Genomic DNA, 72,089 nt, shown 5'->3' on the forward strand with positions numbered 1-72,089 from the left:
TCTATCTATCTACATCTATATGTATGTATATATACCTATAAACAGATACACACACACACATACAAAAAGTTGTTGCATTTTGGAAAATGACCAAAGCAAAAACAAAACAAAACAAAATCTCTTGTCTCCAAAGTCATGTAGCTAGGTGCTTATGTTTTTCTCTAAAATTTCTATGTTTAGAGCTTTTATCTTTAAATCTATGATCCATATTTAATCAAATGTTCTACATCTCATATAAGATAGGAGTCCAATTTCTCTCCATTTATTTTTTCCATGTGGACATACAATTTCTGTAGCAAACTTTGTTGAAAAAATTTGTTCCCTTATTTAACTAAAGTGATGCCCTATTTAAAGTCAAATGTCTGTATAAATATGAATGTGTGTTTGAGCTATTTAGTTACAGTGAATTTTTTTGTCAATATGTATGCCAGTACCATACTGTTTTATAGCTTTGTAGTAATTTTTGAGTCAGATAATATAAACTTTCCAAACTTATTTTTCAGGATAACTTTGGTTAATCCACATCTTTTAATTCCATATAAATTTTAGAACTTTCTCATCAATTTCTATAAAAAAGGTAGTCTAGTGTTTTGATTTAGATTGCATTGAATTTATAGGCCTATTTGGATAAAATAGACATCTTAACAATATTGACTATTCCATATATAAGTTCAATTACTTAGATTATATTTAATTAGGTCAGCAATCTTTTATATGCTTTAATGATGCGGCACTGCATATCTACTATTAAATTTATCGAACGGCATTTTATGTTTATGAGTGTTATTTTAAATGGTATTTCTCCTTCAGTTCCTTTTACATTTATTTACTGCTGGTATTTATTAACCTTGTATCATGAAACCTTGCCAGATGTATTCACTAGCTCTAATAATTGTTTTTAGGGTCCTCAGAATTATCTGTGTGAATAATCATGTCAGTTGCAAATCAGTTTTACCTCTTCCTCTTCAGCTTTCATTCTTTCCTTATTGCGCGAGAGTATATTCAGTATATTGCAGGATAGAAGTGGTGGAAATGGGGATCCTTTCCTTTTCCCTGATCTCTCTAGGAAAGGTTAGGAAAAGTTTCAATAGTTCAATATTAAGTATTACTTTTTTCTTTAAGTGTTTATTTATTTGAGGGAGACAGAGAGAGCACAAGCAGGGGAGGGGCAGAGAGAGAGAGAGAGAGAGAGAGAGAGAATCCCAAGCACACTTTCCACCACCAGCACGGAGCCCAACGTGGGCTTAAACCCATGACCTGTGAGATCATGACCTGAGCCAAAATCAAGAGTTGGACGCTCAACCAACTGAGCTACAGTATTAAATATTACTATTAAGTATTACTTTTAACTGTGGGCTTTTTATAAATGCTTTTTTATCAGATTGTGGAAGTCTCTTTATATTCTGACTTGATAATAATTTTTTATCTGTTGAATTTTGCCATATGATTTTATAGCATGTATGAAGGAAACACAGGTTTTTATCCTTTATTCTTTTTATGGTAAAATATACGGATTGATTTTCAAATGTTAAATAAACCTTGAATTGTTGGAATAAAAGGTTTTTGTTCATAGTATATTAAATATATACTACTTACATATATATTAATTATATATATTAGTTATTTAATATTTTTAAATATTGCTGGATTTGATGTGCTAATATTCTTTTCAGCACTTTTACGTTTATATTTATGAGAGATATTCTGTATGTTTTAATGTATTTTTATTATCTCTGTGCTTTTTGTTCATTTTGTTATATCTTGTTAATTTTAGTGTTAGAGGGATGCTGGTCTCATTAAACATGTTTGGAACTCTTCCTTCCTCTTTTGCCTTCTTGGAAGAGTTTGTATGGTGTTTGTTGGTGAGTTTTTAAATGTTTGGTAGAAGTCATCAATGAAGCCACCTGGGCCTATCATTTACTTAGCTGAAAGAATTTTTGTAACGTATTACATTTCCCTAATGTGTCCAATGATGTTTTCATTTTCTTTCTTTTTTTTAATGTTTATTTATTTTTGAGAGAGTGTGTGATTAGGGAAGGGGCGGAGAGAGGGAGACACAGAATCCGAAGCAGGCTCCAAGCTCTGAGCTGTCAGCACAGAGCCCGACACGGGTCTCAAGCTCATGAACCATGAAATCATGACCTGAGCCGAGTTGGACACTCAACCGACTGAGCCACCCAGGTGCCTCTGTTTTCATTTTCTCTTTAATTTTGTATCAGTTTGGGTACAGTGTGGTTTTTGAGGAATTTTTTTCTTATTTTATTTAATTTGTCAAATTTATTAGCTAACGGTCATAAAGTTTCATATTGTCCTTTTATTGTCTGCAGTATCTATCCCAGTTCTTAAGCTTTTATTTGTAAGGTTAGTAATTTCTAATTTGGCTAGGTGGGAGTGCATCATTTTTATTACTCTTCCATGAAAGCATTTTTGGTTGTTAATTTTTCTCTATTATTCATCTTTATTAATATCTCTATTATTCATCTGTTCACTGATTCCTTTTTTAAGTCTATTTATTTATTCTGAGATAGAGAGAGACAGAGAGAGAGAGAGTGCTGGCAGGGGAGGGGCAGAGAGGGAATCCCAAGCAGGCTCTGCAATGGCAGCACAGAGCCAGAGGCAGGGCTCGAACTCACAAGCCTGAGCCCAAACCAAGAGTTGGATGCTACACTGACTGAGACACCCAGGGGCACCCTATTCACTGATTCTTATTATTTTTTATGATTATTTATTTTTCAGAGACAGAGAGAGAAAGAGAACACAGCAGGGAAGGGACAGAGAGAGAGGAAGATACAGAATCTGAAGCAGGCTCCAGGCTCCAAGCTGTCAGCACAGAGCCTGACATGATGCTTGAACCCAGGAATCATGAGATCATGACCTGAGCCGAAGTCAGAGGCTTAACCCACTGAGCCACCCAGGTGCCCCCACTGATTCTTATACGTATCTTTATTTTTTTCTTTTTTCTATGTTTTCAGTTTTTGCTTTGCACATGTGCGTCTAAAGCCATACATATATCCCAAAGCACTGCTTTTCCTGTATCTTGCAAATTATGAAATTGTATTTTCAATATCATTTAATTAAAAATATTGTCTAGTTTATTTTGTGGTTTTCTCATTATTATAGATTTCTTGGAAGTATTTTGTTTTATTTCCAAATATTTGATGTTTTCCTGGATATCATAAAATTATTGATTTCTGATTTCACTTCATGATGGTCAGAATATCTGTATGATTCTGTATGATTTTAATCTTTCAAATTTATGGATATCTGTTTTATTGCCTGTCTGTGGGCTTTCTTAGTGGATACACTATGTGCTGCTGGAAAAAATATTCTGTACTTCTAGGACATATTGTCCTGAAGTATTAGTTTGGGCAAGGTGGTTAGTCATTTTGTTTAGATCATTTCTGTCTTAATGATCATTTTTCTTTCAACTACTGAGAATACGGTGCTAAAACTCCCACCACAATTGTAAAGTGAACCAAATTAAATTCTTTTAATTGTATACTTTTTAAAAATGTGTTTTGAAGTTATTTTTTAAGACACATACACTTTATGGTTTTATGTTTTGATGAAAAATCTCTTTTTATCATTACAAACTGTTCCTTAATTGATATCACAATATACTTGGCCTTGGATCTATTTTATCTCATATTAATGTAGGCAACACTTACACAGAAAAGCCTTATTATCCTGCTTGAATGCTGTACACTTCCATCAATTTTCTTTCAACCTCCGCGTGCATTTATATTTAAAGTCAATTTATTTAGAAACCATATCGATTGGTCTTTATGTGTATATATATATATATATACATATATATATACATATACATATACATATATATACATACATATATATATATATACATATACATATATATATATGTAAAATTCATTCTGTCAGGCTCTGCCTTCTAGTTGTGTTTCCATTAACACTGAATGTGATTATCAATAAAGTTGGATTTTATTCTGCCATTTAATTATTGGTTTCATTTGCGTCTCTTTTTATTTCAACTGTTTACTTTATTACTAATAAAATAAATTGTTTATGATTATTTCTTACTAACTTATTTCGTTTCTTCTAACTCCCTTCTCTAAATTCCTGAGTTGAATAATCAAGATCATTTGTTTTCAATTTTTAATTATTCTTGATAGATACTTAACTTAGGATTTAAATAATGGAGTATCCTTGAAGACATTTGCTATCTTGGTAATTACATTTGGAATTGCAGTATATCTAGGCCCTTTATAGCACTCAATTGTATCTAGTATGAGATCTCATGATGAATTTAAAGGACTTTGTCAGAATTATACACAAAACCAATGAGTTTGGAAAAATAAGATGACAAATTCAGTATATTGTCCTCTGGGCATGAAGAGAAGCAGCAATAATTAATTGTAGGCACAATATTTTAAGCATCACTTTTTATGCTATTTTACAGAATATGTCCATTAAAGCCACTGGCTTGCCCTACTTACTAATTGTCTGCCCTCCATGATTTATTTTTTTCCTCTCTCCTTTTTTTTCTTCTTCTCAGCTCTTACATCATTTAAATACTCAGTGATTAGTGCCATCATCAACTCTTTTTCTTCCAACATGTTGATTTAATTTAGCATGTGCAGTTCACAGCTGCATGGTTATTGATAAAATTTTGAAAAACAAGGACAGGTTTATTTTAGTACTATACAACTGATAGACACTTTACAGTTTTATGTGTTTCCATTGCAAATAAACTGCCAACAATCTTATTTTTCAGTTGCATTCATATTTCTTCTACCCACAGCTTGTTTAACATTCTAAAACTAACCTAAACGGTACCTTCCCCTAAAAGTTTTACTTCTGAAGTTAAAAAATAGCATAGAAAACTCTGCTGGATTATGCACATTATTTAGTGACAACTTGTTTTTATCAGATACATGACAGAATAATCTGTTCCCTTTTTATGTGTTATTTGCTTGTATATTAATATTCTATAAGGTATTGCTATCAACACCTTCCCAATTCATGAGTTCTAAAAATTACATAGATCTGATTTCATCACTTCAGTAATTTCAAGTTATGCTTTATGACTGTATAAAAAACAATGGCTAACTTCCTAGAATAAGCAGGTTGGTGAATGAAAATAAAGACTAATTATTCTGATTTCTTGACATCAGAAAGTGCATCATTATTAAAATAAAATGGTTATTCTGCATTGACTTCTTTTCAACGTTTTTTTTTTTTTTTAATTTATTTTTGGGACAGAGAGAGACAGAGCATGAATGGGGGAGGGGCAGAGAGAGAGGGAGACACAGAATCGGAAACAGGCTCCAGGCTCCGAGCCATCCGCCCAGAGCCTGACGCGGGGCTCGAACTCACGGACCGCGAGATCGTGACCTGGCTGAAGTCGGACGCTTAACCGACTGCGCCACCCAGGCGCCCCTGCATTGACTTCTTTTCAAAATACATTTTGTCATATTCAAAGCTTGGAGGCAGTTAAAGAACGAATTAGAGAAAAAGATCAAGTAAATTGGGAATTCAGAATTTCTCAGCTTTCACTCATATCCACATTTAAATCTCTCTGAATGTTTTTCTTTTACTTCAACAAATTCGAGAAAGTGTGTCAACCAAGTAATTCATGCATAACATTTTCTGTTGCCTTCACTTATTAATAGAAAACTGCATTTAGATATCACTTAAGTTTTGCTGTGACCAATAATAGAAAATCAATGCAAAAGCATACATAAAACAGAAGAACACCAAAATCAAGATCTTATGTAGATTTCTAAAGTGCATTTATTCTGGGGCGCCTGGGTGGCTCAGTTGGCTGAGCTTCCGACTCTTGGTTTCCGCTAAGGTCATGATCTCACCGTTGGTGACATTGAGCGGGGCAACAGATCAGCACAGAGCCTGCTTGGGATTCTTTCTCCTTCTCTCTCTGCCTCTCCCCCACTAACTTGCATGTATGCGCACACACTGTCTCTCTGTCTCTCTCTCGCTCTGTCTCTCTCTCTTGTTCTCTCAAAGTAATAAATAAACTTTAAAAATAAAGTATATTTATTTTCCATTTTCTTAAGGTTATTAAAACCAGTTAAGGGGCGCCTGGGTGGCTCAGTCGGTTAAGCGGCCGACTTCGGCTCAGGTCATGATCTCGCCGTCGGTGAGTTCGAGCCCCGCGTGGGCTCTGTGCTGACAGCTCAGAGCCTGAAGCCTGTTTCAGATTCTGTGTCTCCCTCTCTCTGACCCTCCCCCGTTCATGCTCTGTCTCTCTCTGTCTCAAAAATAAATAAACGTTAAAAAAAAATTTAAAAAAAACAATTAAGGAAAAACTATAGATAGAAATATCACAAAGCAAAAAAGAAATAACGGAAACCAGCACTACGTTTTCTATATTCTGAGCATATTACCTAAATAATAATAATAAATATTAATTTAATCTTTACCTATTCCTCACAAAAACCAATGCATAGGTACATGCCTATTTTACAAATGATGGTAAAATTAATTTCATAGAGGTTAAGTGTTGTTCAAGTCACATTACTGCAGGTGATAGAATCAGGATTCAAAACAAGTCTTTCTGTCTCCAGTCCATGATGTGTCCACTGTACAGTAAGGGAAAGGGAAGAAGAGGTAGTGGATGGAAAGAAAGACAGATAAAGGGTACAAGTAAAGCACAAACTGAAGTGCCAGCCAATTTTACGTACAATGATTCATTATTTTCAATTTAGTTTTGTGTTGGCACTTCCATTGATTTTCAACAAATTCAAAAACTGAAATTCAAGAATTAATCGTTGTGTCCTGGGTCCAACCGTTGGGACAGGGTAGAGCTAAGGGTCAAAAGCAGATATTTCTGCTCCTGTATCTTGACGTCTTTTTTTCCCCTAAATTCAAGGCTCACATACCAATTAAAACTCTATAATGCCTCATGTGGTTCAACATAAATATGTCTTAAACCATCTCCACATCTGAAAACTCTCACCGTCCTCACTGTGTTTTCCCTAGTTTGGCGAATCATATCATTATTTACCCGGTGACACAAAATGTGAGCTGCACATGAATTTCATGCCTATAAGTTATATATATGTTTTTTATTTGAGTATAGTTGACACACAATGTTACATTAGTTTCAGGTGTGCAACTTAGTGATGCAACAAGTTTATAAATTATGCTCACCACAAAAGTACCCTATTTTCATAATGTCACCCTAAGAAGATAATATAAAATGTGAATCCAAGCGCCTCTTGAATCCTATAAAATTTGTCTTACCTTTCTACAAACAGAGAAAAATATGTCAAGGCACATAATCACTATACACAAAAGTAATAACACTAATAATATGCTAACACTTATAAATTGTTTGTTGTGTGCCAGATACTGTACTTTAAGAGTTTTATTTCAATAATTTTCATATTACAGTAAAACCTTGGTTTGCAAGCATAATTTGTCCTGGAAACATGCTTCTAATCCAAAGCACTTGTATATCAAAGCAAATTTCCCCATAAGAAGTAATGGAAATGCGGATGATTCCTTTCACGACCCAAAAATATTCTTATAAAAATGACTTCAATGCTGTAATATAATACAAAATAATAAAGGAAATACAAAATATAAAGAAAAGTAAGCAAATTAACCTGCACTTACCTTGGAAAACCTTCATGGCTGGTGTGATGGAGACAAGAGTGAGGAAGATTATTGTGTAGAATGACTTTCACTTTCAGTAACAGAATCACTGCTATCTATTGGCTCAATGGAATCTTTTTCCTTTTGTGCAACTTTAACAAGGAACCTATCCAATGACACCTGCTTTTGCCTCTTTTGGAGGATTTTATGTATCTGTGACATTGCATTGACAATAACCCACAATCCCACAGTGAGAGAAGAACTAATTGTGATCACGTGACATTCAGTGTCACATACTACTTGTATTGCAAGACATCGCTCATTTATCAAGTAAAAAGTTGTTAAAAACGTTTGCTCATCTTGCAGAACACTCACAGAACAAGTTACTCACGATCCAAAGTTCTACTGTATTACTATTTTGCAGATAAGGAAACTGAGATAAGATTGAGTTTAAGTAGTTTGCTCAAAGACAAACTTCCTAGGAGGTGAGTGGTCAAGATCAAAATCCAGACCATTAGCCTCAAAAGCCTATGGTTTAGCCTCTATGCCATACTGATTTAGTGATTCGAAACAGGTTAGGTTGACAAAATGGCCCATTCTAGTTCCAGGAGTATAAGAATGTGGAGTCTATTTCTTTTGAACTTAATATACTGAGTAGAGGACCAGGGAAAAAGTCAATATAACTACAGAGTGAGCGCTTGTGTGGCTTTAGGGAAGCTGCTAAATGTTTCCTAGTTAGCAGTGTCATCATATGTAATATGAGAGATTTGGTCCGATAACCTTTATGGTACCTCTGTGTACGAAAATTCTGTATTAAATAAATATATTAAGTCTATTATTTTCTTAAATCAGTCAATGCAGGCATACATCAGAGATATTATGAGTTCCATGCCTGCCAGACCACCACCATAAAGCAAAATCACAGTAAGCCCCTCAAACGAATGCTTTGGTTTCCCAGGGCATGTGAAACCTATGATTATACTATTAGGTGTGCAATAGCATTAAGTCCAAAAAAAACAATGTAAATGCCTTAGTTAAAAAATACTTTATTGCTAAAAAGTGCCAACCGTCGTCTGAGCTCAGCGACTTGTAACTTCCGCTGGTGGAGGGGCTTGGCTCCATGGTGATGGCTGCCGACTGATCATGGCAGTGCTTGCTGAAGGATGAGAGACTCATTTTCTTTTTTTCTTTTTTTTTTTAATTTTTTTTAACGTTTTATTTATTTTTGAGTCAGAGACAGAGCATGAATGGGGCAGGGGCAGAGAGAGAGGGAGACACAGAATCGGAAGCAGGCTCCAGGCTCTGAGCCATCAGCCCAGAGCCCGACGCGGGGCTCGAACTCACGGACCACGAGATCGTGACCTGAGCTGAAGTCGGACGCTTAACCGACTGAGCCACCCAGGCGCCCCGAGACTCATTTTCTTAAAATGAGACAACAATGAAGTTTGCTGCATCGATTGACTCTTTTCTCATGAGTGATTTCTCTACAGCGTGAGATGCTATTTGATGGCATTTTACGCACAGTAGAACCTCTTTCAAAATTGGAGTCAATCCTCTTGAAACCTGCCACGGCTTTATCAACTAAGTTTGTGCGATAGTCTAAAGCCTTTGTTGTTGTTTCAACAATCATCACAGCGTCCTCACCAGGAGTGGATTCCATCTCAAGAAACCACTTTCGTTCCAAGTCCATAAGAAACAGCTCCTCATCCGTTCACGTTCTATTATGAGATCGCAGCAAAGCCATCCACCTTCACACACCACTTCTAGCTCTAATTCTCTCGCTTTTTCCACCACATCTGCAGTGACTGCCTCCACTGAAGTCTGGAAGCCCTCAAAGTCATCCACGAGGGTGGGAATCGACTTTTGCCAAATTCCTGTGACTTCTTCCCATGAATCATCATTGTCCTTAATGGCATCTGGGATGGTGACTCCTCTCCAGAAGGTTTCCAAATTACTTTGCTTTGATCCATCAGAGGAATCACTCTCTCTGACACCTATAGCTTTACAAAATCTATTTCTTAAACAAGAAGATTTGAAAGTCAAAATTATTCCTTGACCTACGGGTTGCAGAATGGATATTGTGCTAACAGGCATGAAAATAACATTAATCTCATTGTACATCAATGAGTGCTTGGACCAGGTGTGTTCTCAATGCACAGTGAAAAAGAATCTTTTTTTCTGAGCAGAAGGTCTCTTCAATGGGCTTAAAATATTCAGTAAACCATGTTGTAAACAGATGTGCTGCCATCCAGGCTTTGTTGTTTCATTTATAGAGCACAGGCAGAATAGATTGAGCATAGTTTTTAAGAGTCTTGGGATTTTCTGAATGGTCAATGAACATTGGCTTCAACTTAAAGTCACCAGCTGCATTCGCCCCTAACAAAACAGTCAGCCCATCCTTTGAAGTTTGAAGCCAGTCATTGACTTAGCTTATGCTGTGAAAGTCCTAGATGATATCTTCTTCCAGTAGAAGGCTGTTTCATCTGCACTGAAACATAGCCACCTTCACTAATTGCCTCAGTGAGATCTCCTGGGTAATTTGTTACAGCTTGTACATCAGCACTTGCTGCTTCACCTTGTACTTGTACGTTGTGGAGATGGCCTCTTTCCTTAAGCCTCATGAGCCAACCTCTGCCAGCTTCAAACTTTTCTTCTGAAGCTTCCTCATCTCTCTCAGCCTTCACAGAAATAAAGACGGTTAGAATCTTGCCCTGGATTAGGCTTTGGCTTAAGGGAATGTTATGACTGGTTTGATCTTCTGTCCAGACCACTCAAACTTCTCCATATCAGTAGTAAGTGTTTTTCACTTTTTTCATCATTCATGTGTTCACTGGGGTAGCACTTTTAATTTCCTCCAAGAGATTTTCTTTTGTGTTAACAAGCTTGGCTGTTTGGCACAAGAGACCTAGCTTTGGGCCTCAGTTCTCAACATGCCTTCCTCACTAAGCTTCATCATTTCCAGTTTTTGATTTATAGTGAGGGATGTGTGACTCTTCTCTTCACTTGATACTTCGAGGCTGTTCTAAGGTGATAACCTTATTCTGGCCTATTTCCTTATTGTGTCTCAGGTTATAGGGAGGCCCAAGGAAAGAGAGACGAAGAAACAGCCAGTCAATGAAGCAGTCAGAACACACACATTTACCAGTAAATTTGGCACAAGGCTCCTCTCTTAGTCCGTTCAGTGTGCCATAGCAAATACCACAGATTGGGTAGGTAGCTTATAAACAGCAGAACTTTACTTCTCACAGTTCTGGAGGCTGGAAAGTCCAAGATCAGGGTAACAGCATGGTCTTACAAGAACAGCTTTGCCAGTTATTGTCTAGTCTGTATATTCTTTTTGGGAAAGATTGTTCTGCAAGATGGAAACAGTTGTTTAAGTGTGAAAGCACTCAATGGTCTCCTACCCACCGTTTCCTCCTTTCAGTGACAGCTGGCACTGAGACAAAGTCATAAAAAATATAAACATGTTTTTATACAAAGTCATGTACAAATTTTGGTCTAAATAATATGAACTTTTAACAACAACACCTCTTCACCTGGTGTAACTTATTAATTGACCTCACGGACATCATCTCAGACATAAGAAAGATAGGTTCTATTTTCCCCAGTCTTTTTTACAAAACGGAAACAAATACGTTGGAAGACCACTATGTACTGGGCATAGTTGCTGTTGAAGAAATAACAAATCAAGTATCAGAGTAGTGATAGTTTTGAGAGTGAAAGTGCTCAGTTCATGCTGTGCTATCAGTGTGGATAGGGAAGGATGCAGAGTCCACAGGGGAACACATCATTTCCACATTGCTGATTGTGTTCCTGGGTGTGAGGGAGGTCACTCTTTGTTGCAATTAATGAGGTCACACCCTGAGCTTCCAGAACCTGGAGCACCATCGGTTTGATATCTGGGCAGAGGCTCAGGTAAACCTAACAACATGGGGAGAAGGAAGAATTTTGCTCCTGTCTGTACACTTGAAAGGGTGCTCAAAACACTCAGGCTGCAAATGAGTGATCAAATCTGTGAACATTTATTTGGAGATAGAGGAGATTCATTCAAAGTTTCAAAACAAAGGTGCGTGCGTGGCTCACTCAGATAAGCATCCAACTCTTGATTTTGGCTCAGTCGTGATCTCAGGATCCTGGGATCAAGCCCTGTGACGGGCTCTGCGCTGAGCACGGAGCCTGTTTAAGATTCTCTCTCTCACTCTCTGCCCCTCTTCCCTGCTTGTGTGCACTCTCTAAGAAAAAAGAGTTTCAAAACAATATATTTTATATTAATATTTTTATGGATTAACTATATATATAAATATACATGTATTACTAGTGGTAATAATTATGAACTATCATATCCATTTATTAATACTGTCTTACACGCTTACCTACGTAAGTTATGAGATAGAAGAGCAGGTTAGCTTTATATATCTGTAAATTTCACTTATAGTTTTAGAAAGATGTTTTATTGTTTTGTGATATTATTCCGGTCCACTCTGTTCCAAGATTGGTTTGGGTTTTTCTCCCACTGTATTTGTTCATGACACATTTGTATATTGCGTTTTTGAAACAGAAATTTGATGACATAATATCATACTTAATTGTTATGGCCATTTGGTTGATACACATTATCATTCATATCATCTTTACCTGGGATTTAAATTTAACAGTTTCAAACTGAAGGTAAGAATCCAATAACTTTTGTTTTTTTTTTTTAATAAGGAGCATTCTGTACCCTATAGATTACATTTAAATGACACTTTCACAAGTTCACCACCTGACAGTTTCCTACTTCAACACATTTTAAAAATAAAGTGATATCTTCTATAGTAAGCTTTATTTGGAATGTACAGATCCGCAGAATGTTTAAAGGATTTTCTTTTAGTTTTTTTTACCTTAATTTTAACTTCTACATGCATATATATTATGTCTCCTTAATAATATGGAATTAGAATAATGTAATCATTCCCAGATATTTAATAGGTTCCATGTGTGAGATACTAAGTAATGTGATTTTCACATATTTAAGCAATAGAAAAAAAATAAAAAGAATTGAACAGTCTTTTAAATTCAGGATATTTATAGCACAAAGACCTTGCTTGCCTTTTAGGATGATGATTTAGATATTTTTTCTTCTGAATACCTGTTACTAAAACATTTTACCAAATTTGTTCTGGTGAGAAAAATCAAGAAGGAATATGATTATTTTAAGGAGTTTGGGAAGAAACAATTCCTATGCCATTTGGTTTAAACTAAGACCTTGAGTAACAATGAGAAATTTTGCACTAAAAAGCATCTAAAAGACCAGTGAGAAGGTTTTCATCAATGTTCATACGTGCCAAATTGGAATTATGCTAGGGATATTTCAACTACTATTTCCTTTGATCTGCAAACGAGCCCTGAAAGGTAAATAGATTCGCCCATTTTACAGCATGAATCTGAGGCTTAGAGACACTGCACATCTTAAGGTCAAGTGGTTGTCCAAGTACAGTCGGAACTCCAGCCCAAGTTCTAACAAACCCAGAACATTTTCTACCATGTCATAACCACCTGCTCTTAGGAATTGCTAACATATCCCTGGGTATTAGGACTATTAAGTTAGAGTTGCATAAAGTATTATACTTTCCAAAATTAAAGGAGAGGATAGAGCTTTCTTTTATTAGAGTATAAATGCAAATGCTTTTCCAAATCATATACCACCAACAGGAAGCCTGCAGGAATTAATAATTGTGCCAGCTATCAATCTTTTCATGCATAAAATTTAAAATTTGTTACTCTGCCTACAGATGAAATGTCATTTTATAAAAAGCTAATTATATGCACCCACAAGTCTGCCTGTCAACACCAAGGAGCCAATGGCAATCTGCAAGACTTAAAGGTGAGTATAATATTAAAATCACTTGAACATAGACATAAAATTACATAGTTTATTCAAACCATGTTGAATATCAATAGAATTTAATTTTAGAATGAGTCATAGGCTTTCGGAGTCACACAATGAAGGATAATTTGAATGACACTAGAGCTCATCCTGACTTACCTAACTGCAAGATCAAGGACTCTGAGGGCCAGAGAGAAAGTGAATTGCTCCTGCCTGGGTAGACGTGGGCTGACAGGCAACCTTTTTTGGTACTTTCATCTCAGGGATTAGCCAGTATTTACTTCACCTTTAATCCCCACTCGGTGCCTGAAGTTGTATAAGGATTATTCACTTATGTATTTAAATCGATTGTAAGTCATTCCAGGAAATAGCCAAGAGAGTTTACAAACACAATTTTAAAATATGGAATAAACTTAAAAGTAGGCGTAAAAGAAGAGATAAAAACAAGGATTGATTTACAAACAGATCCAGGAATGAGATAGCAAAACGCATGCAATGAAGACCTACGCATGCTGTTTTATTTATTTATTTTTTTTTTAATGTTTATTTATTTTTGGGACAGAGAGAGACAGAGCATGAACGGGGGAGGGTCAGAGAGAGAGGGAGACACATAATCCGAAACAGGCTCCAGGCTCTGAGCTGTCAGCACAGAGCCCGACACGGGGCTCGAACCCACAGACCGTGAGATCATGACCTGAGCCGAAGTCGGACGCTTAACCGACTGAGCCACCCAGGTGCCCCTACACATGCTGTTTTAAATTGACTTCAAATTTGGCTGTAAACTTCATGGTACAAATGCAAGAATTAAAAACTGATCACGGGGCGCCTGGGTGGCGCATTCGGTTAAGCGTCCGACTTCAGCCAGGTCACGATCTCGCGGTCCGTGAGTTCGAGCCCCGCGTCAGGCTCTGGGCTGATGGCTCAGAGCCTGGAGCCTGTTTCCGATTCTGCCCCTCCCCCGTTCATGCTCTGTCTCTCTCTGTCCCCAAAATAAATAAACGTTGAAAAAAAAATTAAAAAAAAAAACTGATCTGGTAGGTAGTTTACCGTATCCCTGAGGCAAGATGCATGCTTACTCCCGATGACAGTGATGTGCAGGAGCTGAATCACACCAGCCCAACCACGTCATGGGACTCTGTTACAAGCATCTTTTCCAAACTCTGAGGCCAGTGACGTCACACTGGTATCTTGAAATCAGCTACCGTGAAAGAATCGGCACATGCTGCAAATGAGGGGTTCTTGTTCCCTAGAGAGATAGGTGTCAAACATTCACCAGCACACCACTACTTAAAGGTCTTTCCAGGACACACACAGACGCACACCTTATAGTGTCCTTTACATTAGCGTAAGTCAAAGACAATTCAGTAAACAAAAATCCCATGGGGCGCCAGTGTGTTGTAGTCCGGATACTCTCATCATGGTTGTAAGAACTGAAGCGTAGATGGTAGATTCTGTGGAAAAAAAGTGATGAAACGCATGTGCTTCTTTAAATGTTTTCCTCTAAGCTGAGTATCAGTCAACACTGGGCAGTAATCAGTTCACACAATACTCTACCTGTGTGTGTGTGTGTGTGTGTGTGTGTGTGTGTGTATCAAGTTGGATTGGATAACACATGGATTATGTATGGAAGGCGACTTTTATTTTTCTTCATTTTAATTTTTTAAAATATTTATTCATTTTTGAGAGAGAGACAGAGTGGGAGTGGGGGAGGGGCAGAGAAAGAGGGGGACATAGAATCCGAAGCAGGCTCCAGGCTCTGAGCTGTCAGCCCAGAGCCCCATGCGGGGCTCAAACTCATGAACCGTGAGATCATGACCTGAACCGAAGTTGGACGCTTAATGGACTGAGCCACCCAGACACCCCTGTAATGCAACTTTTAAAGTATATGCCACCATGTTTTCCATCTCCAAAATAAATAATCCAATTAAAAAATGGGCAGAAGATATGAAAGCACATTTTTCCAAGGCCAACAAAAACATGAAAAGATTCTCATTGTCACTCATCATCAGGGAAATACAAATCAAAACTACAATGAGATATCACCTCACATCTGTCAGAATGACTAAAATCAACAACACAAGAAACAACAGGTTTTGGTGAGGATGTAGAGAAAGAGCGACGCTTAGGGGACCTGGGTGGCTCAGTGGGTTAAGTGTCAGACTTCAGCTTAGGTCATGATCTCATGGTTCGTGGGTTCGAGCCCTATGTCAGGCTCTGTGCTGATAGCTCAGAGCCTGGAGCCTGCTTTGGATTCTCTCTGTCTCTCTCTTCCCCTCCCCCACTTGCAATCTGTTTCTCTCAAAAATAAATAAACATAAAAAAAAAAGAGCAACCTTCTTGCACTGTTGATGGGAATGCAAACTGGTACAGCTGTGGAAAACAGGATGGAGTGTCCTCAAAAAGTTAAAAATAGAGCTTCGCTGTGACCCAGGAATTTCTCTACTAGGTAGTTATCCAAAGGATACAAAAATACATATTTGAAGGGGTACATGCACCTTGATGTACATAGCAACATTAGCTATACTAGCCAAATACAGAAAAAGTCCAAGTTCATCAACTAATGAATGTATAAGGAAGATGTGGTAATTTATATATATATATATATACATATATATATATAAATTATATATATATAAATTATATATATATATAAATTATATATATATATATAAATTATATATATATATACACATATATACATATGTGTGTGTGGTGGAATATTAATCAGCCATAAAAAAGAATGAAATCTTGATATTTGCAACATGAATGTAGCTAGAGAGTATTATGCTAAATAATAAGTCAGAGGAAGACAAACATTATGTGGTTTCACTCATATGTGGAATTTAAGAAACAAAACAAATGAACAAAGGGGAAAGAGAGAGAGAAGCAAACCAAGAAACAGACTCTTAACTAAAAAAAAAAAAAAAAAAAAAAAAGGAAAAAAGTAGAAGCCACCATGTCTTTAACAGACACCCTCACAGGAGTGAAAAGACAATCCACAGAATGGAAAAAAATATTTCCAAATCATATATCTGATATGGAACTTGTACCTAGAACATGTAAGAAGACCTTATAACTCAATAATAAAAAAAGATCTAAAACTCAATTTAAAAACGGGTAAAATATGCAAATAGACATTTCTTTAAAGAAGAGATACAAATGGTCAATAAGCCTATGAAAATATATTCAGCAATATTAATCATTAGAGAAATGTAATTCAGAACTATGAGATACCACCTCACGTATACTAAAATGGCTATAACAAAAAAGATATTAACAAATGTTGACGATGAAGTGGGGAAATCAGAACCCTCGTATGCTGCTGATGAGAATATAAAATGTTCCAATTCATTGGAAAACAGTCTGGAAATTCCCCGAAAGTTCAAATCTAGAGTTACCCTATGAGCCAAAAATTTCACTTTTAGATATACACCCAATTGGAATGGTAACACGTTAACACAAAAACTGGTACATGAATGTTCATAGCCTCATTATTTATTAAAGCCAAAAAGTGGAAACAACCAAAACGTCCATCAACTGAACAGGTGATGAAAATGTAGTATATCCATATAGTGGAATATTATTTATCAAGAAAAAGAAATGAAATACTGATACAAGCTATAACATAGATGAACTTTGAAACTATTGTGCTAAGTGACAGAAACCAGTGACAAAAGAAATCACATTGTATGATTCCATTTATATGAAAAGTCCAGAATTGGCAAATATAAGACAGGAAGTACATTAGTAATTGCCTATGGCTGGAAGCAAAGGTATAATGGAGGGTCAGTACTAATGGATATGAGGTTTTCTTAGGGATGATGAAAATATTTTAAAATTTGTTTTAATGATGGTAGCTTACCTTTGTGAAGATATGATGTCTATGTATACTAAAAAGTATTGATATTACCCTCTAAATGCATGAATCATAAGGTACATGAATTGTTTCTCATTAAAACCATTATTTAAAAAAGAGTCAGTGCCATCAGTCTTCTCTTCCAAGGAACTTACCGTCACTATTATGGTGATTCCACTCAATTCACATCATTATGTTCTTGAGTCAACCCTGTGTTTCCAGATAAGGTAGACATAATGACATAGAAAGCACAACATCTGAGGTAGAGGAAATTTATTTTTTATCCTGGCTTTTCTGCTTAGTATTTGTATTGCCTTTATACTCATCTTTGTACATTATTTCCCTCCCTTGGTCCACTCAAATGGAAAACAGGTCAATTAAACTACATGTTTTCTAAGATGGCTTCTAGAAGCGTGGAATACCATAAAGGATATGGTGGATGACCAGAGTTAAACAGTGGATATATTATAGCCTTCAATAGTAGATCTATATCAAAAGTGGTATGAAACTGATATAGACTCCTCATTCAGATACGTTAAGAGGCAACGTTATTTTCTTGTCCCTGAACAAGTGATAAGGATATTTTTAAAGATAAAAGTTAACTTCTTTGTCCATTTATTTGTCCATTTAATTTTTTTCCTATTTTCTTCCGTGTAGATCTCATCTCTGCCATTTGCCATTTGCATGACTACCTATTAAATGGGGATATAATTGTACTTGATGAATTATCATGATGACTAGTTGAGATAGTCCCATTACCTGAGAAAGGGTAGATTTTTGAGAAATGTTTGTTTTTATTACAAAAGAAAAATCTTCAGTACTAGGCTGTCCAGTACAAAAAAATAATTCCATCCTACATAGGACATTTCGCACTCAGTTTCACTTACTGGGGACCAAGCTGACTTCTCGGTTTGCGACAAAATCTGAGCTAAACATTAACATCTGTAGGATTCCAAGGACCTAAGCCAAAACCTCTCTAACTGGCCTCTGATCCAGTCAACTATCCAGCCAGCATCTTGGCGTGCTTAAAGAATACTTATGTGAGTTTACAGAGGTTGCTTGGGTATTTATATTTATTCTTTGGTTATTCAACAGTTCCATGCGAATCAAAGCTGTGCCATATTGTAAAAACTTTATATACTTCCTGACAACTTTTTCAATAATTAGTCATAACTTCAGATATTTAACACTTACATCAATAACTGAGAAAATTTTAAATACATTTTGCAATCACATGGAATTGGAACTATTAAATAATAGTTCATTTATAAAAACATAAGTGTGAGTATATGTAAATACTTTGAGATCCCCATTTCAATTCAGTACTATTGTAGATCCACATAAATGGTGTGTTTATTAATCAATTTTATTGGACTTTCTGTATTTAACTGCTTAAATGTTTCTTTTCCTCAGCAACGTTCTTTTTTTTTTTTAATTTTTTTTTCAACGTTTTTTATTTACTTTTGGGACAGAGAGAGACAGAGCATGAACGGGGGAGGGGCAGAGAGAGAGGGAGACACAGAATCGGAAACAGGCTCCAGGCTCCGAGCCATCAGCCCAGAGCCTGACGCGGGGCTCGAACCCACGGACCACGAGATCGTGACCTGGCTGAAGTCGGACGCTTAACCGACTGCGCCACCCAGGCGCCCCTCAGCAACGTTCTTGAAAGTGAGATTTCATGTTTTAGTTTTTTTTCAAAATGTTGCATATGTTTAATTATTAAATATATTTAGAGATAACACGCATCTTCTGTGTACCACATAACTTGATGTCTATTTGATGCACAGTAAATTAAAAGGTAAGCACGACTATCTCTTTGCGATGTCTACCCTATTTCTATAGATCAAAATTGTTGAGTGCTTAATTTGTTAGAAAAAAATCACTAAAAATCTACCAAAATTAAACTTAGTATAATTTATCAGTGACATAAAATGTTCAGGGATATTTTATATGTAAGAAAGAGTAACTTTATTTTTGAAAATAAAAAGAGGCTGGAACGTGATCCTCTTGAAACCTATTTGGTTTTTAAAGTAAAGAGCAATATCAATGGAGTTAGAAAACATGGGTCTTAGTGTTGATTTTTATCACTAAGTAGAGGGGCGCCTGGGTGGCGCAGTCGGTTAAGCGTCCGACTTCAGCCAGGTCACGATCTCGCGGTCCGTGAGTTGGAGCCCCGCGTCGGGCTCTGGGCTGATGGCTCAGAGCCTGGAGCCTGCTTCCGATTCTGTGTCTCCCTCTCTCTCTGCCCCTCCCCCGTTCATGCTCTGTCTCTCTCTGTCCCAAAAATAAATCAACGTTGAAAAAAAAAAAATTTATCACTAAGTAGATGTGTATCACTGAACTGATAAGTGCCTCAGCTTTATTATGTGTAAATGAGAGAATTAGACAAATTCCAAATTTCATGCTGCCTGTAAAATTTTTATTATTTGATATAAACACTTTCTTAAAAAATACTCTTTTTCAGTTTCTTTCTAAAAAATGTTTTTAAAGTGTTTATTTATTTTGGGGGCACCTGGGTGGCTCAGTCGGTTTAGCGTCTGACTTTGGCTCAGGTCATGATCTCACGGTTCCGTGAGTTTGAGCCCCGCGTCCAGCTCTGTGCTGTCAGCACAGAGCCCAGTGCAAAGCTCCAACTCAGGAACCAGGAGATCATGACCTGAGCCACCCAGGGACCCCACCCTTTTCCAGTTCCCTCCAACTAAACACTTGTCCCCACTTCTCTAGCTACATTGGCTAAAAAACAAAACAAAACAAACACAAAAACAAAAAAACCAAAACAAAACCAAGAAAATTCTCCAGTTAGTTTAGATCTCTTTCATCAGGAAAAGAAAACCTAAATGGAAATTGCTTATCAAAATATGAGCAGGGGCCACAGCACGCTATGACAGGTGGCACTTGCCTTCCAGAGAAACGAAAAGCAGCTCATACTTTCATTTTTAAAAAAAGGTGGCAGGTCACAGTTGCAAAGCCAACTTTCGGACTTTTGAAATGCTTTCATTTTGGAGCTTCCCACGAAGAAACGCAACCATCTTCCCCGGGAGCTATAGCCGCAGGGTGTGTCTACTCAGGAACATAGAATGGAAAAAATAAAGGTACATGTGATTGCGTACACAGAATGACAGGCTTCATGCTGCCTTATGCACTCTGCTGCTGTAAACAGAACCTATAATCTCAGGTGGTGGCAAGGGGAGAGAATACATGCATGTTTTAGGAAGATCTTTAGATTCATCCCCCAAATACATTTTTGGTTTATAAGGCAAGCTTTAAACGAAGCTATTTAAATGTGCCACATGACTGTATTCTCATTAAGCATACCCATACATTTCATATCTAATCATTTTCATGTTGAAAATTCCCAGTTTAAAGCTAGAGAGTGATGATTTTAAATATCTTTCTGCTGTTTAAGTTGGATTCTTTTCCAGATCATTAATGCCTCCTGGGGAGGAAAAAAGAGGAGTCAAAAAAAAAAAAAATCTTATTGAAGCTGTTCTTGTAATTAGGGTGAAATATAAAGTGTACAGTACCACAAAGACAAATGAAAGAGCTAGTCAAAAGTGAAGGAGTAATACCATTCATTAAAAATAAGCCTCAAAAAAACAAAAAACAAAAAACCAAACAAAAAAAACAAGCCTCAGCCCCTTACACCGCAGCCCCTACGCAGTACTGTGGAAATTTCCTGGAAGCCTCTTGAAGCAGCCTCCCGGAACCCTTGTTTGGACTGTGGTCTAGAGATTCAAAAGGTTTCCCATAAAACCCAGCTAACGAGAGTCCTTTGGGATCCACCGTTTAGATGAGGTTCCTTAGTTATATGGTTAATTATAACTCTTTTATCCCTCACTTTGATCCTCCCCCCCCCTTTCCTATGCATGAACACACAAAACTTCATTAAACATAGGAGTGTGGTACATCAGAAAGTCGTACAATAGAAATTTTTAAATATGTGGATTTTTTACTATTTTATTCATCACTAACCAGGCGTGATATTTAATACAAGCAAACTAGCTCTTTAAGCCTCCTTTCCTCCCTTCAAAATAGAGACATATTTTACATTCCTTCATTAGGGTGTTGTGAGGCATGCCTGATAATATGGCATTACTGAGAACCCTGAGTCAAAACACTCATGCCATAGAGGAGAAAAAAGACAGTGACTCGTATTCTCAGGATACAAATATAAAGGCGGTTAAGCTTTTCCAATATTGTCTCTAATAGAGTATCAGTAAAATATTTCTATAGCTTAATAAGTAAAATCTACCGGATACTGCTTAATTTTGTTTTGGTGATTCAAGGTTTGTTGTGCCGAGAAATCATAATGGTGACTGTTAATCTTTCTTTTATAATTCTGCAGATGTGAAAAATCACTGGAGATTGGATTGGATATGTATGGACTCCAGGTCGTATGCTGAAAAATATTTCTCTATCACTATACAATGTGCGCTTTTTTCCTTCGTATTTATCTCTTTCCTCTGAAGACCTTATTATTTCAAACCACATAGGACTAAGATTTTCAAGCCATGTAAGATCTGGCATATTAAAATATATGTCTTGGATATCATTAGATTTTCCTTAATGTTGCCACAACCAAAGTATATACAATGACTGCTTGTTGGTATTGGAAAGCAATCAATGCAGGATTATGGTTTTGAAAGAAGGAAGCATTGGAGGTTAGGACCACATGCATTCCAGCTTCCCTCCAAGATCATTTTTCAATTATTAAGCTGCTATATAGAGCCCAAGACAAGAGTGGAAGTCTCACTAGGCAGAGGGAAGAGAAAGAGTGTTCCAAGGTGCCCAAGTGGTTGGAATAGTAGGGGAAGGATGGGAAAAGGAGCCGCAAATTCTCCTTGGGTCCTTGGCCATCTGGTAAATTGTTAATGCACAGTGAGAAATTAGAGAAGGCCTAGCATAGAATAGCTTCTAGAAGATGGATATCCTAGCAAAGATCACAGAAACAGTACCTAGGGGATGAAAGATGGCCTTGGTCCCAGCTACAATGGAAAGAATTTGATGAATACCCTGATCTTTAACTTGAGACCCAATAGGACCGTTTTATGAGAGTAAGAACCAGTTCCTTGGAATAAGGGCAAAACAGAGAGAGTGTCTCTCCCCCCATCCCCTCCCCACTCCCAATAGAATGCCTTTCAAAAACCCGGAATGAAATCTTGAAAGAATCAGGAAAACATGCTTGGATTCAACTGTTTGCCAGTACAGAGAAAAAAAAAAAAGGTCAAGAGAAGGAGACCCAGAAATGAGCCAGACGGTGGAATTAGGATAGAAATGACTTCAAAATAACTCTGATTAATATATTTTTAAAAACCTGAGGAAAACATAAACAATATAGAAGAAAATATGTGAAGTCATTCATTAACTGAATTGATCTGACAGCAGATTGGATACAGCAGAATAGTTAGTGAATTCAAAGACAGACTGATAAAAATTATACATACTGAAGCAGAGAGAGAAAAAATAATGAAATACAAAAGAAAGCACTAAACATATGAAACATGATCAAATAGTTGAATTGTGATTGTTTCTCAGAAGAAGAGGATAGAAGACATGAAATAGAAGAAATATTTGGAGAAATGCTGGTCTAGAATTGTTTTGATTTTTTTAATGTTTATTTATTTTTAAGAGAGAGACAGAGCATGAGCGGGGGAGGGGCAGAGAGAGAGGCAGACACAGAATCCGATGCAGGCTCCAGGCTCTGAGCTGTCAGCACAGAGCCCAACGCGGGGCTCGGACTCACGAGCTTCCAGATTGTGACCTTAACAAACTGAGCCACCCAGGTGCCCCTGGTCTAGAATTTTTTAAAATCAGATGAAAGCTATCAACTTACATGTTTATAAAGCTTAGTAAGACCCAACCCAGTAAAACTGGGATAAATGAAAAGATAACTACATCTAGTCATATCATCGTCAAATCCTGAATATCAAAGACAAAGGAACATTTTTTAAGTGGTCACAGAAAAACGTCATCTTAAAAGGAAAAATAAGACCGATGGTTAAATTTTACCAATAACCACAGAAGCCAACACCTAATAAAAAAAATCTTTAAAATACTAAGAAGTAGGGCACCCGGGTGGCTCAATTAAGCGTGGGACTCTTGATTTGGGCTTGGATCATGATCTCACATTTTGTGAGTTGGAGCTCCATATCCAGCCTCACACTGACAGTGCAGAGCCTGCTTGGGATTCTCTCTCTCCCTCTCTCTCTGCCCTTCCCCTATTCGCATATGCTATCTCTCTCAAAAATAAATAAGTAACCTTTAAAAAATACTAAAATTTGAGTGCTTCTGTGGCTCAGTCAGTTAAGTGTCTGACTTCAGCTCAGGTCATGATCTCCCGGTTCATGAGTTGGAGCCCGGCCTCCAGCTCTGTGCTGACAGCTTGGAGCCTGGAACCTGCTTCTGATTCTGTTCTCCCTCACTCCCTGCCCCCCTGCCCTTCCCCTCCCCTCTCTCTTTCAAAAATACATAAACATTAAAAAAAATACTAAAAGTAAACATCAATAACTACCCTGACCACCTAGAAATCTATACTTAGTGAAAATACTCTTTAAAATGATAGAAACAATTTCATACTTGAAATAGTTCACTAGACAATCTCCAGAATGAACACTTAAATGGCTGAACAAAAAAAGAATCTCAGAAAATCAAAGCAGTCAAAAAAGCATGAAACATTATCAAGAAGAGTAAACGTATTTAGGCATATGTAAATTAATATTGATAGATCTTTAAAAATGAAGGATAAGGGATTTATATAATATGTAATGTAAAATATAAGACAATAGTCATATGATGGGAGTGGATGTTAAATAGTACTAAACTATTTTTGCATTTTTGTGCGCTGGCAAAGTATCAAACTAGGCAGTGATAAATCAAGGCTCCTTTTTAAAAAATCTTCATGATCACCATTAAACACAAAATATAAAAGTTACACCTAAAAGGCTAAGAAAAAAGTAATTCTCCCTATATTGTTTGTATTTTTCTCCAAGTGGTTATTGCAAATATCTACAATGTTTTCCTCAAGTTTTATAGTGTTTGCAGAAGATGTGTAATCACATTCATAAAGGATATCTAGATCCTAACATCTGCTGTCCTAACATCTTCCCAAAGTACAGTTTTTCTTTGTAATATTTGCAGTACCCTCTTCCAACATCTATGAAATCCCTTCCTATGAACACAAAGTGAACAGTTGTCTTCTTTATTTTATTTCCTTATGCTTGCTTATTTTTGAGAGCTAGAGAAATAGAGATAGTAAGCATGAGCAGGGGAGGGGCAGAGAGAGAGGGAGAATCCTAAGTGGGCTCTGCACGGTCAGCACAGAGCCCATGTGGGGCTCAAACTCACGCACCATGAGATCATGACCTGAGCTGAAGTCAGACACTTAACCCGCTGAGCCACCTATGTGCCCCAAGTTGTCTTCTTATAAGAGCCACTGTTCTTGAACAGATGGTCACGTCTGGGATTTTTCACTGCACTGAAACAGCGTTATGTTTCCTGGAGAGGTGGGTAGTGCTCCCCAAACTCCTCTCCCCCTCAGCAGAACTGTGTCTCAGGGAGTGGCCCCTCTCCCATTGTAAAACTGAAAACAATGCTTCTAGTCTTAACTGGTACACCCTTCTCTTTCTAGGACTCACACATGCACCATGGGTAGATTACTATGAAAACACATCAGATAGATTGGTTTTCAACAAGGAGTGATTTTGCCCCATCCCAGGGGAAGTTGCTACTGGCATCTAGTGCCGTAGAACATTCTATAAAGCCAGGACAGCCTCTGCAACAAAATATTACCAGTCTAACATGCCAGAAGTGCCAAGACGGAGAAGATCTGTAATTACACCAACCCCAAACTCTACCCTGAATTACTTATGGCTGAGGCTTCCTTTCTTTTTGATTGTTCCTCTATTTCCTCAGGATTAGTTCTAATCTGAGAGGCTCCTCATTCCCTCAGCATAAAAATACATCTTAATGAACCCTTCACGTCAGGATCCAACTAGTTAGTTCTGCTAATAAAGAAGTATATAAATATCTATACATTTTACTTATGCTTAGTGGCATTCCAGTTGAAAGGTTCCAGTGAAATACAATCTTTGAAGTTAATATAACGCCATAATTCAGCTAAATTAGTACATTCTACATTCAAGAAGCATTTATACTTTTTTGTGTATAAGCAACAGCTGATTGAGTACATTTCAGTAGCATTCTGTAGAAAACTGTAATTAATTTTCAAACTCATGTTCAACTGTCTAAATTAGGGTTTTGAAGAAGAGTAAGAACAGTTCATAATGGGGAAAAATGAAATGTAGTGGCTTGGAGTGCAGAATTTAGAGCCAGATAGGCTTTAACTCAAATTATCTCTGCCTCTTTTGAACTACAAAACCATAGAAGACTTTGTTAACACTCAAATTCTCAATTTCTCATTTGTAAATAAGGATAGTAATAGCTATCTCTTAGGGATGAGGCAAGGGATTGTTTTGTTTTGTTTTAAATAATAAAGGGAGAAAACAGGTACAAGATCCATGGAAAGAATTCGCAGTATCTCTTGTCTTCAATAGGAAGGTTGAGCAAGAGGCTAATTCTTAACCCAAAGCAACTGACTTCTTGAACTGTTAAGTCTTATGACAGACTATTTCTTTTGTGACCAGAGTATTGTGTATTCTTTTTCATATATATTTCCCATTAGTTTTTTTTATTTACTCTATTTGCACCAAATAATTCTTACTGACTGATAACTTCCAGCTTCTACCTTACTTTAGGTTGTATGTGACATGACATAGGTTCCCAGGTTTGTTTGTTTGTTTGTTTCTTCATGACTGTAGAACTGCTGATCCCAATGAACTGATTTCTCTCAATATGTTCTAGCTTAATTTCCGAGACTAAGAAATGTGACTTCCCTAGCTCATGTTTTGCCAAAATACATAATTAAGGGTGACTTCCTAAGATTTGGACTGAATGTTGAGTCACAAATCCACACTTAGGCCAATCAGTAGATGTGTGTGTGTCAGAAGGAGGGAAGATACGGTACCATTGCTTTCTCTGACTGTCCCTTGAGTGGGGGGGGTTGTAGGTGGGTTCGGGTTTTCTCAGAATTAGCTTATAGGTATCTTGACTCGCAGATATATTGAATAAATGTTAAATGAGGTAGATAATCTATTATATTTTAAGTCTATTTGTACAAGTCACCCAATAACTGTACTTATTATTATTACTATTGCAATGGTTAAAATTGCTAATTGATGAATATTTCAGTTAAAAACTATTGTAGGGAAATACTCATTAAAAAATGTAGTTTATTTTAAAAGAGGTGGTAGATATTTTTATGCCTAAGTATGAATTTGAAGATGAATTTATCTCCTAGTGAATTTTATATTCATTCACTGAACATTAGGGAAAAGAAAACTTTCAAAGTGACTATTCCATGTACTTCTTTACTTATCTGTAAGAAGTTGTAGCTACAACTTGACGTATGATTTGTACATGTTCTTAATTTCTGGGGAACTCTAGGAAACAGCATCTTCTGGTTAGTCTGGAAATAGATAAGAAAGAGTACTTTCACCATTCTTCCAGCAGAAAATCAATTTGTAATTATAGAGTAAATACACCAAGAGTAATTCAGAGAAGGAAAGAGACATAGAATGCTCATATTAGTGAATATTTCTGTATATATAAATCAGGCAGATCAAAGTTGAATTGCCTCCTAGAGATGGTGGTAGGAACTCCCTGGAGTTATGTCCGTGCTTGGGAAATGTTGATTTTGTGACTATAAAGCCCTGTGTTTGTTGTGTCCCTCGGAACAACTGATAGCCTGCCAGTTTTCTCTGGAACGTTTGCACCTGCCTCCCCCTCACACTGCTCCACCCACCAATCAACCCAGTAGACACACAATCCCTAGTACCAGAAAAAAAATCTAGATTCTTTATCAGTTTATTTGCAGCGTATTGAAGAAAGCTTGCGTTCTGAAGCCTGGTAGACATCTCCCTCCCACTTAGTTAGGTGCACGACATTGGAAAAGCCCTATAGCTTATTTTGGCTTCAGATTTTCTTTTTAATCTATAAGACAATGTTCCATGGGACTTTTATAAAAACCAAAGTAATAAAACACACAAAGTTCCTAGCCTTCAGTAGATTTCCTTTCTTTTACTTTTCAAGGATTTGTCAGAGAGAGAAATGAAAAGTTCTATCAGAATACACTTCTGGTCACATCTCTCTGATTCTGGCAGTTATAGTGTCAGACAGAAGAGACTCTAATACCCACCCCAGATATTTCAACTAAATGTTTCTACCATATTCTGCTTGGCTGGAATATTAAAGGAAGAATGTTGTCAAACTAAAAGAAAGATTTTCTATCAAACAAAGTTCTGGAGCTTTATTACCCACTAAATCAGGGTAAATAACAAGTTTTATCTAGTATCCCAGACAACAGCAAATGTTTATTACTTAGCTTCCCTGAAAAATAAACTCCATCAGGACAGAGAGGCTCCCCACTTGCTCACTGATGCAACCCCAGGATCTAGAACCGTTTTTGACACATAGGTAACACTTGTTGAATAAATGCATGAGAGCTCCAAAAAATATCTGCAGTAATTTAATGAGAAATTAGATCTCCTAAAAAGAGCAGAGATGTTTAAAAATATTATGAAAGTCTAACATTAAGAATCATTAGGATCTGGACCACATAATAAAGAGGCAAAAAGGTTTTTTTTTTAACTTATTTATTTAAATTCAAGTTAGTTAACATACAAGTGTACTATTCGTTTTAGGAGTAGAACGGAGTGATTCATCACTTCCATGCCACACCCAGTGCTCAGCCCAAAAAGTGCCCTCCTTAATGTCCATCTCCCCCTTAACCTCCCCCAGCAGCCCCCAGTTTGTTCTATATTTAAGAATTAGAGACAAAAAGTTTTAAGTGTCCAACTTGCCTGTATTAGCACAGAGCACAATGATTGAAATTCATATTGATGAACCTGAGTCATTCAAAACGTTGGATTATATTAAGTATCTTTAATGTTTAAATCAGAGAAGTAAACATTTTATAAAGAATTCTACAACAGCTAATTTACAAAATAAATTCAAGCTTAGCTATTTAAGGGAAAAATCTTTAGTCAACACTCCATGCCTTATTAATGTTAGATAGTTAATTACAGAATTTCTGGTTGTGTGTGCATGTGTGTGTATAAAATACTTCTAAATGCAAAATGAAACGTTGTGTAACGGATTTTTACCTTAAAATAACAAGCTTTCTGATACTTCTGATGTACCGCATACTGATATTAATTACAATTTAAATTAAAATCTGGGTATTAATAATTGGAGAATTAGAGATATAGTCACACATATTTCAAATAGTACATGTGTAAATATGCAAATTATATTATTTTTTTGAAATGGCAAAAAGTAGAAGAAACCTAAAAGTCTAGCATTAAGGAACAGATCAGATCAAAGACTGAAACATCCACACAAAGAAATACTGCAGCTTAAAATTTAAAAGATACCTCCAAATATATTGTTATTAACAACTGCCCTGGTCAGTCTTTTTTTTTTTCTTTTTCCTTCTCTTTTTTTTTGCCCTGGTTAGTCTTAAATAAAATTACAGAGTACTAGCCAATGTGTATAGTATGCTATAATTTGCATGAAAATGAAACATACTATATATGAAATACGTCATATATATTCACATATATGTTTCCTTCTGCATGGTCCATCTCTGGAAAGAAGGATCAAGAAGCCAGTAACTTTGGTTGTCTCTGGGTACTGAGGCAAGTTTAATTTTCATTTTATACTCTCTGACAATTTTTTCTAAGTTGTAGCATGTATGTGCATTACTGAACCACATGTGGCTTATGTCCCATATTTCTAAGCCCACGTCTGGGTTCACAGGCAGTTGCAGGGAGCAGTTTTGGAGCAGAATGACAGCTTCCACCCCAGACATCTGGATGTGTCTGCTTCTTAATTGAAAGAGGCAGAGACAGAGAGACAGAGAGAGAGAGAGAGAGAGAGAGAGACAGTGCATGAGTGGGGGAGGGGCAGAGAGGGAGACGCCCTCTGAAGGCAGGCTCCTGGCTCTGAGCTGTCAGCACAGAGCCGAACATGGGGCTCAAACCCATGAGTGAACTCATGATCTGAGCCGAAATGGGACGTTTAACTGACTGAGCCCCCTATGATGAGCCATTCTTAAAGGTCCATAAAATCCTTATTTAATTTGTACTTCAAATAAGTGGGAGTCACTAAGGAGTTCATAAGTTTTATAAAGCATTTGCATTCCATAAAATGTGTCTACTTCTGAAAAATGGATTTCTGAAATCTAGTTACATTTAAATAAATAAATAATAAATAAATAAATGAATAACATTTATTTAAATAAATAAATTATAAATAATATTTGTACATAAATATTCTGAAGTTTATAATGGAATGCTTTCTATGCTAAGTTATTTACATTATTTCCTTGATTTAAACTGAGTTATCAAGAAAAAATAATCACAAAAATCAGTGTACTTATGAGTGGTAAGTTTTAATTATTTTAAAATCTATCTATTTAATATAAATAGAGAGATAGTAGACATATTTCAATTGTGCATAAATAACACCACTATATCCACCACTTAGATTAAACAGACATTAATATTTTATCACAGTAACATTAAAATTATTTTTGCATTTTTAAAAATAACAAAGTTACAAACTTATATAAGTCTCTACCCCTTCTCCCTCCATTCTTTTGCTCTCCCTTAAAATTGGTGTACTGCATTTTCTTGCTTGATTTAATACTTTACTATATATGAATGATATATGTAATTTTTGTTTTTTACATATACATAAATATTATTTTACTGTGATATGGTTTTTCTTTTACCATTATGCTTTTGAAGTTTATCTAAATTGATTAATGTAGGTATAAGTCATTAATTTTCACTTATACACAATTTTCCATGAATAAAAGAGTCCAACATATAACTAATGTTAGTCGACATTTTGATGTTTTGTGTAAACTTCTGTTTAGTTTTTGGGTCATATTTACTTGGCAAATCTAGTACTACATCCTAGGTCTCCTCTCTTCTTTGGGGATGTATACTGTATTTTTTGCAAAAAAAAAAAAAATGCTCATTTTCATTCCACAGGATGTCAAACATATTCACATGACACTGACAAGTAATATCAGAGATGATCGTACATATAGCACTCAGTGTAACCGCAAAAGCATCTATAATTTGCTTTAATTTGGGTTCTGTCCATTCCTACAGTGCCTCTGCATATTTCTGGAGAGGCATTTTCCCAGGATGAATAGAAATGATGTCTCCAGACACCTAAATACAGATCTGCCTTTTTTTGTCTTGCTTCTTTAAGCCTTGCTTTGGGCTTGTCTTCGATGGTGCAATTTCTCCTTGGCAGATAACTACCCTCTTGAGCACATTCATCATCAAATAGGATTCGCTGAGCAAAGCATACTGAACAAAAGTTTTAAAAACTTCACTAATCTGAACACCTTCTGCAGAGGTGTTCATTAATGAGTGAAAAATGTTGAAACGGGAAAAGGAGATAGGGAAAAATCTCTCAGAAACTTTATAGTGATTCCCATTACTCCTTCCTGTACCCCAGTAATCGTCAGGATTCAAACTCAATTATAAGACGAACTTAAAATATCTGCTGCACATATGAGAGGAATACAGTAAATATCTTGGAATTAAAGAATGAAAGAGTGTTCCTATTATGATTTTATTCCTGATATGCCTGGACCTATGAATTCTATTTTCACTCTCATGTTTAATCAAATGTAATCAGTTGAAGAATGTTGAGTCATGAAGCTTAACATTTGTTGAATGGAGTACTATGGGCAAAATTTGCATTGCTGTCTTTTGAAAAAATAGGGGATGATAACCTTCTTTCTAGCTTGACTAGTATCATGGCCGCTGCCCATTTGGGAAATAGGAAGCGAACCCACTTGCTCATTCATGCATTCCTTCATGCATCTGTGGGTTGATTCTTTATGGCATGCCATAGGAATATGTTGAATACAGGTGATTTAAAGCAGAATAAGAGACACAGTTCCTGGTTTTACACTTTATCGGGACAGAAATCATTTAAATAAATATTTGTACATAAATAATATAGTACAATCATTGCTCATCTAAAATGAACACAGGTTGATGTGAAAATATATAAAAATGTCAAATGATATTAATCTGAAATGTTGGGAAAAGTGCCCCTGATGCAGTGTCATTTGAGATGTGACCTGAAGAAAAGTAGCAGGCTGTCATGTAAAGAATACTTAAAGCAAAGGGCCAACTTCTTATATGAAGACCCCAGTGTGGGGAAAGCTTCTTATTTAAAAAAATTTTTTTTAAATATTTACTTGTTTTTGAGGGGGGGGGCAGGGGAGGGGCAGAGAGAAAGGGAGATATCCAAAGCAGGCTCCAGGCTCTGAGCTGTCAGCACAGAGCCTGATGCAGGGCTCGAACTCACAAACTCAAGATCGTGACCTGAGCCAAAGTCAGATGCTTAACCAACTAAGCCACCCAGGCGCCCGAAAAGCTTGTTATTTTTGAGGAATGAAACAGAGGCTGTCATTTTCCTCCTGCACAGAAAATCTTGATTCTTATTGGCATTAGTATACCTTATTTGAAAAGTTAAATAGCTGGTTTCCAATCTTGTATATAAGGAGGCTGGAAATCATCATGCTCATCCTCACAATGAGAAATAAACTGAACAAATTGAAAATCAACAACTTTTCCTAAGTACACTGGAGGACCGAGGTCATGGGGCAAATTGGAAAGGCTGGTAGGCAGACACAGAGATCACAGCTGGATGGAGTAGAAACCTAGAGCAGCAACTTTCATGGGCACCAGTACTGGGGTAGAAAAACAAACCATGATTTGCTCAAAGTTCAGTGCAGCCAAGTTTGAGAGTAAAACCCCAGGCTGAACTAGTCTTAAGGGGAACCCCACACTTCTGTGAGCTTTATCTCCAGGAACCCTGCTAAGGTCTCACAGTGATCAGGAAAAAAAAAAAAAAAAAAAAAAAAAAAAAACCTCATTCTCACAGGTGGATAGAAAATTGGCCATTTAAAATGGCCTCAAAGGAAACTTTTTTATCGGAGCCTAACTGCCTGGAATTTTACTATATAACCCAACCAACCTGAGAAACAGAAATACCTAAATTTAGCCTTTTCTGGTCTTCAGCATGGGAGAAGGGAAAGACCCAACATAGCCTCTTCTAGCCTTTCATGTGGGCAAGGGAAATGCCCAGGTCTAGCCTTTGTGTCCAGCTTAAGGGTGTTAAAAGCAAAAACAAGAATAAAACCAAAAGCAGGACCCTGAGAAGCACTTGTGAAAGAAACAGACCAGATTCAAGGAAAGAATGGGATCTCTGTAGGAGAGCACACAAGGAAAGTCTCTAAGGAAACACAAGGACAAGAGGGAGACAGACAAGAATATCTGAGGACATTTTAGCCTCCGACACTTAAAAGTACTGCAAACAGTAAACACAGCTAACTCTTAGTGAGATATATATAAAACCTCATGCTAAAGGTCTATTTACTACATTTACCTTTACCCAGCACATGTCTGGGTAGAATAAAAATTTTCAAGAATATAAAAAAAACAAAAACAAAAGCAAAATGAAATAAAGCAACAAGAACAACCCCTCCCCCCCCCCACAAAAGGGGTTGAACAAAAAGACAGAGCAAGCATCAACCCCAACTCAGATACAGAAGAGATGTTGGAATTATCAGATGAAATTTAAAATAGCTATGATTAAAATGCTAAGGGATCCATCGGGAAAAAAAAAGTATACAACCTCCAGGAACAGATGGATAAAGTAAACAGAGAGGGGAATGCTGAGAAAGAATCCAAAGAAAGTGCTAGAAATCAAAAACACCGAACAGAAATGAAAAATGCCTATGATGAGCTCTCAATGGATCAGACATGGCCAAGGAAAGAGTCTTGAGCCTGAAATAATGCCAATAGAAATGTTCAAAACGGAAATACAAACAGATACAAGAATTCAAAAGACTGAACAGAATATCTAAGAATTGTGGGATAATTTCAAAAGATAAGTTGTATATGTAATGGGAATATCATAAAGGGAAGAACAGAGGGAGTGTTTGAAGCAATCAGGACTGAGTTTCCCCAAATTACTAACAGACTGAAACCACTAGGAAACTTAGAAAACACCCAGGAAAATAAATATTAAAAACTCTACATCTAACCATATTATATTCAGAAAATCGAAGACAAAGAAGCCAGGGGAGAAACTTTACATATAGAAGAGGAAGAGTAAGAATTATATGAAACTTGTCTTCAGGACACATTCAACAAGAGAGAAGAGGGGCTCCTGGGTGGCTCAGTCAGTTAAGTGCCTGGCTCTTGATTTTGGCACAGGTCATGATCTCACGGTTCATGAGATCAGGCCCTGCGTTGGGCTCTGTGCTAACAAAGTGGAGCCTGCTTGGGATTCTCTCTCTCCCCCTCACTCTCTGCCCCTCTCCTGCTCACTCATACACATGAGTTCTATCTCTCAAAAAAAAAACCAAACTAAACTAAAAAAAAAAAAAAAAAAAAGAAATACAGCTGATTTAATAAAAAGAGAGATAAGAGTAAAATATTTAAATTGTTGAATGAAATTAAAAAAAACTCATCAACCTAGAATACTGTATTCAGTGAAATTATCTTTAAAAAGTGAAGGAGAAATAAAGACTTTTCCCAACAAACAAAAATTGAGTAAATTTTTTGCCAGGAGACCTGTCTTGCAAGAAACATTAAAAACAATTCGTCAGGAAGAAAGAAAAAAAATATGTCACTCACTCAGAACTAAATAGAGAAAAGAATATCATTAGAAGAATATGAAGTAAAAGAAAACCCTTTATTTTTTATTCTAAATTGTTCTAACAGGTAACAGTTTGCTCAATATAATAATAGCAACAAAGTATGTGGTACTTACAACTGGTAAATAAGTTAAATAAATGACAGCAAGGGATGGGAGGGAAGAATTGGGTATATTTGTACCGCCCAGGAAATGCTGTAATGATATTAGAAAGAAGTCTTGGATTAGTTGGAAACACTTATTGCAAACCCAAGAACAACTAGTTAAAAAAGTAGTAAGAGATGAATAATTGTCATGCTAACAGGGGAGATGAAATGAATCATAAAATCTTATAAAATGCATAATTAAAACCAGAGAAGACAGAAAACAGAAGACACAAAAGAAAAAAAAAGCAAAAGAAAGAAAGAAAGAAAAAAAGAAAGCAAAAGAAAGGGCAACAAGAGAAACAGAAAAGTGTAACAAATATGGCACATATTAATATTTACCTGTTGTATTAACATGTCCAACTATATCAATAATCACTTTACGTTAGTTTCAAGTGTACAACATAATGATTCAATATTTATATACATTGCAAAATAATTACACTCTAAGTCCAGTTAACATCTCACGCCGTACCTAGTCATACATTTTTTTTTATGATGAGACGATCATAAGATCTTCTTTAAGATCTACTCTCTCAGCAACTTTTAAATATGCAATACGGTATCCCTGTGATTTGTTTGTTTTATACCTGGAAGTTTGTGCCTTTAACCCCCTTCACCCATTTCACTCACACCCCATCCCCCGCCTCTGGCAACGACCAGTCTGTTCTCTAAAGCCATGAGCTCCTTTCTTTGTTTGTTTTTTGGTTTGGAGGTTTATTTCTAGGGTCCATATAGAAGTGAGGTCGTATTGTATTGTCTTTCTCTCTTGGATTTGTTTTGAAGTAATCTCTGCTAGAAAGACAGATATATGGAAGGATAGGTGAAAAAATACTTGGCACATTTTGCAGCTTGTAACTAGGATCCTGGCAGAGCCCTTCTGCTACTTATGTAACAGGTGCTTTGGGCCACCCTAGTCACAATGCGTCCACCTAGAAATGTCTTTCTTTAAAAAAAAAAAAAAAGGAAATTAAGAAGTGAACATGTGTGCTCACTGCCCCCGCACACACCCGGGTACATACACACCCGGGTACAAGTTGGTTGGTGCAGTGATGAAATTCTAGTATTTCAACCAGAGTAGGAGGTTTCATGTCTGAAGACAATAGCCCTAGTCCATGGCTAGCCATCAGTCATAATTTCTTATGAAACAACTTATACAAATATATAATTCACCTTTTAGGGCTCTTCTCATTTCAAAATAAAGTCAACTGAAATGGAAAAAAATGAATATTTAAACATTTTTTTCTCTTTCAAAATAATGGGAGGAATGTATGAACATTTATAGGAGATTCAGGTACAAAGTAAACAGTGCTCAATGTTCCCTCCTGAAGAACAAAGCGAAATGAGTAGAGGGCAGTGTGAAACTGACATTTCCCAAAGAAAAGCTCCTCTGTTAAAAGCTGTGTGGTTCCATCAAATTTACGTAAAAAACAACCCAGCGATGAAGAAAGGTAACAATTTGGTCATCACTGCCCGTTCTCATGAGTCAGAAATAATGGTCTTTAGGATTAAAAATATCTTTAAGCTTAACTTTAAAATATTTAACAGAATTTCTGAGATTCCCTCAAACCTCTTCAGCTCAGCAAAGAAGCTTTGCTATTCTATCATATCCGAATTTCAGCCATGACAACAATGTGTACTAAGTGCTCCTCCAAAACATTGGGGGTTCTGCAAATTGTTACTATGGACCTGATTAGTCCATTATATCTACCATTTTCTTTGATGTGTCTTGTTTTAAAAAAATATCCTATGGATGCCTGGTGGCTCAGTCGGTTAAGCAAATGACTCTACGTTTCGGCTCAGGTCGTGATCTCCCAGTTTCAAGAGTTCGAGCTCCACATCAGGCTTTACATTGACAGTGTGGAGTCTGCTTGGTATTCTCTCTCTCCCTCTCTCTCTCTTGCCCTGCCCCACTTGTGCTGCTTCTGTCTCTCTCAAAATAAATAAATAAACTTAAGAAAAGGAAATACATCTAAAAATATTCTATATTTCAACTCAAAAATACAAACTGCAAGTCATAAAGGAAACAGTCATCCTTTCCAGAGAGACTTAATCATTGCTTTATTTGTTTATTCTGTATTCTAGTGCCTGAAAAGATGTAATGGATTGGTTAAAATAAGACTATTCATCATTTTTAGGAAATGTCTCTGATATAAAGTGGGGTATAAGTGTATTTTAGAGGACTAACATCCACCCTGCATTTCATTGATATAGGAGGAGAGGATAGCTGAATGGGCTGTATACACAGGTTCTTGAGTTCTATTTAATGGGTTTGAAACCAGACTCCTTCCACTTACTAACAGTGTGAAATTGGACAAGTTACTTTAACCCAGCTGTGCTTCAATCACCTGTCTGTAAAATGAAAGCAACAACAATATCTACCTCATAATGTTGCCATGAGGATTAAGTAAGGTCATATAAAGTGCTTAGGTTAATTCCTGGCACATAGTAAGTGCTTCATTAACATCGGTTACTCTTACAATCTCTGCTATTTTTGCTATTAGCACTATCGGTGTATTAAGTGTGAAAACTAAGAAATAGGTACATGCATATGGACATACATAGTTGATCCTCATTATGCATGAGTTCCATTTTTTGTAAATTTGCCTACTTCTCAAAATTTACTTGTAACCCCCAAATCAATATCTGGGTTCTTTTGCTTCATTCATGGAAGGCATAGAATACAAAAACAATTGAGTTGCCCTGCATACACATTTTAGTATCCATTTTCACTTTTAAAATGGTATCTTTTAAAAAATCTTTAATATTGTCCAGTTTATCTTTTTTTTTTTTTCCTTTTTGAGTAAATGCTTTTTAAATCGTGTTTAAAAAATCATCGTGTCCTTGAGTATCATGAAGATACGGGTCTTTGTTGTCTTCAAAAAACCTTAGGTTTATATTTCAGATTCAGTCTATACTTCATATTTTTTTATGTTTATTTATTATGAAAGAGAGAGAGAGAGAGTAAATGGTGGGGGAGGGGCAGAGAGAGAAGGAGAGAGAATCCCAAGCAGGCTCCACACTCTCAGCATGGAGCCCAACTTTGGGTTCAATCCCATGAACCTTGAGATTATAACCTGAGCCGAAACCGGAAGTTGGATGCTTAACCAGTTAAGCCACCCAGGCACCCCTATACCTCATTTTAAATTGACTTTTGTGTATGGTATGACTATGAGGGAAGAGTCTCTCTTTCGCTCGCTCTCTCTCTCTCTCTCTCCACACACATACACCCATACACATAAACCTACGTATAAAACATTATATTTCCATTTAAATATCAAATTGACATGGCACCATTTATTGTAAAGACCATACTTTCTCCTTTGTATTACTGTATCATCTTTGTCATAAATTATATTATAAATGTCTGTTTCTAGATGATATTAGGTTTCTGTTGATAGTTTATCTAGATTTGAATCAATATCATACCAAATTAATAATCCTAGATTTCTAAGTCTTGATATCTCTATTGTAACACCTTCAGCATCATTCTAATTTATGAGTTTTAGCTATTCTTGCCTTTGAACTTGCACGTGAATTTTAGAATTGACTTGTCATTTCTACCCAAAGAACACACATTGTAATTTTACTTGTAAATGCATTAACTGTAGGGAATAATTTTGAAAGAAGCAATATATTAAAATAATTGAATCTCCCAAACAGTGCACATGGTATAATTCTCTAGTTAGTACTTCTTTTCTTTCATTCAATAATATTTTGTATTTTTTAGTAGAGAGCTCTTGCTTTCAATATACTAGATTTATTCCTAGCTAGAGATATTTGTTAATATTAGCATAAGTTGTATAAATTCACAATTTTCAATTTTTTTGTTCCAGGTATATTAAATAAATTATCATTTTTAATCTTGCTACATTGCTAAATACATTTATCATCTCTGTTTATCTAGAAAAATTTTTGGATTTCTACACACACCATCAACTTTTGATGAGTAATGCCAATTTATTTTCTTTCATCCCAATCATTATAAATTTAATTTTTTCCTATTATTGTGCTCTGACTAGACTGTCCAGTGAAATGTAAAATGAAGGAAATTATAATCTTTTCTCTTTCCCTATCTCTAGGAAGTGTTTTCAATAATTCATCACTTAGTATAATGATTCCTGAAGAATTTTTGTACATAATCATATTCAGATTAAGAAAGTACTTTTCTATTCTTGGTTTGTTTATATTTTCATTTTCATCTTTTCTGTAACATGAAGGATTGTTATTTAGTATTGAATTTTATCAAATTTCTTACATAACATACTAATGTGTAGTGTTAGATTTTAACCAGTCTAACATTTGTCTTATAATTAGGGGATTTTGTCCGTTTACATTCAAAGTAAGTTCTATACTGAGCTTGAATCTATTATCTTACTACTTATTTTTTATTTGATATATCTACTACATATGCCTTTCTTTTTTTTTTTTTTTTTTCAACGTTGATTTATTTTTGGGACAGAGAGAGACAGAGCATGAACGGGGGAGGGGCAGAGAGAGAGGGAGACACAGAATCGGAAGCAGGCTCCAGGCTCTGAGCCATCAGCCCAGAGCCCAACGCGGGGTTCGAACTCACGGACCGCGAGATCGGGACCTGGCTGAAGTCGGACGCTTAACCGACTGCGCCACCCAGGCGCCCCACATATGCCTTTCATCTATCTTTTCCTCTTTTGATTTAATTAATTATATTTAATTATTTTTTTCCTCACTCTATTAGCATATTGATTGTACATTCCTTTGCTATTTGTCCAAAGGTTAAACTAAATGTTACATCATGCATTTTCAAACAATTAGAACCTAATATAAACAATTAAATATTTCCTGATTTTTCTAGATCCTTAAAGTACTTAATCCATTTACTAGCCTCTCTTTTGTGTCACTATCTTGCAATTTAATTGTATGTAATTATTTCAATCCTATGACATTTATTATCATTATTATCACAACTACTGTGGTTTTGAATTGATATTTATTTAAATTTAGCCATCTATTTAACCTCGAAGAATTGCAACGTTTTGTCTAAAATCCTTTTTCTTTTTATTAATGAATTATTTTAATATTTCTTTTGGTAATGCCATGCTAGCGATACATTCTTTGTGTTTGTGGTTCATTGTTTTCTTCAAACATTTTAAAAATATCATTCCATTAGCTTTGGGGTTCCATTATTGCAATTAAAAAAAAAATCCATTCTTGTTATTTTAAAGACAATGGATTTTTTTCCTGGCTGCCATTTTTGCATTTTTATCCTGATGTGCCTCCGAGTGATTTACTTATTCCATCTAGGGTTTAAAGAGATCCTGAATCCTACCTTAACGTCTTAATTTAGCTCTGGAGAATTCTTGGTGATTTTCAATATTTCTTTGGTACCTTCTTTTTCTCTTCACCTTTTAAAACGTAAATCGATCATAAGTTAGACTCTTTCATTTTGTCCCATATATTCCTTACTTTCTGTTCTGAATTGTCTATATAGTTTTTTTCTTTGGCCTAGATTCTAGAGTTTTTGAATGATCTGTCTTCCTATTTATTAATCAATTATTCTATTCTGAACTATTAAGTTCTTAACTTCAATTATTTTATTTTTAAGCCCTAAAATGTCTATTTTACTAATTTTTATACATTTCAATTCTCTGATGAAATTCCTCCTTTAAACTCTTTTCTTTATTGTTTTCTTTATACTTTGACCATATTTACCACAGTTATCTTAAGATTATTGTTATTCTTTTCAATATCTACATCACGTATGGATGGGGCCATTAATTTTTCTATTCTTTCTGTGTTTTTAATTATCTGACCCTGTCTTTTGGTGTCCCTGTACTAGTAAAATTTCATTGAAATTTGAATATTGTGCATAAAAATTATAGTGTCTCAACACTATTTTCTTATTCTAGGCAGAATTTATGTTTTTCTCTAGTAGACTTTGGGGCTATTCATCTTAAACCAATTAGAGATTGAATTGTCATGAGGCCAAATTGCTGTTTTAGTACAGCTCCGTCTACTTCTACTACCTGACTGCCAAGGAATAACCTTCTAGCACTTCCAACTCTGAGCCTGAGCTATTAACTAGCCCTTTCACGTTATGAATTAGGAACTGTGCCTAAGCACAGACTACAAGACTACAAGAGTCTCCTTTTTCCTTTGCCAAGCCTTTTGCTTAGTTTCTAGACTCTCATCTTGTACTTTAGATAATGGCAAATAAAATCTGAGGAAAAAACTGACTGTATTGAGTTAATCATGAATTCCTGAGCCCTCAAAAGTTCTTTTAGCTGGACTAAAAATCATATTGACATGAAACAGAGTAACAGTAGAAAATACAATTTAATAGGCATACATTAATCTACATAGACATGGAAATTCCAAAGGCAGACAAAGTGAGGTATATATGTCATTCTGAACTCAGGAGAGGGAGTAAGGGTCTGGGATTTCAGAGGAAAGGAATGCACTTCACAGGATGATAAGAAGAGGTTATGTTTGGGAGTTAAACGTTTGCCCTGCCATACAGATGGGTCACTCAGATAAAATTTATCTCTGTTAATAACAGAGATATTCTGATACTCTGCAAAAGACCCCCAATTTAGATTCTTCTGTGTGGTTAAGGGAGGGACAAAAGTTTCTCTTGAGCCCACAGTATCTCAAGTGGCTTCAGGTCAAAATAATCCACATGTCAAAGTGGCATATTCTGGGAGGGACTGTCCTTAACCCTTCATATGTCTTTTTTTTTCTGTATTTTTGGTGCTTTGACATGTTGGGAACCTGCTGAAGGACTGCTCCTCCCAAGACCAGCCAATTCCTAGAAACAGTAAAGGACTCACATACAAACACATCTTTCCTATGCAAATAAACAAATCCAGAACTCACCCCGCCCCCCAGACAAATTCCTTACTGGGCTCTTACACTCTGGGCCTCTGTCCCTCTGCCCCAATCACTCCAGCGTCAAGTACCAGGCAACTAAGGACAGCCCTTACACCCCAAACCTTGCTGATATTATTCAAACTAGTCAATTCTAAACCTGCTTCCCCTTTCTTGACTGTTCATTCTCATGAAAGCCACAATGAAGTCTCTTGAGGATATTTCCCTCTTACTCCCTCGGCCCTCTGACCAATTCTGGTGCTTCTCCATGTGTGCCCTTTCCCCGTGACATAGCGTCGCCCCTCTTTTAAAGATCTGTGAGTATAACAAACTATCTTTTCAGTGGAAGGTATTCCCTGATCTCTTGGCCCCACCATATGTGAATAATTATAAAACCTACATTTTAATATATGTATTGAATCCTTTCTTTCCTCCTCTCTTCACATCAGACTCCTAACCCTTAGAGATTCCAATTCTTCTTCATTTTTGTGAGAACAGAGACTCGGATATTTTCTGTGCCTTCCAGGAACAATCCTTTGTCTGAGTCTTTCATTCAAAAGTTCACCCACTTATTATTTTTCCAGACCTGGAAAATGTTCCAAGGAAATGGTGGCTAGAAAATGTATGGCTGCCCCGACAACCACTCATCAGCCCTGAACTGTCCTGCATTTTGGCATAATAACATTTTCCTCAAGTACCTGAGTACTAGGTCTATTACCAATTTTCCCCATATGTTTCAAACACTATTCGGTTATATAAGCCAGAGTTTCCCCTTCTACGTGACCCCACCTCCATCCACCATAGATGAAAATGTCCTTTGATCAGCATTCTAGAATTCCCAACTATCACTAGCATTAGTATTTTTGTTACCATCTGACTGATGAGTAACACAATTCCAGAATCCTATTCTCAGGATATGCTACCTAGGCTAGTTTTCAGTGTATTTTCTCCCAGCCCATATCAGATTTCTTATTTCACTTATATCACTAATTGATGGCATCAGTTTTTCAATTAAGAAAAATACAGATTCAGAGAATGGTCACATATCCCTAATATTCACAGGCTTGTATCTTAAATGTAACATAGCAATCCTGAACATCTCACTTCTGTAAAATCTGTTGCCTAATTTTGTTACTTTTCCATGTGTAATTGATACTGACACCCCTTTGGCATTATCACAGTTGGTGTACTAAACAATTCATGAGCACTGGAAATTTGGTGCCCTTGAAAATCGGTAGTCAGTCACTCTGAAATTATTACTTAAGCTGTCTCCCTGCTATAGCAGTAGAAAAATTTTTTTAAGTTTTTTTTTCAGCGTTTATTTATTTTTGAGAGACAGAGAGAGACAAAACATGAGGTGGGGAGGGGCAGAGCGAGAAGGAGACACAGAATCCGAAGGAGGTTCCAGGCTCTGAGCTGTCAGCACAGAGCCCGATGCAGGGCTTGAACCCACAAACCATGAGATCATGACCCAGGCCAAAGTCAGCCACTTAACTGACTGAGCCACCCAGGTGCCCCTAGACAGTAGAAATTTTTAATTATATGATGATACTTTTTCTTGATTGCACCACTTAACTTCAGGGTGAAATGCCTTATCCGTTTATACTTTGCTTCGTGTTGTAAAATAATTGGCTGGGACAGGCAGAAATACACATTTGCTGTCTTTTCCTAAAACCATGTTCACTTTCCTGCTCATTATCACAGTGCAATCTAAAGGAAACTTTATTATTTGATATTCCACAGCTAAAGCTTGTGACAGGGATTTGAAAGTACTGATTTTATGGTAAGTCACATGCATGCCAGAGGTTGGGATAGATGATAACACATCAGGAGGGAAAACGTTTTCTTCAAAGTCGAAGACAAGTTATTGTACCTTGCATCTCCTACCCTGAAATAAGGCACAGCACTTCATTAGCCTTTTTGGATTCTGGAGAATGCATATTCCATACTGTATAATACTTCACTAACTACTTACTGAACAATAGAAGACTTTTAGTTTTGAGTGGGTGTCAGAACAAGGGGCTCTGTAGCAGCTTCAAGCTGAAGTGCAAACAGCCTTACTTATCAGATAAGTAACTAATGTGGGGCATATGACTTATCAGATCCAAAGGTACATGAGGTACTTGTAATCCCTCATAGAAGAGGTACAGCATGGGACGAGGTGCCGCCACGTTCTCTGTACCATTTTAGAGGCAATGTATGGTGTGTTATTGGGCTCTAGCAAAAACTGAGTACCTGACCACGGGATGTCAAGCGACTATGTGATCGGAGTGTCCACCATGAGCTGAATACTGTCAGAACCACCAGATACAATATCATGCAGGGATACTAACAATACAATATACAAGAAAAGCAAAGCATTCATGATCAGCCTCAACAAGATTTGGAGGGCACGAGTCAATTACTTATTCTGGTGTCCCAGACATAAAGATGACATACAGTTGAAACATATGTTTCCTAGCACATGACCTTTGGTCATTCATGGGGATGAATTATCTATACCTACCACAACTAGCTAAAGAAAAAAGAAAAAAAGAAAAACAATCCCAGACTTGGACCACGGACGGATAGGCTTGATTTGCCAATGTGAGCCAGACATGGACTGCTATCACGGCTACATTCTGTGGTGATTCTAAAGGATTTGGTGAGAGAAAGTCCTCTCTCTGAGCAGAGATTCTAGCAAGATACATAGTTACCAAGCTAGTGCAGTGGGAAAAGTTGTCTGAGATAAAGATAAATATGGCAACTGGGCAGTTGCAGATGGCATGGTTGATTGGCCAGAAGACTGGAAGGAACAAGTTTTAAAGACGAGAGACAAGGAAATATGGAGAAGAGACATGTAAATGAGCCATGGGAAAGGTCACAAATTGTGTGGCTCTTTGTTCTAACACGAATTCTTGCTGGATAGTATACTCCACAGAGAAGGATCTGAACAAACAACAAGAACACTGTATGGTTTTTCTAGGGGAATTCAGACAGTCTCTGTCCTTGGAACACCATTGTCGTCACGATGAGCCAACAAATGGAGTAGCCATGACAGCAGGGATGAGAGCAACATAGGTATTCAGAGCATGGGCTTCCTCCTACCGAGACTGACCAAGCTACTGCCTTTGTTGAATATACAAACTGTCAGTATCAGAGATCCATGATGAGTCCTTGCAAGAGTATTATACCTCAAGACAGTGAACAAGCTGATTGATTCACACAATTCTGCCTCAAAGAGGGAAACAGATAATGATACTATTTGTTTCCAGGAATTTTTAAGGTGTTTTTAGCATTGATATACATTCTGTGTGGAGGTTTGCCCTTCCTGTCCATAGTAGTTTGGCTAGAATTACTATCTAAGCGTTTGTGAGGAGTTGTATTTACTACGATGGTCTATAGTATAGACCAAGTGACATTCTTTATAGTGAAGGAAGTATGAAAGAAGATCCACTATTTCTATTAGATCCTCTTATACCACATCACCAAATCCTGATAGACTTATGGAAATAGACTCTTGAAGCCAACTTAGTTGAGAACCAACTAAGAAATGACACTCCATGGTATTGTGACACTGTTTTGTCAGATGTGGCACATATTTGAAACCCAAAGTCATTGTATGAATCTGTTTTCCTTAGAGCTAGAATTCCCTTCTCACCAACATTCCCAGTGGCATATATGAAGAATTTATACTTCTTGCCATTACAACAGAATGTTCTGGATTAGAGTTCCTAGTTCCTGGAGAGAGATGATATATGAGAGAACACAATGAGTGTTCTGCTAAACCTGAAGCTACAGCCACTGCATCAGAGTCTTTTCATGTAGACAGACCAGTAGACAAACATAGGAATTTTCTACTGGAGTGGGTGATTTACCACAGTGATCTTCAGGACATAAGGTTTTACTTCTGTAATGAAGCAAGTTTGAATATTGCTGGAATACGCATTGAGGTGACCCCAACTGCTTACGTGACCTCTGAAGACTACAAGTAGAAATTTCAGCAACTGTGGCCACACAGGGTCATGGTAACCAGGAGCATAGGCCATTCAGAGAGGAAAATCTGCCCTGTCAATCCACAAGTCAAACAGTTTCGATGAACTGAAATGCTGGCCATGGATGAGGGAAATGAAGAATGGGTGACCAAAAAGGGTGATAATAGTGATCAGTTACTGCCTTGGGCCAACTGTGGCAGTGGGGACCATTGCTCTGAAGCTAACTCTTATTTTTATTTTTTTATCTTTATTTTTTTTTAATATTTATTTATTTATTTATTTATTTTCTTTTAGAGAGACAGTGGGGAAGAGGGGCATGGGGGGGGGGGGGGGGTGGTGCAGTACGGCGAGAGAAAGAGACAGAAGAGAGAGAGAGAATCCGAAGCAGACTTCATGCTCAGTCCAGAGCCGGATGCAGGCCTTGATCCCATAAGCCTGGGACGACGGCCTGAGCCGAAATCAAGAGTTGGGTGCTCGGGGCGCCTGGGTGGCTCAGTCGGTTGAGCGTCGGACTTCGCGCAGGTCAAGATTTCGCGGTTTGTCAGTTTGAGCCCCGCGTCAGGCTCTGTGCTGACAGCTCGGAGCCTGGAGCCTGCTTCACATTCTGTGTCTCCCCATCTCTCGGCCCCTCCCCTGCTCATGCTCTATCTGTCTCTCTCTCTCTCAATAATAAATAAACGTTAGAAAAAGAAGAGTTGGGTGCTCAACCGACTGAGCCACCCAGACTCCCTGTTGAGTCTTATTTTTAAACTGTTATCACTTAGAGAATCAGAGACGGCCAGAAGTAGTCAGTGTGGGGTCCAAGTGGATCTGAGTAGCTCCGGGGATGGTCTGTGGCCGATATCGCTAATGCCTCACCCTCATTCCCTTGACAACTTACTCTCGCATTGCCTACCAACAGCTTCTTGATGTAAGAATCTCCGACTCTGAGCTGAAAGGGTTTTTGCAGACACATGGGAGTATGCTTCACCCGTGAGTGGAAGGGTCCTAAGTGCCAGGACAACACCCAAGGGGCAGCCCTCAATCAAAGCTGAATGCAAATTGGTCGATATGACCTAGCTTCATCGCACGGTTGGTTGTTGTGTACTTGACCACCCACCGCATTTCCCGTCCCTGTATTTGCCACTCCATTCACCTGTAGGAGGGCCTCAGGGTCGCCTTCCGCATAAACTACTTGAACTCAACTCTTAGTCTTAGCATTTGCTTCTGGGGGAACTTTAAGGCAATGACTAGAGAGATTGAAGTCAAGAGACAAGTAGCTCATCGCAGTGCTCTTTATTTTGTGGTTATACTGTGACTTTCTTCTTTTTCCTAATTTTATAATATTGAAAAAATTATACTCTTTGTTTTCAGGAAATTTTAAAGTATTTCTAGAATAGAAATGCTTTAATATAAAATAGAAGTACTCTGACTAATAAACAAATATATATATAATAAATAATAAATGTAAATAAATAAATACTAAAATAGAAATAGAAAATAGAAATATTCTGAATGGAAAACCAGATGGACTTTTAAAATACACACACTCTACTCATTTTTTTTCCTTTCCAGTAAGATTATTTCCATTTTTTTCATCTTCTCATCAGACAATCCTATTGTTTTTTTGTGTTTTTTTTTTCAGCCTGAAATCAGGTCAGAAGGAGAATAGTAGTTTACTAGAAATTTAAATTTTAAATGTATAATCCATTTCCTCTGGCCCAAAAAGAAAAATAAATGAGCTCACTAAATATGTCAGTTCAGGAGGAATTTTTCAAAATCATTTATTACATTGTTCTGTTGAGGTTGATAATGGTTGTATTTCTAATGTTGATAATAATGGAGACAAACACTTTGAAGTTCAGAGAAGGCTTCATAAGAACTGCAGAATGAGGGATGCCTGGGTGACTCAGTCAGTTACGTGTCCGACTTTTGATTTCTGCTCATGTCATGATTTCACAGTTCCGTGGGTTTGAGCCTTGCGTCAGGCTCTGTGCTGACAGCAGGGAGCCTGCTTGGGATTCTCTCTGTCTCCCTCTCTCTGACCCTCCCCCACTTGTAGGCTTTCTCTCTCAAAATAAAGAAATAAACTTTAAAAAGCCCCTGCAGAAAGATTATTATAATGCTCGCCCAAAGGAAACAGAACATGCAAGACAGATGACATGATTAACTAAGATGTGTTCAAGTCTCTATTAGTTCTACCAAATAATAAAAATAAAAATATTCAGGGGCACTTGGGTGGCACAGTCGGTTAAGCGTCCAACTTCGGCTCAGGTCATGATCTCACAGTCTGTGAGTTCGAGACCCGCATGGGGCTCTGTGCTGACAGCACGGAGCCTGAAGGCTGCTTCGGATTCTGTGTCTCCCTCTATCTCTGCCCCTCCCTTCCTCATGCTCTGTCTTTTTGTCTCTCAAAAATAAATAAACATAAAAAAATTTTTTTAATAAAATAAAAATATTCAATAGCAAACATTCATTAAACATCAATGTTTTACCAGATACTCTGCTCAGTTTGGTGAATATAAAAATTACTTATGTGTGGTTCCATAGCTTATGTCACACACAGTGGCTTCATTTCTTTATGAAGTTTATCTTTGCTTTTTTATTTATTGACAGACACTTGAATGACAAGAAAGTACAACAAGACTGCCGCTACAATATTTACCTGCAACTCATGCTTCTGATGCTCTAGCAAAATGAATAACAAGCATTTTCAAAATTTGGGCAATGCAATTATTTCTTGTACAAATCGTTATAGCTACTATACCTAGAGCTGACCTAGATGTGAATAGCTTGATAACTCCAGAGGTAAATTTAAAAAATGTATTACAAATTATTAATGCATGAAATAAGGTGTATAAGTGACATTATTGTGTCTAGGATTTGGTCCCTCACTGCAAAATCAGGGGCAAGGATTTAACTGCGGATAGTTTATTTGAGGTGCAATCCCAGAAGGCAATAAGAGCAAAACATATAAGGAGTGAATTATTCATTTGCTCGTAAGAATAGAAAGTCATACAGACACAATAGAAGGAAGCATAGCAATTTCTTAATGACCTAGACATTCAACTAGGATAAGACTCGGCAAATGCAATCTTCAGCATTTATACCAGGGAAATGAAGATTTATATTCACACAAAAACCTGTGCATTGGTGTTTATAACAACTTTCTTTGTTATAGCTGAAATCTGGGGACAATTCAGATACTTTTCAGTGAGTGCATGCTTCAACAAACCGGTACCTGCGTACCATATGAGACTGTCAGCAATGGTAAAGGAGCAACCTCGATAACACAAACCACCTGGATGAATCTCCAGGGAATTATGTTGTGTGAAAAGAGGTCAACCTTGCTACGATCCCATACATGTAACATTCGTGCAATGACAAAAGTATAAATACGGAGAGCAGGTTAGCGGTTTCTAGGGGTTGGGAAGTAGGGAGTGGAGCCGAAGCGGAGGTGGTCCTATAAACGCCAATGTGAGAACTCCTTTTGGTGACGGAAATGTTCTGTGCCTTGGCTGTATCAATGTCCACATCCTGTTTTCCAAGATGTTACCACTGGAGGAAACTGATAAAAGGTACATGGGCATCTCTCTGTATTATTTCTTGTATTTTAAAACGGCATGTGAATCTACAGTTGTATCGAGATTAGAAGTTTAATTTAACAAAAGACACAAATGCCTATACACACAGTTTACACTCTAGTGAAGAAACAGACAATAGACCAAACAAACCGATGAACATGTGGGATGTTAAAACAAGATAAGCAATAAGGACATAAAATATGGAGAGAAGTGAGTTAAAGGGTACGAAGAATAGGGTGCAATACTAAATGAGTGAAAAATATCAGAGAAAGTGATAAAGTGATGAATTCCTGAAAGTAAAGGAGTGAGTTCTGGATTTATCTGTGTGTAGAGCTGTCCAGAAGGAGGGAACAGCACATGGAAAGATCCTAAACAGGATATTCTGACCAGACAAACATAATAGAGGGACAGAGTAATGGAGGAACCTGGGAGTAGATCACATAGGGTTTTCTAGGATACTGTAAAGGCTTTGGCTTTTTCTACCTGTGAAATGTGACAGTTAAAAGGAAAGAGGTGAGAGATTCAAAGAGGGTGCTTAAAATCTAGAATTTATCCTGATCCAATGGCCAGTTCCCCAGACTAAGATCCAGTTTAGGTGATGTGAGGCCCCACTCTTCCTGTTAGATTCCCTCTTGTTTCCACACGCTTCCTTATAATACCCACCGTATAACCTCACCTGTTCTTGCGTTTCAAGCAAATCTCTGTGCCTCTGTGAGCATAAGGACTTCAAACAAACAGGCAAACTACCACGATAAATACAATATAAGGGACATCATGACACACAAGACAGATTTATTTTTTTTTCCAATAGCATTCTATAGTCTGGTAGAGAAAAAAATTATAAAAGTGGAAAAAAGTGATAAAGCAAAATGTGGAGGTGACCTAACAGATATCAACCATATTCTCCAGTGGGAAAAAAAAAATAGGAAAAAATGATTAATTCCAACAGAGTAAAATAGGCAATTCTTCATGGGAAGCCATTCAAATCGAATCTTAAAATGTATGCAGGATTTCACCAGGCATAGATGAAATGAAAGCATATTGAATGTGCAAGTTTTGCAGAGATGAAGGGTTGGAAACACAATTACTTTCCAGAGTAAATTTGGCTAATATTAATTTTGTCATACATTTTTGTCAGCTTTGACATTTTCACTATAAGATTAGTGTGTGGATGTTAAAAGTAAATTAGGTAGAAATAATGACAATTACAAGAAATACTACTTTGATGAGTTACTAAGTTTGAGAGAAACCTTAAAATCTTTACTTAAGAATAACTGTTAAAAATATTTGCCTTGGAGAACAAAATTGTGATTCATGGAAATTTTTTTATAAATAGAAGAATTTGACGAAACAAGAGCCTGAATATGGTAGCAGAAATATTGCTCTGTTTATGCAATAAATATAATATGCCTTGTTATGACAATATAATTAACTTTCATGTAATAGCTTTAGGGAGTAATTCTAAACTGCACTGTGCAGAACAACACAGAAAGATGCCATTAATCCTCCTTATGGAGTAAATTCCAGAATATACCAAAAAATACACTAAACAGGAGGAATTACAATCTTTAAAAATTCATTCTTTTATAAAACCATTCTCTCCTGATGCCATTGTAATATGCTAATTAGTTATAAAATACATAACAGAAACTTTCCCTTTAAATTTATTTAAGAACGACCACTAAGTCTGATGATGAAAAGTGACCTGAGGCAGCTTGGGAGAAAATTCTCCATCACTCTCTCTGACATTTACACATTTTGTGTGCAAGGCAGTAGCTGCTTTGTTTCTGGTCATCATTTCAAGAATGTTTGTATAGCAAATAATCTTAGAGGAAATAAATAATGTCTCCCTTCAGAGCAAAGGGCAAGTTTATTTACAGGCTTAGAGATATAGATAATGCCCCCCTCTGGAGTGAAGGACACTGTCCAGTATAATAAAGACAAGTCCTTTTGGAAGATAAGTAAGGTGTTTTCTTCTGTCCATTAAAAAAGATTTGGGGCCAGGATTCCTCCCCTGGAATACAACCCATTGTCTATGCAGGTGCTAACTGGTCCTTCCCATGCCACCTGGTGGGAACTGGGCTCTGCAAACGTGTACAGGAAAATTCGAATACTCTGGCTACTGCTATTGCTGTGAGTAATAAAGCCCTTTGTCTCAAACCCAGGGGTCTTATATCTTCTGCCAGTATCCATAAAACTGGAGCAGGCTACTTGTTAATTTCCAAGTAGGGTGAAAATCTCAGACATTTCACTGTTCTTGACAAGGTAATTTCTATCTTGGTATTGAGGGGTTTGTTTTTTTTTTTTTAATTGAATTATCTTGATATACTTTCCCCAACACATTATCAGTTCTCAAATTGCAGCAATAATGCCCTTAGATTTCTCTGTCATCCAGGGTTTTAGTTATAGGATTCAGACCCACTTGCTTCCGAATTGATGAAATGGCACCACAACGGGTCTTAAGGATTAGCTGGCTTTAAAATAACACCTCCTCACTTGCTGGCCTAAGGCTCTTGATCTGTAACACAACCAATTTACTTTCTAGGAGATTTTCAGCCCACTGGCCTTGAGGAGTGAAGGACCAGAACTTTCCCAGGCCGGGAAAGCCAGCAAATCTGTCTGAAGCTATCTCAGCTTTCTGATGAACCCAGCATTTCTTAGCAAAATGTTTTTCTTTTTTTGTAGATCACACAAATGATTTTTCTAACATCTCTTTGTGTATCTGTGGACCTTGACCCTCCTTTGCAAAAAAGAGCAAAGTACTCTTGCACATCACAAAACAGAAACTGGGCCTCCCTGAGCTCTGAGATAATGTCTATAGTTGGCATCATCGAGTCTGCACAAAATCAAGAAATGTTGCAGGCCACAGCACTCCCTGGACTGATTACCCTAAAACCCCTTGGATACTGTGGGGGGAAGCAGAAATCTCAGAGTTGGATTGTGGACATGAGTTCACCTTCTCCCCAGGTGGCCAGCCTCCTCAAATTCCTTTCCAGTCAAAACTTATCTCTTTAGTACTGACTTTTTGAGCCATCAGCACCCAAACTTGGGTTAGGTGATACTGGGAATATTGAAGACGGGTAAAATTTAATATATGCAATACTCTTAATGTCAAAGAAACCTACTATTTCCTTATTGCTTGACCAGTGTCCTTTCATTTATAAGAATTAAATATTTGACAACCTTGTGAAGAAACCAATGACCTGGTCATCAGAGATTGGCCCAACGTTTATTAGGTACTTAAAGGCCCTAAAGAAAGAGAAGCAGAGTTCTTGCTAAGAATTTGCTAATAAATAGCTTATATATAGAATTTGTTAGCTTTTCTTAAGTTAAAAAAATTACAGTACACTAATTTCTATCTCATCTCTATCAACCATAAAAACACATTTCACAGACATAACCAGATTAGAAATTCTCCATTCCTGTAGATTTTTAAAAATCAGGGCATTTAGGATTTTTCCAGATTAGGATATGAAACATATGCTTCTAATTTAATCTTTCCTATAAAATTACAATAAAGAGAAGTTTTTTTTTTTAAGACAAAACTGAAAAGGAAGGGCATCACAGAAGAGCAGACAACAGTAATAAAATTCTAGAAACAGGTATGCAGATGGAAGTATTAATATACTTTATTTAATAAACAAGAGAAAGTTAAATCCTAAAGAAGTCAGGAAATAATGAAAACCAATTCAGAGAGAATCCTTAAAATATTAGGATACAACAGTTTCAGAATCAATCAAACCTGGAGAGTTAGGTCTAAAATAAATCCAGGGGCGCCTGGGTGGCTTAGTCACTTAACCATCAGAATCTTGATTTGGACTCAGGTCATGATCTCATGGTTCTGGAGTTCGAACCCCACGTCCAACTCTGTGCTGACAGCAAGGATCCTCCTGCTTGGGATTTTCTCTCTCCCTCTCTCTCTGCCCCTCCCCTGTTCTCTCTCAAAATAAATAAATAAACTTTTAAAAAACAAATAAATCCAAAAGTTGGGTTTAAAATAAATATAAATGTTTAAAAAATGATTGACAGGAGTTGGTTCTCACGTGTCCCTTTCCCATAGGCAATCATGGAGGCTCTTCCAGGGCAGGGGTTCCCAGTGGAGTAAAAGGCATGACTGTACCGAATTTTGTGGCTCCTCGTCTTCTGTCTCCAGTGAGCTCCCAGAAAGCCACCAGCTAGACCTTTATCCTATAGTAATAATACACAGAAAAGTGAGAGAAAAGATCACATCAATGAAACCAAAAGAGAATTCTACTCCAAAAGAAGAAAATAAGTTTTTGGAAACTCATTTGGCCAGCTCATATGGAAACCCTAATAGCAAAAGAGAAAAGTTAAAAGAGGTATTCAAAGAGTTTTAGGAAATATCTCTGAAACTAGAGCAAAACTGTGAGATTTGAAAAATCATAGAGAAAACTGAAGAAAACGTAGAGCTTGTCTACGTGTCCAAAACCTGAACCAGAAAATTTCCTCAAAGACTAAACGGAGGGGGGAGGAATTGACAACACTGAGGCAGATAACTGATTTGGGTGCAAGTTATATTTCAAGAATGTAGTACAGGGAGCTGTCTTTACCAGGGGTCCCCCCCACCCCCGTATTCGTGTCATCTTTAAGCTGGGAATATTAGTCTTGGCAACGTAGTGATAAACGTTGGGTCCCTTCACTTCCCATTGCTTTCATCAACTGAAAATATGCCTTTAATTCCAGTGAGGTGTTTCATTTTGACCTTCTCATAAGATCAGGCCTTCCCCACAGTAAACTTAGAAGCAAACTACGTAGAGTAGCCTAGCCTTACTGAACTTATTAGGACCGTCTAGCCAGCATTTTGCTGCCTCAACAGTCTTAAAAATGTTTCTACTGTGTTGATTCATATGATTCACAAGACTCCTCGATGATACTGACCATTAACTTTTCCAGAAAGGGCTTCTCTATCAGTTGTCAGGGAAGCTGAAGTTAGATTATGCTCCAAACACTGGCTTACCCTCCCCGGGGTGTGGTAAGTTGTCCTTTCCTTACAGAGTTAAACTTGTGAGGGCTGCTCAGCTCATGGCAAGTAAACAATGTATATTGCCGTGGGAAGAAAGTTTAAGAATTCTGTATGCTTCTACCAATGGGCTAACAAGGCTTAGGGCAGAAAGCCACCTACCGAGGAGAAAAGAACAGTTAGAGGTGGGAAGCTGCAGGAGGGCAAAAGCGCCCAAGGTTAGTCAACAAATAGAACCAAGTGGAAAGCGGAAAGCCGCTAGGGGGTGAAGACGCCCAAGGTTAGCTGGTGGAAAGGTGCCTTGTTGGCCTTGAGGCAGCCAGCTCAGGCAATCTCACACTTCGGAGACAACAGCTACTTCACTGTATCACCTACAGAGAAACACTGTCCATCTGGCGTCTGGCGCCAGTTTGTCATTGTGCTTTAATCTCAACTTGGAACGCGGCTCACCCCCCAAACCCTTTGCTTCTTACGCACACAAGCTCTTGATCACCATCTTACTGTTTCCTTCTACATGTTCACATGTAAAACCTTGAGAGCTCAATAAATACAGAGACGAAACCCCAGTTCTGGGTTCTTGTCTCCTCCCGGACATTAGCCTCTCTCATTTTCAGTTCTCTGTCGCTCTCTTGCTGGATAAGAGAGAACTCCAGACTCATAGTCTGTGACATTTTGCAAGTGTAGCTACACTGGACGTAAATTATAAAGGAAAACAAAAGAATGATTGAGCATCAGATTACTAGTTGTCCCTGGGAGTGGAGGAAGGCACAGTGCTTCTCCACATTGCTGACCTTCCACTTGTAACCTACTTAGCAAGTACATGTATAAACCAATTAAACCATGCTTATACATTCACACACTTCTCCAAACGTAAGTTATTTCAAAGTAAGACTTTTTTTTTCCCTATAAAAAGGCACTCATTTTCTGTTTCCATTCAAGTCAAGAAGGTAAATTAGGGTACTAAAATATCTCACTTTCTTTTTAGATTCTATAATTATGTTAAATAAGATCTTAAAAAAAAAAAGACAACTAGAAGTATGTACTGGCTCTTACACTTGCCAAAGAAAATCTATTGGAGATTAAAGTTAATCTATTTAATGTATAGGTTTGCCTCCATGACTTTTTGTCATGTGTGTGAACTAACAGGATTTTGTTTGTTTGTTTGCAGGCACTGAATATATGTGGAGAACAATAGAAAAATGTGGTGAACATTCTGAGGGAGGAGGACAGTTGACTTTTGCACAATATGGGAGTTAGAAGTACTAATCCCCATGCAGTTGAAAACCCACTAATAACTTTTGACTCCCCCCCCAAAACTTAACTACTAATTGCCTACTGTTGACCAAAAGATTTACCTATAACATAAACAGTCGATTGACACATATATTGTATGTTGTATGTATTATATACTGTATTGTTATAAAAAGGACCTACAGAAAAAGAAAAAAAATGTTATTAAGAAAATTATAGGAAAGAAAAAATACAGTTATAGTATCCTATTCTGTATATTTGACAACATTTCATATAAGAAGACCCACGTTGTTCAGAATCATGATGTTCAAGGGTCACTGTCTAACTAGGACCAACTAGAATTCAATAGTTTGAATTTTTCCAGATAATGTGTTTATTATTTGTTAAAAAATATTTTGCATCATATATTTTAGAACGTTTTCTGCTCTAAAAACGTGTGCATCAATTACTGCTATAGACTAATACTGTCACAGTTTGGTAAATAGATATAAATTTAATTATTCTGACCTCTGCATAAGCACGTAATTACCTAATTAGGAAAAGCAATGGTTCATTAAGCAATGCAAAACCTCATGTCTTTCTGCTTTATTAAAAACCTGTTTTGTTTTACAAAGAGTTAATTCAAATGCCATCATAACATGTTTTAAAAGGGTTAGGGATGCTATTGTCATTTTTAATTTAAATCTATAAGAAAATGGATTTACCACTGATAAGTTAAGTTAAAATCATGACATATTTGTCAAAAGTGTCTTTTCCAGTACAACTTATTATTTTGGTGGAGGTATTCAATGGTCGAAAATATACTTGCATCTAAAGCGCTAATTGTCTTGCCGAGGGTGGTGGAAAAGTACTAGGCTTTGAGGGAAAGAAAAGAAAATTCCATTTTACATATTAAGAGTAACCAGATCAGTAAGAGCTTGGAATAAACTTCCAGATGAAATAATTATGTCCTTATGCCATTTGCAAAGAAATATAAGATGGGGCAAGATGATATTTAACCGATAGTGTAACAGGGAGAGAATGTATTGAATGCCCAGGGACATGTGAAATGGATTGTGTTAGTTTGGGTTTGGCCAGGAGAAAGAACTACCCTAGATGATATAAGCAGCAAATTAGAGAAAATCATATTATCGATTTCAATATTCAATGATTTTTGAAAAAAATGAGGGGGAAATTACCAAGGAATGCCTCTGCTGGTTTTAAAAACACAGGAGAGAAGGGAATGGCAGGAGGCAAATGCCAATTCTCTCAGCTGCCTGTCAAGGGACAATGCCGGGAAACTGCTGGCAAATCCTCACCTCACCAAAGCCCACGCACATTCCTGGAGGGGTTCTCTTTGCGCGCCTTCCAAAATTCATGTAACTCACATCGGTGGAATATAAATGGGACCCTGTTGGCCAGGGATAGATAGGAAATATTTAAGATGCAAATGCACAATGATGAGCTGCGATTCAACACAAAGATAAATTAAACAGTTTTCTTGGTTAAGACTACTAAGCCACCAGTTATCAAATATAGCAAAATCCTGCCTCAGGTACTAGATAGCATACACAGTAAGCTCTTATAATTTCTAAATTGAGAACTTTGTTTGATTGAAAGCTTGAGCAATATTTTATCTCAGGCCATGAAACTCATTTTGGGAAATATAAACTATGATTAATTAAAATATATCTCCAGATAGCTAAGAGCTTTTTTTAAACTTAATTATAGATAATAATACTTTTTACCAAGACAAATTTGGTATAAATTTGATATACATGAGTCCTCTTAAAACAGACATAGGAACAGGATTCTAGTTGATAAATTTAGTAATTATTATAGTCAATCGTCTTAGACATTTACGACCATATTTTAATGACCGATCAAGTGACAGCCAATTAATACAATATTATTAAACAGGCTTGTGGAAACTATTCCTGGTCATTTAGAAGGTGGCATCCTAGTCCAAATGAATTAGGAACACCATGAATGTTGTTTATTTATGGTTTTACTCATACTTCATTTTTATTTTTTTTAATGTTTATTTATTTTTCAGAGAGACAGAGACAGAGTGTGAGCAAGGGTGGGGCAGAGAGAGAGGGAGACACCGAATCCCAAACAGGCTCCAGGCTCTGAGCTGCCATCACAGAGCCCAAGGCGGGGTTCGAACTCACAAACTGTAAGATCACGACCTGAGTCGAAGTCAGACGCTTAACTCACTGGACCGCCAAGGCGCCCTGGTTTTGCTCATACTTTATTGTTTTCTTTCATTTGACCAAATGATTGACTATTTAACTGGCTTCTGGCCCTAATCCTCCATTTTTCTTTATTTTTTAAAAATCTGGTCTATCATTGGTATGACTATGCTGACATTTATTTTCAAAGAAAAAAAGTCTCCTGGGAATCTACTTCACCCACCAGAGGGAAAAGATCACACAATCCCTGATGCTACTCACCACGGAAATGCAAGGATGCTCAGATTCTTCTGAGAGTTCAAATTCTCACAATCCTTTCTGCCTGTGGATCCCTGATTCGTGTGATTAGTGTGAAGAGATTGCTCACTTCAAATCTATTGAAAAGAAACACTAAGTCTTAAAAATGAAGAGAAAGGGGCGCCTGGGTGGCGCAGTCGGTTAAGCGTCCGACTTCAGCCAGGTCACGATCTCGCGGTCCGGGAGTTCGAGCCCCGCGTCGGGCTCTGGGCTGATGGCTCGGAGCCTGGAGCCTGTTTCCGATTCTGTGTCTCCCTCTCTCTCTGCGCCTCCCCCGTTCATGCTCTGTCTCTCTCTGTCCCAAAAATAAATAAACGTTGAAAAAAAAAAATTTAAAAAAAAAAAAATGAAGAGAAAGACTAAAACCAAGGGGGAAATCAAGGGACATAATTTTGTTTCTTAAGTTTGTTTTTATTTAGTTTGAGAAAGAGAGAGAGAGAGCATGAGCAGGGGAGGGGCAGAGAGAGAGGGAGAGAGAGAATCCCAAACAGGCTCCGAGGTGTCAGTGCAGAGCCTGATGCGGGACTTAAACTCACGACTGTGAGATCATGACCTGAGCTGAAATCAAGAGTCGACTGCTTAACCGACTAAGCCACCCAGGCACCGCAAGGAACATAAATTTTTTGAAGAACTAAAATAATCTACCCTCAGTTCTTAAGAAAAATGAATAGAGGAGCCACAATCAAAGATACGTTCAGAACTCTGGATGGGAAATGAAAGCTCTTTAGGGATACTTCAAGTTCAGAGCCGAGAGTTGATGTATCATTATTACTCCTATGTTCGTTTTTTTTTTTTTTTAAGTTATTTATTTTTGACAGAAACAGAATGCGAGCATGAGCTGGGGAGGGGCAGAGAAAGAGGGAGACACAGAATCCAAAGCAGGCTCCAGGCTCCAAGCTGTCAGCACAGAGCCTGATGTGGGGCTCAAACTCACTAACTGGGCCAAAGTCAGACGCTTGACCGACTGAGCCACCCAGGTGCCCCATTACTCCTATGTTCTTACTCCTCTGTATTTTAGTTGTAGTTATAGCTTCTGTGGCATTTTCTATATTGTGGAGAAAGCAAAAACTCTACCTCAGCCTTTTCACTTTGCCCAGTAGGGATGAGTATCTAAGTTTGCTCTCTCTCTTTTTTTAAAGTAATCTCTACATGCAACGTGGGGCTCAAATTCCTGATCTCAAGATCAAGAGTCACATGCTGCAAGGACTAAGCCGGCCAGGTGCCTCCTGACTCTTCTCACTGAATAATACCCTAGCTCCTTTCATTCGAGGGAAGGTTGATAACTGTGTTAGTTTCTGTCTCCTAAAACCTGAAGTCCTCCAAAGACATAAAAATGAAAATGGAGGCCTTTAGAGGTCAGGTGAATGATCTCAATAGTGCAGATTCATGCCAAGCAGTCTTCAACTGTGTATGCAGAGTGCATGGTGGGTCTTACAGAAGGGCAGTAAAGGTTGCCTCTCATCGTTGGCAAGTTCCTGTCGGAACTCCAAAAGCAATTTTTCCTATAAGGGATTTTGGCAAACTTTAAAAATGATGTGAGAAAGCCCTTGGTGAGGGAACATAGTGGTCTCGATAAATGCTCCCAAAGCTCTTGATCGGAAATAGAGCATAGATGTGCTCACTAATTCTGAAACCACCTGCCAGAGAGACCCTCTTTACATAAACTTACCATAGGAGATACGCTGTTTAGAATACAGTGTGTTTCACATCAGTGTGTCAGAGTTCTGCAAAAAGTTGCTCGTTTGCCTGCTTCCTTTGGAGACAGATTTTTCAAGATTTTGCAGTTGAACATTCTTTTGCATACACTAGTTTTATCCTTTAGCATCTGTAAACTGAGAACTTTACTCATAGTCATGATTGTATGAAATATTGATGTCCTATTAAAAAGATCCCCCCAAATAAAGATAAATGAACATTTAGGCTCCTAACTGAAATTTGTGCAAGTTCCAATTAAAAAGTAACCGAGCGGAGGGGAACGCTGTATCGAAGAATCAACTCTCTTTTGGAATAATGAATGCCATATCCTGAAATGAAATTTTTAGACAGTAATAAAACACATTGTTAGAAGTTAACTGTGGTCTTTTGTATCAGGCTCTCACTCCTCCTTGCCATGGCATCAGCAGTGAGCCTCAGGCAGAAAGGAGCTCTGAGGATATACGTGGAGTGCCCATCTTGTCCTGTGTGCCCCATATTCCGCTAATCAGCACTGATCACGGTCTCATCTTTTTTTTTTTTTTTAATTCAGGGTCTAGAATAGAGATCCTTGCCTAATAAACCCAAAGAAGCTCTACGTGGGAAAAATGCAACGGAAACAAGCACATCACAGTAAGACTGCTGAAAAGAAAAAAATGAAACCATTTCAAAAGCTGCAGTTGAATCAATATATTAGTATTTATTTCAATGCTTCTGGCAATAAAATCTCTCTGCTTTTGTTTGTCTGACCTTGTTTCTATTCCTAGGGTTTACTGGGTATGGTATTCTATATGGGCAGTTACTTCCTTTCAACTTTTCGAAGACATCATTCTGTTTTCACTAGTCTTACATTGTGTCTGCTGGGAAGTGAGCTCTTTTATTGTCACTCCTTTGGAGTTTATGACACATCTTTGCTTTGTTGCTAGTCTGGTATAGCGACTACAGTATTGCTTTCCTCCTCAGAAGATCGTTCTAGTAAGTTTGTATCGAGCCCTGAAAACCGCCCAGGACTTTTCTTCACACTTTATCAAACACTTAAGCAAGCTCATTTCAGTTCATAAGGCAAGGTGAAGCAATTTCTGTTTCTTTGAAGTTACTTAAAAATTTTTTTTTTGGTCTACGAAATGCTTCTTGTTCGATATTTGAGTATAAGATGCTACATAGTTTTTTCTATTATTCTTTCTGAGACTATCACAGGTTTCCTCTTCATAAACCATAAACTGGGAAATATGGAAAGGGAAGTATTTTTAGAAGCATAAGAAAGTGGAAAAGATAACTTTTCCCATTTTATTGCAGATATAGTAGAAACTCTTTCTTGGGGTAAGTTTGCCTCAGGTGAAGTGGCAAAAGCGAACCTAGGAGGCACTATCTTTCAGGTGGAGTGATTATTTGCCTTCTTTTTAGGAGAGCTAGGTATCCACTCTTCTAGTCTCTGTAAGGGCACTCAGTTTATGCTCGTAATGGAGCTAATAATGGTGGTAAAAAACGATTACAATGACAAAGAAATTTGAGGAATTTGGATGGCTCAGTCAGTTGAGCATCTGAATTTGGCTCAGATCATGATCTCAGGGTTCGTGAGTTCGAGCCCCGTGCTGCTGTCAGTGCAGAGCCCGCTTGAGATCTGTCTTCCCCTCTCTCGGCCCCTCCCCTGCTGGCTCACAAAAACAAATAAACATTTAAAAAAATTATGAAGAAATTGGAAATAAAAATAAGAGGGAAGGTACCAGCTTATGTAACTGTATGCTTGGTGGAGTCATTTTCCGAGGTAAAACAAAACAAACCAACCCCATCTCACCCCCACCCCCAAAAAAGACAAGTACTGACATGTTTTCAATTAGTATTAGTTTTTTAAGAGGAAGAGAATGAGTATTTATTTTGGACAAGATTTATTTGAATTGCCTCTGGGACAATCAGGAGTTGAGTCCAGAAAAAAAAATGTCGGTCTCAATTGAGTAAAATCTAGGATTTCATTTTAGTCAGCATATAGGTAAAAGGCAGTGGCATGGTTTCGGTTTCCCTAGAGGAGTCTGCATTTAAAAGTTTGAAGAGAAAAGAAAAGAAAAAAAAAAAGGAGAAGAGAAAAAGAGATTCCTGGTGGGAGCAGAAGAATGGCGTCAAAGCACGACATTGAAGAGAGGAGACAAGAGGAAAATAATTAAGCTGGTCTCAGAAGAACACATAGAAATTAGTTTCAGTTGCAATTTGGAAAGTTTAATCAGGATCATGCCATGTAATAGATAATGAGAACATGAAAGGAGTTCTTTAATAAAAGCAGATTACCATTAACTGGTAAAGTCCGTCCAAACAGACCTGTCTCTGCAGTAGCATTATTAGTGTGGCTTGAGGTATGAACAGGATGTGAGGAAGGAGAGAGATCCAAAATGGAGCACTGTGTCGAGCAGTTTAATTACAACATAAAGATTAGACATTGGCTAACGATGAAGTGGAGAAACAAGGTTGAGTGATTTTTCTTTGTTTTGGTATATTTTTAAAATATTTTTGAAGCAAAGTGTAGATCTACGTAAGGTCTATGATTTTCCTACCATCCACACTGTGTGACCCAAGTCTAGTGTCCAGTCATACCTAGGTCACCGCCTCCAGTTTCTCACCAATGTCAGTCACAGTCAATCAGTCAGTTTGGTTTCCTTCTTTTGGTATTGCATTCTTTTCCACTGGTTTAGAAATACGCAAAGCATTTCAGGTAATATTCTTTGGTAAATGTGGTCTCGTTGATTCTCAACCTACACTCTAGCCTTACAATTATGCCCCCATCAAAGAGTAGCTTAATAAAATGCTTAATATAAAATAATCAAAGAAGGAAAGAGGTCTGACCCTTATTATAGTCCCAGTCCTGCCCAAGACCCTATGCAAGCTTAGGCAAAGTATAACCTCTCTAAACATCAATTTATTCATCTTGAAAAACAATAGCCACAAGGAAACAAGAATGTTGGATTACATATATGAAAGAAATCTCAGATTTTTTTTCAGTATGAAATTCTAACAGTCTATTAAGAAATTATCTAAAGTACTCTCGGGTTGCCCCTGTGTTCTACCTAATGAAAACATAAATCACATTGTTTTCCATGGAGGCCATATGGAGTGCTAGTAACAATTAGGTGTTCACATGCAATTACATTTTATGTTTTGTTACGAGTTTACTTGATAGCTGGATCCTGGGTCAGAGACCTTGGTCTAATTTATGCTTGCTTACACTGAAGTTTATTTATGGCACTGAATAAATGATAGTGTAACAACACATTTGAAAATATCTGCCTCAGAGACAAGAGTTATTGCATGAATTTGCATTTTTCTTTCTAAAATTTGGATAAATGTAAGTATTTATGGAAAGAACAAATGTTACGTGTTGGCTCTAAGATCTGTCTTTGGTATGTACTAGGGTGTTTATCCTTCATGTTACCTTGATGCTGAGTTCTTTTCGAAGAGTTGCAGGGTGATTTATGAGGCAGATATGAAAGCAATGTTGACTCAGTTACATTTTCTATAATTTTTCCTGGTAGTTTGCAAAGAAAAAACAAAAACAGCTAAATCAAGCCAAATTCTAAAATTGTGACAGCCTGTGAAGAAAATTAGTGATTAATTATAATTCAGATTTACAAGACTATTTGTTTTTGAATGAAATAGATTTCCACTAAAATGTAAACCAGGATCAACCCAAAAATTTTTTTTGATGTGTGTTTTATAAAGAAAATAATTGTTACAATTTCTAAAACCTTTGGCTGGCAGATCTATAGTGAAAAAAATCTGAAAGTGGTATTTATAACTAAAAATAAAACTCAAAAGCTTAATTTCTAATGCTTTCTCTTCCAGAAATCTCAATTGTATTCTCTCAATTGCAATACAAATTAAAATATTTCTTTTTGTGAGGCACCCAGTGTTTTTTGAAAGGAAAATGAGCTTTTATTTATTTTTTTTTAATTTTTAAAGTTTATTTATTTTGAGAAAGAGAGCAGAGGAGGGGCAGAGAGAGAGGGAGAGAGAGAATCCCAGGCAGGCTCTGTGCTGTCAGCATGGAGCCTGATGTGGAGCTCGAACTCATGAACTGTGAGCTCATGTCCTGAGCCAAAACCAAGAGTCAAACGCTTAACTGACTGAGCCACCCATGCACCCTGAAAATGAGCTTTTAGTCTAAGTACACAATAAGGGGCACTAATCCTGGCTTTGCCACGTATCAGGTGAGGGACTGTTGAAGGCACTTGGCCACTTGAGTTTACAGCTTCCTCGTGCATAAACGTAAATAATATGCTTACTCAATGGGATTATTGCATTGGTGAGCGGTGCTCTGTTTGTAAAGCATCTGTGGTAGAAATCGGCACCTGACATGCTGGGCCATGCTGGTTTCTTCCACCTTTCAGTTCTTTTGTACCCCAGATTCTCCTCTCAACCTAACCTCATGGGATGTAGACTTCCTCTTATTTTCATTGCTTCTGCTGTGACGTATCGGTTAAATATATTATTATAAAAACCGACTACATAGCAACATGTCAGCATGCATCAGATGAAAAAGAGGTGAGCGTGGGTGTCTCAGTTGGTTAAGTGTCTGGCTCTTGATCTTGGCTCAGGTTATGATCTCACAGTTTGTGAGCTGGAGCCCCATAGCGGGCTTTGTGCTGATGACGTAGAGCCTGCTTGGGATTCTGTCTCTCCTTCTCTCTGCCCCTCTCCCTGGTTGGTCTCTGTCTCTCTCTTTCCCTCTCAAAATAAATAAGTAAACTTAAAAAAATTCAGAGATGAAAAAGGGATAATGACTGGATTTCTGATGTCGATGTGGATGAGACACAGAATGAGGGAATTTGTAATGGTGGCCTGTTTAGGGTGTTAAGATACTGGTAATTATTGTTATTTATAATTTTAATACCTGACTTCACAGTAAATACATGGTTTAATCCTTACCATCCAATGAGAAACTCAGAGAAGGAAGCCTGTTCTTAAGACCAAATGACTGGGGGGTGCCTGAGAGGCTCAGTCAGCCAAGTGACTGACTCTTGATTCTGGCTCAAGTTATGATCTCGTGGTTTGTGGGATTCAAGCCCCATGTTGGGCACTGCTCTGACAGAGCAGAGCCTGCTTAGGATTCTCTCTCTCTTTCTCTTTCTGCCACTCCCCCACTCCCATATGCATGTGCTCTCTCTCTCTCTCAAAATAAATAAATTAAAAAAACAACAACAAGGGGCGCCTGGGTGGCGCAGTCGGTTAAGCGTCCGACTTCAGCCAGGTCACGATCTCGCGGTCCGTGAGTTCGAGCCCCGCGTCAGGCTCTGGGCTGATGGCTCGGAGCCTGGAGCCTGTTTCGGATTCTGTGTCTCCCTCTCTCTCTGCCCCTCCCCCGTTCATGCTCTGTCTCTCTCTGTCCCAAAAATAAATAAAAACGTTGAAAAAAAAAAAAACAACAAAATGACTGAGATACACAGAAGTAGGTAATTTAGTGCTACAGAGACATAGTAGTGTTATTCCATAAATGTAAAAATCAGAGATTATGGGATCAATTATGGAAGACTTCATAAATGAGATGAGTTTGAGATAAATTTTATGGGAATGAAAGATATTCTTGTAGGGTAAAGAGCAATGACAAATTTATTCAGAAGCCCTCATTGTTACTGTGCTTGGAAAAGTTCTGGCAGAAAAATCCCATGTCTTGGAGAATGTTCGCTGCTGGCCTTGTGTCCTATAGGCTAAATCTCAGTGTAAAATGGGGGAAAAAAGTAGGAAAAGTTCACAATAGGATCATTTTACCAAATTCATTAAAAAACCCCACAAAACTTTCTTTTCCTTGGTTTTAGCTCACTGTTGAGTCACACACAGTCTGTTGTTCATAAAATGTTTCATTTTCTTTCAATTTCACTTACTTGTTATTTCTTATATTTAATGCCACCTTTATATGAATAGCAATTGCTGGCTATGAAATGAATGTGACAGTCCCCTCAGACGCAACAGACTTTTCCACGGCTGTGATTAATGCTGAATGATTCACTGATGTTAGATGTAGTACCTATTAATTAATATCTTTCCTGTGAGATTAACTCCATGGAGGTAAAAGCAAAGCGGTAGTTACCTTTCAAGTGCTTTTTTGTTTGTTTGTTTGCTTGTTTGTTTTTCCCCAGAAGCCAATAAACTAAACTCTAATTAAAATTGTGATGCAAGATGATATTTTTTATGGCAACTGTCGATTCCATTTCTGTACCCTTTTTGTTGTGCCTCCAGGACTAAGGGAGGGTGGCCTTTTCCAGTAGGCTATCGAAGCTACACCATTATTTCCATCTCTCCTCTCTTGCATCAGAATGCATGACTCTATGTTCACTTGCTCTATCATTCTACTTCACAAAGAGCTAATATTTAAACGAAGGTATCAAAACTGGGGATGAGATTTTATTTATTCCATGGAAGAGCATCTCATTAATTCAATAACTGTCATATAATTTTCTAATATGTTTTCACTCAGCAAACTTTGAACATTTAGAATGCATGAGAATAAAACCAACTCAGGAAACGCAAAGATGAATATTACATATTCCCTGACTTCATTGAGCACAAAATGCTGTAGAAGGAAATATTTGTGAACAGGTTAACTATATTATAATATGAGCAGTAATGGGGTTATACAAAAAGACTGTGGGAGACAGAAAAATGAATGTCTCCATCTGTATCATTTCAATATTTTTAGGGGCATGTGTGTGAGAACCGTGGGTACCGAAGTAATCCTGAAGGGTCAGAACTGGGCTGGTGAGAGGATGTTCCCCCAATGTAGATGAGCAGCTAATCAATCAGTACAGTATTATCCTTGCCAAATAGTATAGTTTTCACATATTATATTTTAAAAATTAGTATAAACCAAGTGTTATTGGGACCATAATTGTGTTGCTTTCTTTTTTTTTAAGAGTTTTTTAATGTTTATTTATTTTAAGAGAGAGAGTGAGCAGAAGAGGGGCAGAGAAAGAGAGGGAGAGAGAGAATCCCAAACAGGCCTCACGCTGTCAGCACAGAGTCTGATGTGGGGCCTGAACCCACGAACCCTAAGGTCCTGACCTGAGCCAAAATCAGGAGTCAGATGCTTAACCGACTGAACCACCCAAGTGACCCCATGTCTATTTATTTTTGAGAGAGAGAGCACAAGCAGGGAGGTCCAGAGAGAGAAGGGACACAAGATCCAGAGTGGGTTCTGCGCTGAGAGCAATGATCATGAAACACGAGATCATGACCTGAGCCAAAGTCCGAGGCTCAACCTACTGAACCACCCGGGTGCCCTCCCATTAATCATATCCAACCACATAACTTTTAAAAGACTTTTATTATTGGAATGTTTGCATGGTTGACCAAAGGTAAAAACGAAGCCTATGAGAAGTGGACTGGCATTGGTTCCTCTGAGACATCCTTTAGTACTCACAGCAGATGCAAATTCGGAATTACTCTCTGGTTAGAAAGTTACTGAATAGATTTCTGCATTAAAAAATGGACTATTTCTGGGGTGCCTGGGTGGCTCAGTCGGTTGAGCATCCAACTCTTGATTTTGGCTCAGGTCATGATCCCAGGGTCATGGGGTGGAGCCCAGTATCCAGCTGCACGCTGAGTGTGGAGCCTGCTTGGGATTCTTTCTCTCTCTCTCTCTCTCTCTCTCCTCCTCCTCTGCCCTTCTTCCCTGCCTGCATGTGCCCCCCCCCTCACTTTTTTTAAAAAGGACCATTTCGAAAAGAAGACAAGAAACTATAGGTAAACTTTGAAAATGAAAATCCATAAAATGTTGCCTTTTTGTCAGTGTAATTTTCATTTTTTGTGGAAATTGCAATGTTAAAAGCAAGGCTTAGTCACTGATCCCCCTGACTTGCCCCACCTTTCAGTGTACCAGAACCACTGGTTGAAATCCATTCTCCCATGTATTGGATTATGAATACTGAATGGGGATTTTCTTTATTTTATTATCAAAGGTTCTATTTCATGGCTTTTTAATTTGTGGGAATTTTGAAATTCCCTTTGTTTTCATAATCTAAGTGGTCATATTTCTTTGGGTAGCTTTTTGACACAAGGAAGTCTCAAAACCATCAGAAATCTGAATCTACCTCTTATCATGTAAGTCATTAAGAATTAGGGGCGCCTGGGTGGCTCAGTCAGTTGGGCGTTCGACTTCGGCTCAGGTCGTGATCTCATGGTCCGTGAGTTCAAGCCCCGTGTCCGGCTCTGTGCTGACAGCTCAGAGCCTGGAGCCTGTTTCAGATTCTGTGTCTCCCTCTCTCTCTGACCTTCCCCATTCATGCTCTGTCTCTGTCTCAAAAATGAATAAACGTTAAAAAATAAATAAATAAATAAATAAATAAATAAATAAAATAAAAAATAAAAAAAAGAATTAAACAAATAAGAGAGAGACAACTAAGACTAATAGTCGACATTTTAGAATTGTGTTCCTTTTTAAATAATGAATATAGTTAGCCAGATAGAATTAATTCCCAAAGCATATTTTCTTCTTAGCACAGAATCTACCAGATGCTTACAAAGTCTTCTTATTTTTCCTTGCTGATTCACTTGTCTTTGATTTAGCAACCTTCTTATGCTTTTTTTTTCATTTTTCTCTTCCCAACTCATAGTATCTTGGCCACATAAAATTTTTAGCATTAAATTTCTTGTTCATTTTCCCCCATTCCTACGTATATTTTATAGTCATGTATGACACAGCCATGTAATTCTGAGGTTTTATAAAAGTATAAAAACTCTTTAAATATTTGGCTTTAAAAATGAATACATTTAAACATTTGCAACATGTTATTTTAACAACTTAAGATACATAATTGTTATTTTTAAAAATACAAATGTTATTTATAATCACAATCATTTCTCACTACTTATAATACATATTTGCTAAATTCTATTGTTTGAAAAGCCAAGTTATCTTTATGTTTTTGTACTTTTCGGGAAAACCCACATGGTCACAATGTATCACACAAACCACACATTTTTTAATGAAGTCAATTTACTAGTATTTTTCTTCATTGAAATACAATCGACATAGAACATTATAGTAGTTTCAGGCGTACAACATAATAATCATTTGATATCTGTATATATTGTAGAATTAGTAGATATTCTAAGATGATCACCACAATAAATGTAGTTAATATTCATCACCACACATTGTTACAATTTTTTCTTGTGATGAGGCCTTTTAAGAGCTACCCTCCTAGCAACTGGTATTTATGCAAAACAATTGGAAGTAGATTCATTAAATCTTGGATTTGTCTGTTTTATGTGTTTTTAAAGAATTCACTTAGGGTTTTGTTACTTTATCTCTGTTTCTTATGTCAACACTAATTTGTATGTTAATTAGCATTCTTATATTATGGACTTAATTTGCTAGCCTTTCTCTAAAACTTTGAGTTGGACATCTTTTCTAACACATGCGTTTAAATAAAACTGATCTTTGTTAGCCTATTGTAGTTGTCAAAATATTTAAATCTTCTTATTCAGATATATTGAAAGCCATTGTCTGAGCCACTACCCCTCAGTTCATGCAAGTCTTGAGCCGTGTAGACTACTTTCCTGGACTTTCCACCTCCACCAGACCCTGAATCGGTGTGAGACAAATCACGTACTTGCCTAGGGGACGATATTTAAGAAGACTCCAAAAAACTCAGTAATTAAGATAAAGAATATTTCACACAGTATTTTAGAAAAACAAAATTGATAAAAATCCATGGAAAACAAAATATCAAAATTGTAACCTAAAATAGTCCATTATCGTTTCCTTATTTTAAGGCCCTGCAACAGGAACATTCATTCCCAACTGGCTTGAAGTTCTCAGTCAGCCGGTCACCAGCTGGGTGAGTTTATGAGTGTTGATAAAGGCATGCAAACAGATCGAGCAACACATAGCATTAATATATATACATATATATACACATATACACTACCTATACACACACAGTAAAACCTTGGTTTGTGAGCATAATTTGGGAAACATGCTTAGAATCCAAAGCACTTGTATATCAAAGCAAATTTCAAGAACCTTTGGCTCAGTTGTGATCACGTGACGTTCGCCGGGCACATACTACTCATATTGCGAGACATCGCTCTTTTATCAGGTTAAAATTTATTAGAAATGTTTGCTCATCTTGCAGAACACTCACAGAACAAGTTACTTATAATCCAAGGTTTTACTGTAATTATATTTTATTGTAGAACATTTATTAGCTCTTTTCCACTTGGTTTAAAATATGGGAGAATATTTTGATAAGCCTATAGATGGGCCACAACTTTTCCTTTTGCCTCAGCACAGCTCTACCTTCTAACCTGCCTTCTAATGCCAATCAATTCCCAGTGCCCTAAGAACCCCCAAATTCTCACTTCCTAGACATTGCCATTTGCATTCCCCAAGCACTTTATACATATGACCCCAAGAAGCCACTGGTAGACAACACAGAAACACCAACTATGTCACTGGTGGTCTTGCACACTGACCACAATCTCCAAAAGTCTACATAGTAAGACAGAGCCTGGCATCACTCATAGCAGACTTTGCACCCCTGGAGGAAAAAAAAAAAAAAAAAGAAGAAGCCTATCTGGCTTCTCCTCTTCAGTTTGGTTCTGAGAGATATTAGGAGGGACCAGAAAAGCTCATGGCTGATGTTAAAGATCCACCATGGGCTTTGGCCAGCCTCCGTGGTGTCCACTACCATAATGAACATTCCAGCAACAAGAGGAAGACCACATATACTGAAGGAGACTTTGGTGAGGGTTAGGACCATGAACATGAAGGATGTGGGCTAATGTTGAATTTCATGTTCATTTAATTGCCCTGGATCACGAAAAACCCTCCATCATTAACCTATCATAGGTATTAACTACATTCCTACCAATGCATAGAGAATTAATGCCTACACAGCACCTTCCCTATGCCAGGCATGATTCTAGATGAACACTAACCTATTAGGATGATGTAACTCGTCATCTTCATTTTAAAGATGAAGAAACGGAAACTCTGATGGGTCATTTCACACTTGGGTGGTAGACCAACAGAACCATGTTCCCAATTATCCTCTTAAGCCACCTGTCACCTGGCCTGAAGAATTAAATGAGAGTCGAATCCATGATTCTCAAGACATGTTAAAAAATGGAGATACCAGTTATATAAAGATTTCAGATGGTGTTGTAAGTATTATAAACTTGATGAAGCTTTTGTCAGTACAATTGTTGTTTTATAGGTAATATTTCATTCCTTTCTGGGTGTTTTTAGGACTTCTTTATTTATCTTTAACATGTTTTTGGCTCAGGGGCACCTGGGTGGCTCAGTAGGTTAAGCATCCAACTTTGGCTCAGGTCATGATCTCGCAGTTTGTGGGTTTGAGCCCCGCGTAGGGCTCTGTGCTGACAGCTCAGAGCCTGGAGCCTGCTTTGGATTCTGTGTCTCCCTCTCTGCCCCTCCCCCGCTCATGCTCTGTCTCTCTCTGACTCTCAATAATAAATAAACATTTAAAAAAACTTAAAAAATGATAAATAAAACATATTTTTGGCTCAGAAAAAAGCAGAGACAGAATGCAGTAACATCAACAATGTCACTGATTTTCAGTGAATCTTTCTCTTGAAACTATTTACCATGTAGTGATTATCAATTTAATTTGGGGTGGTCATGAAAGAAGTCAGTGTTGTTTTTTAAAAGAAATCATGACAAGAATGGAGGAAACACTTAGCAAAAAAAGATTCTTCAAACACAACATCATACTAAAAATATCACTCTAAAAATCAGCAAATGGTTTGGAAATTATTAGAATTATCAATGGATGATTGCAATATAAACTATGCCACTTGGTAAGCAAATTTGAATATGTAGTTTAGTTCAGAGAATGAAAAGTAATATATATTTTAAGATCTAATTTGTATGTTGGTTTTAAATTAGTTTAAAAATCCAAACAAGTCATTAAACAGTTGGACTTTCACACCAGCATTAAAGGCTAAAATTTCCCTATCATATATTAAATTATCATATTCTAGTATTGACCAGTTTTAAATACTCTTCAAATTGGTTAGGGTTATTTGCCTTATTGATTTGCAAAATCAATTCTTGTTTAGATTTAAATATATGCGTATATTTATATATATTTTTTGTTTCTGGCATCTTACTGCTTTCTGGTTCAACTTCTTTCTTCCTGAAGTATATATTTGGCAACTCTTGCACGGAAATCATATAATTCAATTTTTTTTAAAGCTCTGCTTCTTTTCTTGAAATTCTCTTTATTTTACTCTCACTTTTCAGTGATAGTTTACTTTCTCCCACAACATTGAAACTATTTCATATTATTCTGGTCTCTCCTGCAGCTATTAAAAAGCCTTTCACTGTTTTTCAAATTGCTTTTTTCTTTAAATTGTTGCTTTGTAGGGGTGCCCGAGTGGCTCAGTTGGTTGAGCATCCGACTCTTCATTTCAACTGGGTTCATGATCCCAGGGTTGGGAGATCGAGCACCACATCGGACTCTGCTCAATATGGAGCCTGCCTAAGATTCTCTCTCTCTCCCTCTTCCCCACTCATACTCACTCTCTCGCTCTGTCTCTCTGAAAAACAAACAAACAAACAAACAAAAAAATCAAATTGTTGCTCTGTAGGTAGTCGTTCCTTTCTTTCTGGGTACTTTTAGGACTTAAGTATTTGTCTTTAGTGTTTTACAGTTTTATTATAATGTGATTAATTATGGCATCTTGAAAAATCTGTTCAAAATGCGGAGTGATTTTCAATTTTAAGATCTATCTTTCCGCAGTTCTAAAAAAAGATTCCAAATATTTCTTTGCTTCCATCATCTCCAATCTTTTTTTTCTCTGGAACTGAAAAAGGTTCTGGAAAAACTAAATACATGATTTTCAATAATTGTCCAAGCTCGCAATAAAGGAAAGGAAACATGTAGGGTCCAGCAACGAAACTGGAACTTTTTCTCTGAAAATTGTGTATTTATTTTTTTCCTGAATCTTTTGTTTTTTTTTATATGGGGAAAGATTCTGGCCAGCCTGGTCTACCATTTTGCCAGAATCAGACAGATTTCTTTTTAC

At 37.2% G+C, this 72,089-nt stretch overlaps 1 pseudogene; it reads right to left on the bottom strand.

Moving 5' to 3' along the window:
- Positions 1 to 8,675: 8,675 nt before the first annotated feature.
- Positions 8,676 to 59,552, bottom strand: LOC124508344 (tigger transposable element-derived protein 1-like; annotated as a pseudogene).
- Positions 59,553 to 72,089: the final 12,537 nt, after the last annotated feature.

Source organism: Lynx rufus, unplaced genomic scaffold (genome assembly GCF_022079265.1).
Source record: "Lynx rufus isolate CCGP_SWC_20201006 ecotype Redwood Valley unplaced genomic scaffold, mLynRuf1.p SCAF_1, whole genome shotgun sequence".
NCBI lineage: Eukaryota > Metazoa > Chordata > Mammalia > Carnivora > Felidae > Lynx > Lynx rufus.